General features: G+C 38.3%; 9 protein-coding genes across 14 annotated transcripts; 5 read left to right on the forward strand and 4 right to left on the reverse strand.

Moving 5' to 3' along the window:
* The first annotated feature begins 7,884 nt into the window (after positions 1–7,884).
* LOC121809102 (protein FAR1-RELATED SEQUENCE 5-like) lies at positions 7,885–9,266 on the forward strand. The gene is made up of 2 exons (XM_042209649.1): positions 7,885–8,187; positions 8,283–9,266. The coding sequence occupies exons 1-2, from the start codon at positions 7,885–7,887 to the stop codon at positions 9,264–9,266; spliced, it is 1,287 nt and encodes a 428-aa protein (XP_042065583.1).
* A 7,355-nt stretch (positions 9,267–16,621) lies between these two features.
* LOC121809103 lies at positions 16,622–17,104 on the forward strand. The gene has a single exon (XM_042209650.1). It carries the CDS (start codon positions 16,622–16,624, stop codon positions 17,102–17,104), a length of 483 nt encoding a protein of 160 aa, XP_042065584.1.
* A 4,289-nt stretch (positions 17,105–21,393) lies between these two features.
* LOC121806176 (pentatricopeptide repeat-containing protein At5g02860-like) lies at positions 21,394–24,266 on the forward strand. Its single transcript, XM_042206119.1, has one exon. The coding sequence runs from the start codon at positions 21,500–21,502 to the stop codon at positions 23,930–23,932; it is 2,433 nt and encodes an 810-aa protein (XP_042062053.1). The 5' UTR covers positions 21,394–21,499; the 3' UTR covers positions 23,933–24,266.
* A 1,925-nt stretch (positions 24,267–26,191) lies between these two features.
* Positions 26,192–27,885, forward strand: LOC121806177 ((S)-8-oxocitronellyl enol synthase ISY1-like). Its single transcript, XM_042206120.1, has 2 exons — positions 26,192–26,353; positions 26,466–27,885. The coding sequence occupies exons 1-2, from the start codon at positions 26,315–26,317 to the stop codon at positions 27,594–27,596; spliced, it is 1,170 nt and encodes a 389-aa protein (XP_042062054.1). The 5' UTR covers positions 26,192–26,314; the 3' UTR covers positions 27,597–27,885.
* Positions 27,886–28,060: 175 nt separating this feature from the next.
* On the reverse strand, positions 28,061–30,626 carry LOC121806178 (probable protein phosphatase 2C 63). The gene is made up of 4 exons (XM_042206121.1): positions 30,140–30,626; positions 29,545–29,915; positions 28,603–28,839; positions 28,061–28,487 (listed from the first exon to the last, which is right to left on the reverse strand). Exons 1-4 carry the CDS (start codon positions 30,384–30,386, stop codon positions 28,185–28,187), a joined length of 1,158 nt encoding a protein of 385 aa, XP_042062055.1. The 5' UTR covers positions 30,387–30,626; the 3' UTR covers positions 28,061–28,184.
* Positions 30,627–38,140: 7,514 nt separating this feature from the next.
* On the reverse strand, positions 38,141–40,435 carry LOC121806546 (probable E3 ubiquitin-protein ligase RHY1A). Of its 2 annotated transcripts, XM_042206629.1 has the most exons (4): positions 40,024–40,435; positions 39,442–39,632; positions 38,710–39,039; positions 38,141–38,403 (listed from the first exon to the last, which is right to left on the reverse strand). In XM_042206629.1, the coding sequence occupies exons 1-4, from the start codon at positions 40,270–40,272 to the stop codon at positions 38,400–38,402; spliced, it is 774 nt and encodes a 257-aa protein (XP_042062563.1). In that variant the 5' UTR covers positions 40,273–40,435; the 3' UTR covers positions 38,141–38,399. The 2 variants fall into 2 exon arrangements, with proteins under 2 accessions (XP_042062563.1, XP_042062562.1); XM_042206628.1 differs by lacking the exon at positions 38,141–38,403 and having other exon boundaries at positions 38,409–39,039.
* Positions 40,436–41,779: 1,344 nt separating this feature from the next.
* LOC121809916 (leucine-rich repeat protein 2-like) lies at positions 41,780–44,246 on the forward strand. 2 transcript variants are annotated; one of them, XM_042210768.1, is made up of 7 exons: positions 41,780–42,029; positions 42,169–42,301; positions 42,421–42,492; positions 42,989–43,132; positions 43,228–43,299; positions 43,381–43,452; positions 43,914–44,246. In XM_042210768.1, the coding sequence occupies exons 1-7, from the start codon at positions 41,948–41,950 to the stop codon at positions 43,915–43,917; spliced, it is 579 nt and encodes a 192-aa protein (XP_042066702.1). In that variant the 5' UTR covers positions 41,780–41,947; the 3' UTR covers positions 43,918–44,246. The 2 variants fall into 2 exon arrangements, with proteins under 2 accessions (XP_042066702.1, XP_042066701.1); XM_042210767.1 differs by having other exon boundaries at positions 41,784–42,029; positions 43,937–44,246.
* A 482-nt stretch (positions 44,247–44,728) lies between these two features.
* LOC121809915 lies at positions 44,729–47,045 on the reverse strand. Its single transcript, XM_042210766.1, has 2 exons — positions 46,588–47,045; positions 44,729–45,967 (listed from the first exon to the last, which is right to left on the reverse strand). Exon 2 carries the CDS (start codon positions 45,953–45,955, stop codon positions 44,939–44,941), a length of 1,017 nt encoding a protein of 338 aa, XP_042066700.1. The 5' UTR covers positions 45,956–45,967; positions 46,588–47,045; the 3' UTR covers positions 44,729–44,938.
* A 1,871-nt stretch (positions 47,046–48,916) lies between these two features.
* Positions 48,917–53,321, reverse strand: LOC121807649 (BTB/POZ domain-containing protein NPY2-like). 4 transcript variants are annotated; one of them, XM_042207927.1, is made up of 7 exons: positions 53,041–53,279; positions 52,830–52,886; positions 52,653–52,733; positions 51,858–52,385; positions 51,090–51,159; positions 49,706–50,881; positions 48,917–49,626 (listed from the first exon to the last, which is right to left on the reverse strand). In XM_042207927.1, the coding sequence occupies exons 4-7, from the start codon at positions 51,917–51,919 to the stop codon at positions 49,057–49,059; spliced, it is 1,878 nt and encodes a 625-aa protein (XP_042063861.1). In that variant the 5' UTR covers positions 51,920–52,385; positions 52,653–52,733; positions 52,830–52,886; positions 53,041–53,279; the 3' UTR covers positions 48,917–49,056. The 4 variants fall into 4 exon arrangements, with proteins under 4 accessions (XP_042063861.1, XP_042063862.1, XP_042063863.1 ...); XM_042207928.1 differs by having other exon boundaries at positions 52,830–52,907; XM_042207929.1 differs by lacking the exons at positions 52,830–52,886; positions 53,041–53,279 and adding an exon at positions 53,287–53,321.
* Positions 53,322–60,948: the final 7,627 nt, after the last annotated feature.

A 60,948-nucleotide genomic window follows, 5' to 3' on the forward strand; every position in this document is an offset into this window, starting at 1 on the left:
TGCAATTCAATGTTTAACATGTGAATCAATTAATCTCATAATAGGTCAAATAGATCCATATGTATGATTTATTTGTGAATGCATGACTTCCGCTGTGCAAGGGGCACCAAACTCCAACAATTGGTATCAGAGCCAATTTTTGGCTCTGATTATGTGGATTAATTTCATGTTATGAATTGCTTGAATGCATGTTTCAATCGCTGAGTGGCTGTTTGTGCACGAATATTTTGCGAAAACCAATTTCCACCAAAATTGCGTTTATCTTTCTTCGTGAATATTGGAGGCGTATGTTTCGTGGAATCTGTTTCCAAAATATGTGACCAATTTGTCCTGATTCATTCTTGGAATCTTTGCGTGATGTTTAATCTTGTACTTTATGTGATTCCTTAAAGTGATTAATTGGGAATTTAATTATTCGTACAATGATTACATGGACTCCAAAATAAACCGAATTGTGAACACGTCTGATCACGAGAATTCCATGCGCTGAATTGTTTCAACAATAAAAATATGTGTTCTTGGAGTCACCGTGACTCACGGTCCGTGAGCGCTGCTGCAAAACGTGACATTCGCGTTAGAAGCAACACCGTGAAGGTGGCTGCGCAGCAGCGGCGGCTACCGGAGGCAGTCGGCATTGAAGCAGACTGGAGATCCTCGTGAGTCCATATGCAGCAGCGGCGATTGGACAGCAAACGCAGAGCAGCGAACGCTGTAGAGACGACGCAGCAGTAGCGCCGGAGACGATGCTGAGGCTGACAACAGCTGTGCGAGTGGGAGCCCTTCGTGGGCAGTTCCTGGACTCGAAAGACGGTCGACGGAGGCGAGAGCAGGCTGTTGTGACAACAGCGACGCTCGCGCGGGTCTTCGTCCCGTGACTTCAGATTTCCAGATTAGTTAGGGTTTCCTCAACCCTGGAACTAATTTTGGAGAAATTTCCTAATTTTGTTAGGTTTTCCTAAACCTTTGTAACTAAATTTGGAAATAATTCAAGATATAATTTGAATAATATTTGAATATATCAAAGTGGATTATCTACAATTTAATTTTTAGTTAAATAATGGATTAGTTTAATTTATCCTTATTTTATGGATTTTTGGATAGATTTAATTCTATCTAGATAAATCCTATATAAATTTGGATAATAATAATTAATTTATTTTCTTTTGTCTTATGGATTTATATAGATTAATTCTATGAAAATGAATCCTAGATAGACTAGTTAAATAATTAATTAATTTGGATTTTTTCCTTATTTTATGGATTTAGATACATTTAATTATATCTAGAGAAATCCTAGATAAATTTGGATAACAATTAATTTTATTGTCTTATGGATTTATATAGATTTAATTCTACGTGAATAAATCCTAGATAGACTAAGATAAACATTAATTAAGTTTATCCATATCTTGTAGATATTGATAGATTTATATCTATCTAGAATATATCTTAGTAGATTTGAATAATTAAAATCCATATTTATCTTTATCTTGTGGATATTTATAGAATTAATTCTATTTAGAAAATATCCTAATAGATTTAGATAATTAAATTTTTCTATATCTTATAGATATTGATAGATTTATATCTATCTAGAATATATCTTAGTAGATTTAGATAATTATTAATCCAGTATTGTTATTATCTTTTGGATTTAAGATAGATTTAGTTCTATCTAGTTAAATCCTAGTTGAATGAATTAATATTAATTCTAGTTTATCCTAAATTTTATGGATATAAATAGATTTATTTCTATTTAGAAAATATCCTAGATAAATTTGGATAAAGATAATACAAGGTAATCCTAATCTAATTGGATTTTGATAAAGTTAATTTTATCTAGAATAAATCCTAATAGATATGATATATTCTAGTTTTTATTCTAAATAATTTAAGATTTTCTTAAATCTTAGAGTGATTGGATTTTATCTTATGGGTTTGGATAGATTTGTTTCTATCCTGAAATATCCTAGTACGATTTAGATAATGATAATCCAAGGTCAGTTTTATCTTGAATTTTAAGATTTGATTTTATCCATGTAAAATCTAGAATAATCCTAAGATGATTTAGATAGATTCAATTCTATCTAGATAAATCCTAAATTAATTTGGATAGTCATTATCCAAATAAATCGTATCAAATCCGAAATTCCTATTTTAGATAAGATAAGGAATTAATTATTTAATTAAATCTCCCTAGATTTATTAAATAATTTCAATAATTATCCAGTGTGATTAATTACCATGAAGTAAATAGATTTATCTGTTTACTTGGTTTTAATCTGGTTTAAGTGGATTATCTGCCGTTTCTGCTTATGTGATAATTATGCAGAAACCATGTTTAAAATGACTAAGCGATAATTACAACAATGTGTTGTATATGGTCTCCATAAATTGGTCTATATATGAAGCAATTTCTAATATAATCGCGACCCACCTTAGTGAGAGCAATAATCCTACGAAATAGCAAGTTCATAAGATTAGACTCCTTAATGGTAAATTGTTTAAACTGGAAGCATGTTTCTAATATTATCGCGACCCACCCTAGTGGGAGCCATAATCCTACGAAATTGCAAGTTCATATGTTTAAACATATTTATAAGATAGCTATGGAATTTTGTTACTGGCGTACGACCTTCCCTAGAAGGAGTATCAAAACAGAAATGAAATTCCTAGATGCAAATATTTATGGTAAATGCTTAGGCAATATTTGGCGGCCATGCCACCTTAGTGGTCTCTGGACTATCCGTCGGTATTGTGACCAGGAAATTGTTGGAATCCAAATTTGTATGACCTCCCTAGAGGCGTACTTATTTTGGTTTTCACGGTTGCGAGATACATAAATTGTTTTGTGGTTGTTTGCGATTATGTATTAAGCATAGTATGTGATAAATAGTTTTATTTCTTCTCAGCCAAATTCTTATTAATGTCTGCGAACCTTAAAGAAATCAAACTCGAAGGCCAAAATTATGTAGACTGGAAATATTAAATGGATAAGATTCTCATTGCTGAAAACTTAAAGTTTGTACTCACCAATTCACGTCCTCCATTTCCTCGACAAAATTCTAAAAAGAAAGTTTGAGAATGCATTTTATGCATGTACTCGATAAGTTCTTTGAGATAGAAGGTCAAACTACTTTCTTTTAAGTAGTAAGACACGTCTTGGTTTATATTGATGAAAGAGGGATATCCAATGAGGACGTTGTCCAGATTCTATTGGAATATCCACAAGAGATAGAATGTTTTGAGGAATCTTCTGATTCAGTTACTCAAATAGTTTCTACACTCAGTTCATCGCCAAATATAATAGGAAGTGATTATATGAAGGTTGGTACTTAAAAGTTGGAAACCTTCTACATGATATTCACTTTATTACTAATAGAGGAAGATAACATGATAGATGATAAATTCGTTAAAGCTGCATCTTTCCTATGTCTTAGTTCAATCAAACAGAAGACTAGCAATGGAAAGAGGGAAGAGCTGAATTGTCATCAATGCCTGCTGAAAGCAAGAAAGGCAAGAAAAATTTGGTGAAAAGGCAAAAGAGAAGATGCATTGTGAGTCGGATTGACCTCTTCTACAGAAGGACAATGACTTAGATAACAATGCAATTTCTAAAAGAGAGATCTAGACCAGTTGGGCAGTTGTTGCAGTGGGAGCTATTTATTTATGCTCACTTTATTATTTTGTTTTGATGTTAGAGATTTTGTTTTATTGGTACAGTCTTGTTTAGAATGAATTTATATTCTGTTTCTAAACTCATTTATGATTCTACGATGTTCAATTTCATTTTATAATGCTTGCATTATTGAGAAATGTGGATTGAATATCAATCATGGTACCATAGAAAAACAAATTATACATCATAGTATCTAAACAATGTAATTGCAACAAGATTGAGTTTAACACAACAGTTCAACTTCTTATACAATGAACAATAAAGTATTTATGGCACTTAGACTTAAGGCCAAGAAAGTACATAGTAATTGTTCAAACTGATTTTGTCTAACTCAAGTGACTATCGAGATTTTAACAACTTGCTTGTTAAATAGCGTGAAGGTCAAGAAAGTCTGGTTGATGCACTAAAAGTTAGAATCCTTTGGTGGTTCAAGGGATTCAGAATACTTATAGAGATGCAACATAGAAAGACTAGTAAGTCTCAATGGTTTATACCATGGGAGACGAGCAAATGAGTTAAGATCAGTAGTGGGAGTTAAATCCTAGTTGACTACTCCAAGCATTCTTCTAAAGAATGGGATAGTCATATAAGAAGATATCGAAGTCTCTCGAAGACAAGTTCGATAAGTGAACAGTTTTACTCAATAACACCTTATCATTGATGGGATATACGTTGGAAACAACGAGTTATACCTTAAAGAAACTACCATAACATCACTACCTTCTACAACACACGAGTTGTGGACTAGAGGTAAGTTTAGTCCAGCACATCTCAAGGTGTGGAATTATTCCAAGACATGTTTTGGAAAATGTATCCAAGTAATTGGAGTTGTGTACTGAGGTAGGTTTTAAGGTTGTCCCAAATAATAGAAAGGTACAAGTTCTATAATCTTCACGGCAAGATATGTGTTTGTTTACACGAATACTAGATTCTTTGATGAAGATTATGAGGAGAACTACAAGCTTAACAAACATGATAATTCTCAAGATAATGAGAATATCTATTTTCCATCTTAACCAAGAAGTCATACCATTAGAAACTTATGCACTAAGAAAATCAACGTTTGTACCTAAGATTGTAAGAGTCGTGTCGTAGTGGGAGCGTTCTTTGCGAACAAAATAAGTTCATGGGTCTAAAAGAGTCTTAAGACTCTGTCTTAGATCAACTTGAACATAATCCCTGTAACTACAAGGACGCAATGACTTATTCAGATAATCATTCTTGATAAGATGATAGATTCTGAATAACAATCTTAAATAAACAAGAATGTTTGCAAGACTTGCGATACTACCCATAGACTATTTCAGTCAGTGGGAGCTAGTGGACCTGCAAGTGTAAGCATGGATCTCAAAAGGCTAGAATAATGGCAAAGGGTTATACCCAGAGAGAATTATATTCTCGTCTGCCATTCTTGCCTAAGTCGATCTGTATATTCTCTATTGTAGCCTACATAAATTAGGATGTATGTACTATGATTGTCAAGACAGTTTTCTTTAAGTAGAAGTCTTGAGGAGATCATCTGCATGTAACATCTTAATGGTTATGTAATACAGGGCAAGAAAGTTGAAAGTGCACTATATTTGGTATTCTTGGTACTCTACGATGATGACATCTATAAAAGTTGATAAACAACTAAGAGGGTTATCTAGCGTAGGAAACTGGTCGTCTACCCAGTTTAAGGATGATGGATTTAAGATAATCTAGTTACATTCTAAGCATCTGTGTCATTAGATTGCTAGAAAAAGAATGTATGTTTTCTTAAAGAATCCTACATCTACAAATACTTAGACACTTTAGCATTGAAAATTCCAAGAAAAGGTTTTTCTTTTTCTAGATGGAATTATTTTGTCTCTAGTCAAGTGTTTTTCGACATTGAATGAGATAAAAAAAAGAATGAGACAAGTTCCATAATTGGAAGTCTCTTATATGCTATGATGTGTATTAAGTTAGATATTAGCTTTGCTATTGGCATAGAAGCATGATATCATTTTAACCATGGCCAAGGACATTGGATTGGTAAAGAATATACTATAGTACTTGAAAAAGACTAAACGGTATGCTCTAGTTTACCAGACATTCATGTTATGTCCTTTAGGTTACATCGACTCGATTTTATAATTGATCGGTGATCGAGTTATCCTTTGACTATGTGTAAACGTTAGGAGTTGAAAACTGAGTCATGAAGGAGTGTGATTACATCACAGACTCTATCATGAAAATTTACAAATATGGTTTCATCAGAAACTACTAAGGTAGTTGTTAATCTCAGTAACTTCCTAATAGCTTTGACTGTGATTCCGAGTATGTGTATGAGTATTATATTTTGTTATAATTACTCTAGTCATATGTCTAACTCGAGAGAAACACGATCTGATAAAGCTAAGCAATCACATAGAGAGGAAGTATGAAATTAATTAAGGATTAATTGCGCAGCAAGACGTTATGGTTTCCAAGATATCATCAGAGAACAACCTGGCAGAATTTTTCACAAAATACCTATATGGCAACATGTTTTACACATGAGGTGAAAAGTATGGTAGTTCGATGTATCATGGCCCGAGACCTGCTTAGAGTATAAGTGGGAGAGTTTTGGCAGTGGGTATACTCGAAAGCATGTTTTAAGTATAAGTGGGAGATTGTTAGGATTGGTATACTAAAAAGCATATTTCGAGCATGTTGCACGGATATAATTGCTTGTATACAATATATTCTACAATCCATTTATGACCCAAGGCGAGAAGAAGTAATTTTATCGCATTGGTGTTTGTTTGTGCATTTATAAGATGTTTCTCAAACATTTAAATGTATAAGAAGCAAATAAGTCTAATTCTTCTGCATAGTAGACTGGTCGTGAACGACGTTCACAGAAGGTGACACAGTCAGTTCTTTGTAGATGAGAAATAGAATTTCACAACCTAGATAGGCTTTGGCTACCTATCGTGAAAGGTTGCAGTGTCTGTCCGCATGTTTCCTTACCTTAGGAAATAAACGACACTGGTGTGGTATAGCACTGAAGGATCTAACAGTTGAGATAAGTCTTTCTTGCTATTTACTAAAAGACGAGGTCTCGGTGATTGTTATTTCTTAATCATTGTTGACATAACATTGAGCATACGATATTGATTATGCACTACTTTGATTTATCAAATGGTGCGGATTTTTCGCAATCCAAGAATCCTGGTATCTTGGGTAGTGGTGATCAATGTCTAGAGGTATTAGTATTGTTATTGCAATGAATCGTGTGCTGGGTGAGTCCAGTTTGATAATATCCTCAAGAGGTGTTCGAAAAAGGTTTTATTATTCAGAAACCCGGCCGGTTGGAATTTATTCCAGAATAATAAATAAAGATTTTGAACTAGACAACTCTTGGAAAAATATATTAATTAATTAAAGTCATATAGCAGACTTAAATTAATTAATGGATATTTATATCTTAAACACGGGAAATAATAAATTAAAGAGGTAAAGCCCGGATTATTCGTAATTTGGGATTGGACGGGCAGTCAATATTATTTTACTGTAGTGGCTGATAACAATATTCTGTTGGACTTGTATTAAATTGGGGCTCAATTTAATTAGTAAAAGTCCAACAGGTTTGGCCCAAGTCCAACCTCCATGGATCCCTAATCTGGCCCATCATAACTCTATATAAATGAGATTAGAAAGGAGATTTAACGTGAATCAACCATTAATTTTCGTGCTCCCCTTTGGGAGTGGACGAAAAATCAGTTTTTGAGAAAACTGATATTCTGTCTTCTTTCTAATCAAGCCCTTTTCGATTCTGATAAGCTTTGCCCACCCAAAGGTCAGATTCTGAGTTCGGGATACAGATTAGAAGATTCGTGGTTGAGTACGAAGAACATCACGTGGAGAAGGCGCAAGCAATCGTCGATTCTTTGGAGAATCAGATCGGTAATCCTAAACCGTAGAATATCATGAATTAGGATTTTAATTCCTTAAGCATGATTTTTGTGCGTTTTTGTATGCAATTCAATGTTTAACATGTGAATCATTTAATCTCATAATCGGTCAAATAGATCCGTATGTATGATTTATTTGTGAATGCATGTCTTCCGCTGTGCAAGGGGCACCAAACTCCAACGGGCAAAGACAATCAGGGCAGACCCGTTACATTTGGTGCAGGATTATTATCGAAAGAAAATGCTCCTTCTTTCGGATGGTTGTTTGAAAAGTTTGTTAAATGCATGGGCGCTGCTCCCAAATTGATCATTACTGATCAGGATTTGGGCATGAAGGTGGCTGTTGATAGTGTTCTAGTTGATACAAGACATCGATGGTGCATGTGGCACATCATGTTTAAGGTTGTTGAAAAATTGCCCAAGAATCAGCTCCACAATGAGGATTTAAAGAAGGACTTAAATAAATGTGTGTGGTCGGAGTTGATAGATCCTGAAGAATTCGAAGAAACCTGGCACGAAATTATGGAAAAATACGGCCTTACAAACAACGAGTGGTTTTCGACAATGTTTGCCAATCGGAAATTCTGGGTATGTCCACAATATTTTGTGCTGAACAAATGTTGCTTAGTTATGATCTAATTTGATGTAATAATGAATCTATCTGCATATGCGACGATATACAGGTTCCAGCCTACTTCAGGGATTTTCCAATGAGTTCATTGATTAAGACCACCTCTGTATCCGAGTCTCAGAACAGTTTCTTCAAGAGGTACACTAAGTCTCGATGTAATCTAGTCGAGTTTCTTATGCATTACAACAATGCGTTGGACGCCCAAAGGAGCAATAGCAACAGGTTTGAATATCATGACTCCAACACTACCCCAATGTTGAAAACAAATTTTGCACTTGAGAGGCATGTGTCAACAATCTACAGTGACGGTGGGTTTAAGGCAATTCAGGAAGAGATTGAGGAAGCAATTGATTGTTGCACCATGGTAAAGACTTCAAACGAGGATGACACTGAAATATATGTGATCAATGACAAGTTCTCTAAGGACTGGTCCGTTTCTTATTCCGTCTCTGGAGATTCATACGTATGTGGGTGTAAACTATTTCAAAGACTTGGACTCGTATGCAGCCATATTTTTTGGGTCTTACGAAACAAAAAATTGAAGCTGGTTCCTGATCACTTACATGGGGGACGTTGGTTGAAGTCTAATTTTGTCAAGCCTGTTCATTGTGGCTTTGTTGACGATATTGAAAAAGCTATCATCATCGATTCGGCAACACAAGAATGGAGGGATATGCATGGAGATTATTTTGAGGTTGCCCAGACTATTAAGGGAAACGTTGACCAAATTCGTGCATTCAGACAAATTATTGCTGAAGGGAAGAAAGCGATAATCGCTGAAGGGATTGTATTGTCTATTAGTGATAAAAGGCAGATGATCGAGAATTTCTATGGGTCTCAAGCCCATAGCGAAATAGATGTCCATCCTCCCGACGTTGTCAAAACCAAGGGTTCAGGAAGACGGCCTCTTACACGCCTTGAGCAAGCTATGAAGATGAAGGCAAAGCCTGGTCGTAAATGTGCCGAATGCGGCGAGGTTGGTAATCATGATGCAAGAAATTGCAAAAAGATTAAGGAGAAGCAGAAGATAAAGTAATACTAAATCAATTTCGTCACGATGTTTTGATGTATTTTCGCTGTTTTACAACTTATTTATATTTTTCTTAGATTAATATATTTTCTGTTGCAGTAATGAATATAGTTTCATAACAAATGAAGTAATTACGCCATTCAAACTACGTTCTACATGGATGAACTAATAAGCAGGTTTGATGAATAAATATCTGCACAGAATGAATAATTTCTAATATTCTGTGATCTCTATATATTATCAACTATGTTTTAATGAACTCATAAAATGTTTATTCATATTGTAGTCAACGTAATTCATAGAAAAACCCTGTTTCCGCAGCCCCTAGTATAATCATTCCATAATAAATTATTTAAGCTAATAAAAATTAATAAACACTGAAATCGTCTCAATATACCAGTTTGGGTTACATTAAGCATAAAACACGGGAAGATTTAAACTATTCGGTGTACAGTTTACGTGGGAAAAATTATTCAGATTTCAAATAACAAAACATCACTTCTTCTTTAGGTAACATGCTATCATCTTTTCAACATCAATGTCCTTGTTTTTGCTTTCCTCTATGTAGTATCTCGTTGTTCTGCGCTTGTTGTTGAGGCATTCATGACTGATTATTGCATTCATCAAAGTTGAACAGTATTTGGCCCTCAAGCTCTGCAGTAATCCTTTGCTAGTTTTTTTTAGCCCACAATTCCAATATTCAACGCGCTCACCCTTGTACGTTTCCATGTGTCTCATCAGAAAGACACCACAATCTTCACCATTCGTTGTTGTCCTCCATGGTATTGCCATCCTCTCTATTCTTGCAGAGGAAATGGTTTTACATTGTTGTACTAGGCCAATCTGTGTCAAATAATGACAGAAAAACAACCTCTGCAGACACAGTAAATCTGCGTTCAGAGATTTATTATTTTGTTAAGAAAAGCAATAATCAGCATCTGAACTAAATGTACACATGCAATGAACTAATTTGAAGTTCCGTCACGCGATTTGCAGAACCCAGCTTCTGGACTAAATTAAAGACCCAACTAAACTCACCGGGAGCGGCACCGGTGTTGGAACGCAACGACCGCTCATCTACAACAAAAAAGAACGAGATTAGTTCAAATCGTTTTGGTAGAAAGTATCAATTATTAACCACAATGAATACCCTTCAATTTGCTCCGCCTCGTGTCCACCATGGCCAGAATCGGCAGACGAGTAGTGAGGAGGAAGTGGATGGAGAGCGCTAAGTAGAGAAGGGGGTAGTGAAACGGTGGATGTGAGGATGGGAGTAAAGATGAAGCGGCGGAGAGTAGAGCGGGAAGTGGAATGGGTGCGTTTTTTACCCTAATTCACACTTCCGTAATTAACGCTCCCTCAATTTTACCATAATTGACCACATTATCAAAAGACTGAGAAGCCCTTGGCTGAATAAATTAATTCACGGGATAAATGTCGGATTTAAGATGTGGGATGTTTAATCTCAGCCACTAAATTAAAATCCATTGGCTAATACTTAGTCTCTAGTTCTACACTAAGAAGGTGTTATGAGAATAAGGGGACCCTATATATATATATATATATAGGGTTTTGATCCATGCAAAACCATTCTTAATACAAAAATGCAGAACCAAGAATACAAAAGTCATTTTTAGGTCATTGTAAGCTTATTTTTACGTCATTATAGTAAGGATGACATGAAATGATCTTAACATGACCCCAAACCCAAAGTTTATAATATGACCTAAAACTGCTTTACAATGACCCTCCGTGTTTTTGTTTAATTATTGACCATTGGATTGTCAAATCTCATGGTCAGGATTTGGTCTGGATTTTGTATTGAGATCAAGTTTTGTATTGATCATTTTCCTATATATATATATATATATATATATATATAGGGTAGTGTTAAACTCCTTTTCTCCCCTTAGATTTAAGTTCCTTCTTAATCTGGACCGTTAGATCTCATTCATCAACGGTCCAGATAATTTGCATTATTACACTATAATGGTGCATTATTAGTCGGTGTGCATTATTCAACTGAAAATCTGCATTATTACACTATAACGGTGCATTATTAGTCGGTGTGCATTATTTAACTGAAAATCTGCATTATTAAATGACACGTGGCATCAATCTAACCGTCGGATGACAAAATCGTGGGGCTGAGATCAAGAAGAAAATATGAGAAAATATGGAAAAAGGATTTGAATACAATCCTATATATATATATATATATATATATATATATATATATATATATATATATATATAAAGACCCAGTGACGCGAACAATTTTTTATGTGTATAATACTCTTGTCTCCGGATTTAAAAATAAAATAACAAAACGATCGAATTTTTAAGCACCAAAGTACATAATAATTTTTGCATTGGCAATAAAGAGTAAAAGTGGCCTCACAGGATTATAGGGTTGGGCCGTTGATAAACATTTCATAAGTTTTTGGTTTGAATTAGACTCAATTAAAAGTGGCCCTTACCAAACATTTGGACAACTTAGAAGTTAGAGAATGCAACTACATTTGTATTTAGAAAATCAATTGAGCGAATCATATTGATAAATGTAGATTAATGACGTGGAATACATTTCAATGAACATAATAAGGATAAACGTTCATATTTACGAGTATAATGTACATTTTCATTAAAAAAATGCATTACATTGTTGAAGGGCATCAATAATACAGTCGCACTCGCGGCTGCCTTGGAGGTACTAAAATTTGCTTGCAAGACAAGGATGGATGGGCTGTCCGTGGAATGAACCGAGGCCACAGTGCAAATCTACAAGAATGGTGCGGTCCATCGAGATGCAACAACCGCCTTGGAGGAGGCATTCGACGATAGACTCGTATGTTTGGATGGGCTTGACATTGGCGTTTTTTTCCTCTCCCTTTCCAAATTCATCTAGGTTAAAGTGTTTATTGTAAATTTAGTAATTTAGGATTTTATATTATTTACCTTTTGTTTTTTAATAAATACAATTTTGAATTTTTATTCGTATGTTTTCATTTTAAATATATTATAATTATAAAGAATATATAAAATTAGAGAATAATATAAATGATGAATGAAAAATATAAATTGTGATCGGATTTTCATTTTGGTCTGAAATGTAAAATTAGAGGTAATATATAAATTAATTAGGATAGTAATTCATTATTTTTATAATTAAAATTAATTTTTAAGGAATTATATATTTTAATTAGATTGCACGTTTAATTTAAATAGAATATAATATTAAATAAATTGAAATACTTAAGTAAAATAAATAATGGATTGTGGAAATAAGAAAAAAGGACATGGTCCAAGATATTTGACATCTTAAAATATTGATCTTGATCGATCTACTGAATCTGGGCACATCAATTAGTACAAAACTCCCATATAAAAATTTTCTGAATCTGATGTATAATGTTACAAGTTAATGTATAGTTAGTAATATAATTGTACTTGTGAAAAATAATTTTAACAATAATGAATTAGAGTATAATAGTCCTACAAAATTATACTAGGAGTAGTATTATACTATTATTATTGATCCATTTATTCCTACTATGTTTCATCCTTATACGTTTCTACTTATTAGTGTGTATTTTATTTTATTTCATTTCATTGTCATTATCATTTATTTTCCATCAAAATCTATTTATGCATTGCAAGTATCACCTATACACTATACTAATTTAACTTGAGTGTTGGAGTTAGCATTCATTCTCAGACACCATCAACTGGTGGCTTGGTGGAACGACATGTCCAACTCTACGTTTCTTTGATTCATTGCTCAAATATATTTCTCTCTCTGTCTTGATGAGTGTATAGAGATGATTGCTAGCCGATTTATATGTAATGTTGAAGTTTATGAAATTATATTTTTCTTGTACCTCTCAGGATAAGTAATTATTGTACTTGGATCTTTTTAAGGTACGGCTGATGGTAAAAAAAAATTCGTATATGTGGATAAAGTAATACATTCATCAATCCCCAATTCGACTCTATCAATTAATTATAATTTGACTATTAATTCCGAGTTTAAATTAACTAATCATAATTAAGATTTAATTACAGTAGATACACAAGATAGAAAAAAAAAAGAAACAGAAAAAGAGACGAACAATATACTACGAATTAGAGGTTTCAATTTGAGTGGTTCTGGGCTAGACGGATCATATAACAAAATAATTGAAGATGATTTAGTTCAAGAAGGCCAAACATTTCTGCCAGAGTGACTTGGTTTATAATTTTTATCGTGTAGGTGTATTGCGAGTTTGGTAGTCGTGTCAAAGCAATTTACCCTTCTCATTATAAATCAATACTACTATTCATTTATAAAACTTGAATTTCTGCGATATTTTTTTTTCCTTTTCGTAGGGATTTCTGTGATATCAACTATGGGGAAACGATGGCTCCATGAATACAAAAAGAATCCAAATCAATATATAAAATCAAAGGTACATCCAAAAATCTAAACAAACAATGCTATCACCTAAAATACCAGCAAATAGATAAAAAAAAATACTATATGTATATATATAAATAAGGGCTGCAAATGCAAACACGGAAAAAGGCCCAAACAGAGTAATTAATCTAAGCCACCAAAAAACATCAAAGCCCAGCCCAAAAGAGAACTGACGCGCACTGTATTTGCTCCGCTCTGCCAAATCAATTTTTAATCCACTAAATTAATCATGTGCAACCAAAATATCCGTTAAATTTGCTCCGAACTTTTTGAATTTTCAAATCTTAAGTATTTCTTTATCTTCAAAATTATGATTTTCGTTTTTTTATTCTTTAAACCAAAAAATCCCATCGTTATATTTAATGAATGCATAACATCAATTTGTCCCAAACTAGTACCCCGCGTGTGTGTTTTACCAATTTAAAACACAATTAATTATTAATACAATTACTATCATTTTAGTGATGTAGGAAATGAATGGGATGTTAAATTCTCTAAATTCTATCCCACATCGACTTGGTGAAGATCCCATCTAATCTATATAAGTGTGGATAACCCTCTCCCTTATGAGGCCTTTTAAGGGGTGAGTGGCCCATTTCTAATATGGTATCAGAGCGGGTCCAAGTCGATGATGGTTCTCTCTTTATCTCTTATCTACCTCACGAGTGGAAGACCGATGTCCTTTCCGGCCCACATCGATGATGGTTTCTCTTGCATTGCCTACCCACGTGATGGAAGACCGATGTCCTTTCCGGCCCACACGTGAGGGGGCGTGTTAAATTCTCTAAATTCTATCCCACATCGACTTGGTGAAGATCCCATCTAATCTATATAAGTGTGGATAACCCTCTCCCTTATGAGGCCTTTTAAGGGGTGAGTGGCCCATTTCTAATATGGGAGAATAGCATATAGAGATGGATTTTGGAGAAGTAAATGGTGAAACCAACCTGATCTGTGGCGGATGGAGCCGGAGAGAGCCAGCCCTGGGAGACTAGGTCCCGGAGGGCTCGTTTGCGACGGTGATGGAGCCGGAGCTGGAACCCAAGCCAGAGTAGCAGCAGGTGGCGGAGAAGTGACCACTGGCAGTGGTGTTGAAACCGGAGGTGGAGTGGCGGTGTTGAATTTGTGTTACTGAAATTCACTCTCGTGTTCGTGTCCGGCTATGAATGTCTTTGAAAATACAAGTACTGTATTTTATAAAAGAACACTTTTTGATATGCAATTTACCACCTTCTGTTAATCATTTTTAAAATTAATTAATGATTGCTCCTTCAATAACCCACACCTTTTCCTAATTTTGCTGTTTTTATAAATACTCGAATAAGAAGTTCGATATCATCATCATCTGATTTAAAAACAAGGACATGCCTTTTGTGATTTATTTGAAGAAAAAAGGGTAATTTTGTGGACAGCTGTGCAAATTAAAGTGACACAGAAACTAACCTGCATGATTGATGGGAACGTAACATACATCGCACCCAACTCCAGCGAAATGCTGCTGTGAATCATGTTCAAGGCTTCGATTTAATGTTATAGCGACGCTTTATTTAATCCTAAATCCTAATCTATATGTCTATCTTTTTAATCAATTAACATTGTATAAGGTAACAAACTGCTATATATAAGTACTAGTTTATATCGATAACAAATCTCCACGAGGTTGTTTTCATAACAAAAATTATACGTAACTCTTAAATAGTACGCAGTAATAGTATGTGAAATACAAGATTTTATAGAAGTGTGTCATATATAGATATGGATAATGCAATTTATGAATATGTTGGATAAATGAGTAGTTTTACTTACTCCCTCCGTCCCTTTAATATTGTCTCACTTTGATTCGATACGAGTTTCAAAAAATATAATGAAAAGTAAGTTGAAAAAGTTAGTTAAATGTGATTCCTACTATTATATATTAGTTTTATAATAAAATGTGACTAGGAATGAATTAGTGAAATATGAAGTCCACTAACAAAAATTGTAAAAAAGTGAAATCGGACAAATTTTGGGGGATGGATGAAAATGGGACAAATTTTCAGGGACGGATGAGGGAGTAGTATTGTATTCATTTTCAACTCTTTAATTTACACATTTCATTTATTTATATTTGATCATTTTCACACCAATAACTAACACGACCGATTATACAATTTCAGCCCCACCAATGTTTCCATTTCACGCTTCGCTTCCTCTTCTTCTATAATTACTGTCTTAATTATTAATTAATGCAACTGTTTATCATACTTATGAGGTGGACCGGAAAAAAGCAACTCTTCCTTCCTAATATATATCTCTATTCATAATTGTTTTATATACATATATTGTTTGAGGCTGTGTTTTATTTGGGCAAACAAAGGAATTGATTCAGCCCAAGGGCATTGTTCATTTTATTTGGGCCTGACAAAATAATCACATCCAAGTCTAAAAATGGGTGAAGAAAGGGTGCCCGTTTGGCAACTAACTCACACTCGTGTTCTCCTCGGCTCGGGGCATACCGGATTTGTAGGCTTTCCTCGCGGCACAACAAAGATCAAACAAGACAATAAATATTCAGATTGTTAGAAGAAATCACGGAAGATCACAATCAGAGGATTTGATTTATTCTATACCATACTTAGAAGATATCAAATCATGTAGTTATGCTAATTAAGTTTTCCTTATGTGGCTACTCCTAGTGTTATATATACTATGTACCAATGTAAATCAATAACAGTGAATAAAAAATAAACCTTATTACCGATTTTTACCTCTTCCAATATGGCATCAAGAGCAGGTTCTTGAATACGATTAGGGCTCAGGAAAAAAAGCTCATCACCGCCCAAATACCAATCCCGACCAAACGGCATAGATCAAGCCAGAAAACCAAACTCCTATCAAAACCAACCAGCAAAGATCAATAGAAACCATGACAGACGATACAAAAAATGATCCAGAACGGCCAGCAAAACTGAAAGATAGCAAGAACATTGTCGTGGCATTCAAACTCGACGGAAAGAATTACCCACTATGGTCAAGACTAATGAAAGTCAAGATCGGAGGCCGAGGAGCCTATTCGCACATCAAAAATGAACCTCCCGCACCGGGGAGCAAAGGATACGACAACTGGGAAGAAGACGATCTGGTGGTGTTTTCCTGGATCGTCGACAACATCGAGAACGAAATCATCGCTGATTTCGCTCATCACCAGACATCAAAGGCACTCTGGGACAGTCTCGCGGTAACATTCGAGAACAAGGCGGACAAGTACCTGATTTACGACCTGGAAGAAAAGGCAATCGAGTTAAAACAAGGGAACCTCGACTTGGAAACATACTACCGACGGATCCAAGGGCTGTGGATCAACATCGATCGATGTCAGAAGCAGCCCATTACATGCTGCGACAAATGAGTTAATCAATACAGAGCACATTCGAATGAAAAGAGACTGATAAAATTTCTGACCGGACTCAATCGAGAATATGACTCGATCAAACGGGATATCCTCAAGGAGGATCCCTACCCATCAGTTGAATCGGCCTACGGGTGGGTGAAGACGGAGGCGGCTCGACGTCAAATCATGCCACCGGCATCGCCTCTGCCCACCGTAGACACCACCGGCGATAACACCGGGAACTCATCACTTGGGGAAATCGGGTTGGGTCTCGCTTCCCAGAACAATCGTCCGCCGCACCGAAGCGGACCACCTCAGCGCTCCGCCGCTACCAACCGACCGGAAAATCGCCCCGACACATCCAAACTGTAGTGTTCCCATTGCGGGAAGCAAAAGCACACTCGGGAAACATGCTTTCAGAGGATAGGATACCCTGAGTGGTGGGAAGAAAGGCAGAAGGCGAGAGAGGTGATGGCAGAGCTCGCCGTCGCTGATGGAGCAGGACAGACGCAGCCGCATCAAATCGCGACCAGAAACAGAGGGTCAACCAGCGGGGAACGGAATCCCGGTGGGGGCAGCGTGCGGGGTGCCGAAAATTTGGCCGAGAGAACGGAGATGGTGACCGGAGGAGCCGAGACGGGAGAACACTCCCAAAGAGGAATAAACGACGAAAGAGGAATATGGCTTGGTTTTCAACTGAGCCCTAATTCATGTTTTTCCATTGAGTCCCCAGAATTGCTTAAATACCAAATGATACCCCATGTTATGAATATCCGACCCCCAGACTTCCACAAATTAGAATCTGAACCCCATACTCCTGAAAACCGTAAATTGACCCCTAGACTAAGTATATTTGAGTCAAAAAACCCCTTTGCACCACTAGACCATTTTTCCGCTGCATTTCACGTTCAAAATGGGATTGAGAGTACTAATAGGGGATAGATTTTTGACTGTGGGGCTACTGATACTATGACTCCATTTAAAACTGATTTTAACAGCCTTGGTGGAATCACGAAATCATATATTAGAACTGCAAGTGGAGATTTGATCCCAGTAGAAGGGTGTCGGGCACCGTCGAAATATCCCCCACTCTAAAACTTTCGAATTGCTTATATGTCCCGACCTTGTCACAAAGACTGTTGTCTATTAGCCATGTTACGAGAGAATTGAATTGTACACTTCTGATGCAACCCAATTTCTGCATTTTACAGGATATTCAGACGAGGAGGATTATTGGGCGTGGCACTGAGAACCAAGGACTCTACTACGTGGACGAGATAGCTCAAACTGGTACTGCAATGCTGGCTCATGGATCCACGAGACAAGAGACTTGGCTATGGCACCGAAGACTAGGACACCCCTCTCCTGGTTACTTTAAGTTACTTTTTTCAAAACTTTCTATTCCTTCTGATTTTTGTTGTGAAACTTGTGTTTTGGCTAAGAGCCACAGACAGTCCTTTAAACTTACAAACACCCGTATGAATTCAATGTTTTCTTTAGTACATGCTGATGTGTGGGGACCTGCACCTATTATTGGGGGGAATGGCTTTCGTTATTTCGTGATTTTTGTTGATGATTGCACAAGAATGACATGGATATATTTCTTGAAACATAAATCTGAAGTAGTTGATAGGTTTATCCATTTCTTTAAAATGATCCAGACACAATTCCTCACCACAATCAAAACACTCAGATCCGATAATGGGAGGGAATTTGTGAACAGTACTATGACTTATTTCTTTAGGGAAAAAGGCTTACTCCACCAAACCTCTTGTGCCTACACGCCCGAACAAAATGGAGTAGCTGAACGGAAAGATAAGACAATCCTAGAAATGACCCGTGCCCTTATGATCGAATCGAAGGTACCCAAACATTTTTGGCCTGAAGCTGTTGCTACCTCTGTCTACCTCATGAATAGATTACCCACAAAAATCCTGAACAAAAAGACCCTTCTCGATACTCTCTCCAAAATGGCCAAAATACCTGATTACCTAAACCTCTCACCCAAAGTCTTTGGATGTACAGTATACGTCCACATTCCAAAACATGAACGATCCAAACTGTCCCCGTGTGCAACCAAATGTGTTTTCATGGGGTATGGGCAAAACCAGAAAGGATACCGCTGCTATGACCCGGTCACTAAAAAAGTCATCACCACCATGAACTGTAATTTTTTGGAAACCGAGTTCTTTTACCTCACCCACCTTAGTAGTCAGGGAGAGAGTGATTCAGGTAGTTCTGCGGACTATCTAAGTTGGGTTGTGCCATTGCCAAGTCTCTCTATCGAGGAACCAACCGAGCCAGTGTATATGGAACCTCCGCCTGGGTTCACGGAAGGGTTTCAGGATGGGGAAGTCTGTCAGCTGAAAAGAACATTGTATGGCTTGAAGCAATCTCCGAGAGCTTGGTTTGGGAGATTCACTAAAGTAATGAAGAAGTATGAGTATAAGCAGAGCAACTCAGATCACACTTTTTCCTCAAGAAAAAGGATGGCAAGATTACTTGTTTGATCATCTATATAGACGACATGATTATCACTAGAGATGAGGTAGAAGAGATAGCTGAGTTGAGAAAGAATCTTTTCAGAGAATTTGAGATGAAGGATTTGGGACAGCTCAAGTACTTCCTAGGGATTGAAGTCTTGAGATCTAAGAAGAGAATCTTCATCAATCAGAAGAAGTATATACTTGATCTTTTGGCAGAAGTAGGGGTGCTGGATTGCAAACCTGCAGAGACTCCAATGGTGCAAAATCATGGACTTCAAATTCTCAAAGGAGGAAAGTTGGCGGACAGGGGGAGATATCAACGGATGGTAGGGAAATTGATCTATTTATCTCACACGAGACCTGACATTGCCTATGCAGTAGGGGTAGTGAGTCAGTTCATGCACATGCCTCAAGAAGAACATTGGGAAGCTGACCTAAGGATTGTTCGGTATCTGAAGGGGACGGCAGAACATGGGCTACTATTTGAGAAACATGGTCATATGGAGATACATGGTTACACGGATGCTGACTGGGCAGGAAATCCGGTTGATCGGAAATCAACTGCCGGATACTTCACCTTTGTTAGAGGAAACCTTATTACATGGAGAAGCAAGAAAGAGAAAGTGGTGGCACTATCTAGTGATGAGGCTGAATTTCGAGGAATCCGAAGTGGACTGACAGAAATACTATGGCTGAGAAGACTGATGACGGAACTAGATCTCCGCTCGCCACAATCGTGCCGACTCTTTTGTGATAATAAGGCGGCAATTAGCATCTCGGAGAACCCAGTGCAACATGATCGAACCTAGCATGTGGAGGTAGACAGACATTTCATTAAGGAAAATATTGAAGCAAAAGTGGTGGAGATACCATTTGTGAAATCCGAAGATCAACTAGCTGATATTTTGACAAAGGCCGTGAACTCGAAGTCCTTTCGAGAAGTACTGTGCAAGTTATGTATCGGTAATCCCATTACTTAACTTGAGGGGGAGTGTTAGAAGAAATCACCGAAGATCACAATCAGAGGATTTGATTTATTCTATACCATACTTAGAAGATATCAAATCATGTAATTATGCTAATTAGGTTTTCCTTATGTGGCTACTCCTAGTGTTATATATACTATGTACCTATGTAAATCAATAACAGTGAATAAAAGATAAATTTTTTTACCGATTTTTACCTCTTCCAATACATATGTTTAGCTTCACATTTTGTCTCTACTAACCTCTATCTCTGCTCTCAATCGTACATAACCTAAAACACTGCTTCCTTCAATTCAATTTATGACTAGTTTTGCTTTTGCTTCTAAAATTTCTCATAATCTATAATATTCTTACATTAATACCTCATGATAATATTATGTATGTATTATGTGTCATTAAAATGAAAATGAGGACGGAATCAGAGAATAGAATTTACCAACGAGGCCAAAGATCACATCCATCAAACGAAAGGGGTGGTGCCACATATGTGTCCCAATGAAGAATAAGAAGCTAGACGACGTGATAGATGTCAACCCACCCCACTACTACACTGCAAATCTTCCCACTAAACATGCTAACAATTCCTTATAAAAATCCATTCAGATTTAGAGAAACACATCCATACACATAAACACGTCACAAGATTAGCATCAAAGCTTAATCTTTGAAGCTGGAGGTGGGAATTGTACATTTGGGATGAAAGCAGAGCCTATCATCAAGTCGACGGAAACTCAAATCTGTATGAACAAAAACTCGACACGTGACCCACCTTTGGTTTTGAATATTAAGACCCAAGACAAGATTTTTTATACATGACTACTGCAGTGCAAATCTATAATTCTGTCTGACCATTACTTTATCCCATTGAATTTTAAACTAAGTAAATAAATATCGGTTTGCCATTTCTAAAACCCTGGGTTTTCACTTCACTCCACTCTTCAATGGCGGAAAAGCTAGCTCTCCCTCTTATCCTCCCAAATCCCCCTCCCTCTAAACCTTTTTTCCAAGACCTGCCTCCCTCAGCCGCTGCGCCTCCTCTCCCTCCTCCCAACTTATCCCCTCTCTTACACCATTACCTTTCCCAACAAACCCCCGCCACCACCTCCTCCCTCCAGCGCCCACGCCATCGCATCGGCAAGCACCGCGACCCCAACAAGGGCAAGCCCTGGCTCAATCGCCGCCTCTCTCCTCTAGGTGAGCGCACTCTCTACTCCCTCATCGATCCTCAATTTAATCCGGACAAGCTCGACCAAGAGCTCTCCGCTCTGCTTAGGTATAGAATTGAAGACTCCGAATTTTCAGAGGATTATATAGACGCTGTTTTTTCTGATTTATTGGGTATAATTAAGGGTTTGGGGTTTCATAAAAAATGCGACTTGGCTATGAGTGTTTTCGATTGGATAAAGAGCCGTTCGGATTCGCAGAAATTGATCAATGGGTCTGTTGTGGCGGTGGTTATTACTATGTTGGGGAAGGATGGGCGGATTTCTGCTGCAGCTTCTCTGCTGCATAATTTGCAGAAAGATGGATATGGGATTGATGTGTATGCTTACACTTCCTTGATTACTGTTTTTGCTAGAAATGGGAGGTATAGGGAGGCTGTAATGGTGTTCAGGAAAATGGAGGAGGAGGGTTGCAAGCCTACTTTGATTACCTATAATGTGATTTTGAATGTTTTTGGCAAAATGGGGATGCCTTGGCACAAAATCATGGAGGTTTTTGATGGTATGAAGAGCTCAGGCGTCGTTCCTGATGCTTACACGTACAACACCATCATAAGTTGTTGTAGGAGGGGATCTTTGTATGAGGAAGCTAAAGTGATGTTTGAGGAGATGAAATCAGCTGGTTATGTGCCGGATAAGGTTACTTATAACGCGTTGTTGGATGTTTATGGGAAATCGAGGAGGCCTGAGGAGGCGAAAGAGGTTTTGAGGGAGATGGAGGTTAATGATTTCTCCCCGAGCATAGTGACTTACAATTCGTTGATATCTGCTTATGCTAGGGACGGTTTGTTGGAGGAGGCGATGGAGCTGAAAGATAAGATGATGGATAAGGGGATCAAGCCGGATGTGTTTACTTATACTACGTTGTTGTCAGGCTTTGAGAAGGCTGGGAAGGATGATTCTGCGATGAAGGTGTTTGAGGAGATGCAAGCTGCAGGCTGCAATCCAAACATCTGCACTTTCAATGCTCTGATTAAGATGTTTGGGAATCGTGGCAAGTTTACGGAGATGATGAAGATTTTTGATGATATGAAGGCGTCTGGATGCAAGGCTGATGTTGTTACTTGGAACACTCTCTTGGCCGTGTTTGGGCAGAACGGGATGGACACGGAGGTGTCGGGAGTGTTCAAGGAAATGAAGAGGTCGGGGTTTGTGGCTGAGAGAGACACGTTTAACACGTTGATTAGTGCTTATAGTAGGTGTGGATCTTTTGACCAGGCAATGGCTATTTACAAGCTCATGTTGAAGGCGGGGGTTGCCCCTGACCTATCCACGTACAACGCTGTTTTGGCAGCGTTGGCACGAGGGGGGCTGTGGGAGCAGTCAGAGAAAGTGTTTGCTGAGATGATGAACGGAAGGTGTAAACCTAACCAGATGACGTATAGCTCGTTGCTTCATGCGTATGCTAATGGGAAGAAAGTCGAGAAGATACACGATCTTGCTAGAGATATATATGATGGTGCAATTGAACCACATCCTGTGTTGCTGAAAACACTTGTTCTGGTCTACAGCAAGAGTGATCTCGTACATGAAACAGAGCAAGCCTTCCTCGAGCTGAGGAGGAAAGGCTTCTCCCCCGACGTGCCTACCCTAAATGCTATGGTTTCAATATATGGTCGGAGGCAGTTGCTCGGCAAGGCCAATGAGATCCTGAACTTCATGAAGGAGAACGGGATCACACCTAGTCTAACAACATACAATAGCTTGATGTACATGCACAGCCGGTCCGGGAACTTTGAGAAAGCTGAGGAGATACTGAGGTATCTGGTGTCGAAAGGGGTGAAGCCCGATATCATCTCGTACAATACTGTGATCTACGGCTACTGCAGGAATGGCCGAATGAAAGATGCATCGAGGATATTCGAGGAGATGACTGCATCCGGGGTTGCCCCAGATGTCATCACGTACAATACGTTCGTTGCTAGCTATGCTGCAGAAGCGATGTTTGTGGATGCCATTAGTGTAATCCGGTATATGATCAAGCACGGCTGCAGGCCGAACGAGAGCACGTATAACTCCATTGTGGATTGGTACTGTAAGCTGAACAGGAGCGAGGAAGCCATGATGTTTGTGACAAATATTCGTCAACTGAATCCTCAGGTGTCAAAGGATGAGGAAACCAGGTTATTGCAGAGGCTGACGATGAGATGAGAGGGTTGCATTCCGTCTCTACCATGAAACGAGCCTCTCTGTGTTTGGTGGGCATCACCGGAGACAGGTGTCGCCGGAAGGACTGAGATATATATGTATGGAGGTAATGCCAAATTTAGCAGATATAGATATGTGTATCATTGTTCCATTGCAAAACTACTTTGATTTGCATTGTGATACTACATAGGTGATGGATTAGTTATGTATATATATGCATATAGTAAAGTTTTACAAACTAAATTTAGTTGCTAAATGTTGCTTGATTTTGTTATTGTACTTCTCTAATTATATGCGTGTGATGCTTAATATAAATGAAAGGGATTTTATGAGTTTATATTGTTTGAAAAGTAGTCTTATGTTGAGAAATACAGTTTGTGTGTGACCATGTAAGCCGGTTGAAATAATGATCTAGACATATATATACTCAGCTCCATCCTCATGAAAGTGAAGGGGAACGACGGAAATTATAAGCAAATCTTGTATCTAGAATTCTAACAAAGCTAACTACTCTACTTAGTGATTATTATCCCAACTACAAATTTGAGTATTATTAAAATGTTCTATATTCTTACATAGTTTTAATGTTATTGTTACCTATGATATTCTCTTATTTTAAACTTTTAATCATAACTAGTAACGTAATACTCCTCTATCCAATGATAGTTGAGTTGGATTTCTATTTTGGTCATTCTAACAGTACTTGAGTTGTTTTTTAAATTAAAAATTGCCTTTTTTCCCTTCAATTAACATCTAAACACCTACTATTTCTTAATTTTTGTGCGAAAAAATGCTCTAATTAAGATGGGACAGATGGAGTATATATACTCATTTAGTCGTCAACTTTTATAATCTAGACTATTAATCAATGAGTGGGAATTTAGAAGTGAAAGTAAAATGACAATAGAGAAGGTTTAGCGACACTTCTTCATAATTGCTAGTTTTTTAAGCATGTATATACTATGAATTCATACAATTTAGATTATATCTCTTATTAAATATATATTATGTTTAATTCATTATATTTGTAAATCACAACTTAATCTTAGATAGATAATTATATAATAGTGAATCATAAAATCTAAGATAATTATATAATAGTGAATCATAAAAATTGAACGGAACCTATGTCAATAGTTTAAGACATTTAGGACACATATGTGATTACAAAATGTCTTAAATGTCTTAAAGAGTGTCAGGATCTGATGCAGATGCACGGGGAGAAGCATGGGTTCCCCGGGATGTTGGGCAGCATAGATTGTATGCATTGGGAGTGGAAGAACTGCCCCGATGTCTGGAAAGAGTTCTACACGACCGGCTACAAGGGAAAGAATCCCACGATGATCCTCGAGGCCGTAGCTGATTACCTGCTGTGGATTTGGCATGCATATTTTGGGGTAGTCGGGTCGAACAACGACCTCAACGTCCTCAACTCGTCGCCCCTTTTCAACGAGCAGTGCTAGGGTGTCGGTCCGGCCATCAGTTTTATCGCCAACGGGAACCAGCATGATATGGGCTACTACTTGCCGGATGGGATATACCCTAGGTGGCCCGTCTTTGTGAAGACGATCAGATGCGCATCAGATGAGAGGAAGACCTACTTTGCGGAATGGCAGGAGTCGGCGCGCAAGGACGTGGAGAGCGCATTTGGTGTGCTCTAGTCTCGATGGGCGGCAATTATGGGTCCAACGCGTTTGTGGCATGTCGACTGCATTGCTGATATAATGTACGCTTGTATTATCCTGCACAACATGATTGTCGAAGATAAAGGTGTACAACTGACTAGTTGGGCCAATGACGATGCTAATGAAGCCGGCCCAAGCCACGGCGTGGCCGCCCCCAACGTACGAAGGGGTTACCTCACGATGAAGTCGGCCGCCTCAAGGCACATGCCGACATGCGCCAAGTGGATGCTCATATTCTACTCCAAAATGATCTAATTGAAGAATTGTGGGCGCGGAGGACTGCACGTCGTTAGATTTTTTTTAATTAATGTACTTTTTTAAATTTTACTATTATTATTGAATTTTTCCGTATTTGTGTCGTAAATTTAATTCCGTATTTTGTGTGATTGTTAATTATTTATTTTTTATAATTTTATTTATTGTGGCTAGTCTATTGCTTGTCTAGTTGTTTGTCCTGATGATATGACAGGAGAGGTTTTTAGTGCTGATAATGTGGCAAGAGTCGTTTGTGGCCTATTGGATGCTTTAGAATTATAGACAAAAATCTGTACACGGAATCTTAAATTAATTAGGCACTTCTGTTTTCTCCATTAAAAAAAAGATCCGTGAGCTAAGCTTCACTGTCGCAATCTCCCTCACATTTCCATATTCTTCTCACGATCCAAACTAACAATCATACCATAATTCTCCGCGATTGAAGATGAGCTGGTGGTGGGCTGGAGCTATTGGCGCTGCAAAGGTAAATAATTAATCATTCTTCACTTCTCTAGGTCTATGATGAAATTGATTTGTGTTTCCATATCCTTATCTTCTTAATTTTGCGAAATTGATGTGTGCACGGTCGAAAACAGAAAAAAATCGATGCAGATGAGGCGCCGTCGAACTACCAGAGCGTGGCTCTTGTGGTGGGGGTGACCGGAATCGTGGGGAACAGCCTAGCGGAGATCCTTCCTCTCTCCGACACTCCAGGCGGCCCTTGGAAGGTTTATGGGGTGGCGCGCCGCCCCCGCCCCTCCTGGAACGAGGATCACCCAATCAACTACATCACCTGCGATGTATCCGACGCCGACGACGTGAGAGCAAAGCTATCCCCTCTCACCGATATAACCAACATTTTCTATGCCACGTGGACTAACCGATCCACCGAGAAGGAGAATTGTGAAGCTAATGGTGAAATGTTGAAAAATGTATTGAATGTTGTGGTCCCTAATTGCCCCAATTTGAAACATATCTGTTTGCAGACTGGTAGGAAGCATTATCTCGGTCCATTTGATACTTCATTGAAGTTTCAGCCTCATGATCCTCCGTTCACGGAGGATTTACCCCGATTGGATTGTTTGAATTTCTATTATACCCTAGAGGACATTCTGCTTGTGGAAGCTGGGAAGAAGGAGGGTTTGACTTGGTCCGTGCATCGGCCTGGGGTTATATTCGGGTTCTCACCGTACAGCCTTATGAATTTTGTTGGAACGCTTTGTGCGTACGCTGCTATTTGCAAGCATGAGGGTGCAGTTTTGAGGTATCCCGGTAGTAAGACTACTTGGGATGGATACGCGGATTGCTCGGATGCAGACTTGGTTGCGGAGCATCAGATATGGGCCGCTGTGGATCCTTACGCGAAGAATGAGGCGTTCAATGTGAGCAATGGCGATGTTTTCAAATGGAAGCATTTCTGGAAGGTGTTGGCGGAGCAGTTTGGGGTGGAGTGTGGGGAGTATGAGGAAGGGAAGGAGTTTAAACTGGAGGAGTTGATGAAGGATAAAGGTCCGGTTTGGGACGAGATCGTGAGGGAGAATGGCTTGGTGCCTACCAAGTTGGAGGATATTGGGCATTGGTGGTTGATAGATGTTGTGTTTCAGAATGCATGTTTGCTGGATACAATGAACAAAAGCAAGGAGCATGGATTTCTTGGATTCAGGAATTCAAAGAATTCCTTCATTTCTTGGATTGATAAGGTGAAAGCTTACAAGATTGTTCCTTGAGTTGAATACCTGTCTGCTCTGTGCTTGGTGAATGAGTTTGTTTCCTTGGTTATTAGTGTGTTGTGCATCATTTCTTTATTGAACGAAACAGAATAATGCTGTATAATAAGATTGATTTCAATTGGGAAGAGAAAATGATGCTGCATTATGGAAGTATACATAGTTGGCGGATGTCATTTTCTTATGTGAATTTGGTGGTGGTTGTTTTTGCTTCCTGGATCATTGTATCTTGCTTCATGATATATGTAAATTTCAGCGTCTATATTCGAGTATTTTTTTTTTTGCTGGATTTTAGTAGTCATTGATCATTCGATTGTGTGCTTTTCAATTTGTTGTGATTCATTCCTTTGCACTAAATGAGACGACCACAATAATACTCAGACAATAATCTGCAGACTGCAGGTGAACTAAACTATCAGTCTATGAGTATCTCTGATAGCAAAAACTGATTTCAGACCAAAAAAGAACGAAAAGAATGTGTTATTGATGTTAGAGCCTATGTTTCAAAATTAACTAAAATCCCTTTGTACTGTATTCTATTTTATCTACACCAAACCTGTATACAACATGAACTGTTTTTTGAGTAATTCAGTACAACACATTTGCTCGTGATTCTTTGTTGGGAAAAATCTTGTCACCAGAACTTTCCATCGTTTCATCCGAGTTATGGGAATGGATATCAATAGGCGGAGAAGTAGATCCAACTGTGCCTTGCTTATGCTTCGGAGTGGAGATTGTTGTTTGGTGATCAAGATAAATCACAATTACAGTAATGTCATCATGGAAATGCCTCCTCACACCCCTCTCGATCTTCTTGATATCTTTGTACCTCACTTCTCTCTTCTTTGCTGCTTCCTGAATGGCAGCTGCAACCAACCTCTTGGCTATTCCCTGCAAAATTACACCATGAGATGTTTAAGTTGTTTGGTAGGCCATGGCAGCCGGTATAAAGCATAAGTCGAAACAGTAAAAATTTATCACGGTTTGGCAGATACTGGACACTTACAGCTCTTGGGTACTTGGAAACTATTTGAACCGCTTCATCATCGCTGAGTTGCTCCCACAGACCATCAGAGGCAAAAATAATAAACATATCTTGTGGTCTCAGCTTTCTGGTTACAATGGAAGGTTCAGCTGACATAAGAGGTCGCTTCATGGGGACAATATTTCCATATTGCTGGAAAATAGGGTCTCTGTGAAACTCGGGCTTCTTCAAATAGACATCACCAATTGATCTAGATACCTGAAGAGAGATAACAAAAACATTAGGGATTTAACATCACATTTGGATTCATAACAAAAAGGAATGATTAAAGATAAAACAAAGCCACTAAATCACAAGAAATGAAGGAAAAAATAGATCCTAAATGCTAAATGAGCTTCTTTGAAGTCAATAGGATCTTCGATGTAGCCAAAAAGAAAGGCATGAGACTATAGAGCCACCAGGATCACAACACTTTGCTTTATGATCTTAGCATCTCATATGTGGAAGGCGTCTACTTCAACTTCAGCTACATGAAATGGCAAGGGACAGAGATGTGAATACTGGTAGAGTAACCAAGGCATGATCCTTTAGCAAATGAAGTTATTGTGAGCTCCTGCTGCAGCCGCTCTAAAAAAAAAGTCTTGAGATACAAATTTGGGAGACAAAGAAAGACTGAACAGAAACAGATGATAAAATCAACTCCAGCGGAATGCTGTTTCAAGTTGAGCAGTAGGATCTAGCTGAAAGAAAAGCAGCCAAGAGTTCTACTTGTGTCTTTAGTTCAAAGCTAGATCTCTTGGCCCGTTTACTATATTCGGTATCAGTATTGGATTGGATTAAATAATATTGGTTAGTTGTGGCATGCTCACTATAAGGTTCTCCGAGGATCAACTCATTTCAGATGCTTTGAAATTTCCAAAGAGTCACTAAAAGTGTTAAATACACGGATGAAGAAAAGCACACCTGAATTATTCCCTTGATTCTCCAAACCCCTCGGCAATAAATCACAACAGGTGAATCATCAGGATGAAGAGCTTCGATTTCCCTCCTAACATCTTCGGACGAAACATTATGATCTGTGGACAACCTCTCCGCTACTAACTTCTTCTCTCCATCAAAACCTCTTCGACCGAGAACAGCTCTTGAATCTCCCAAGTTTGCAACATACAATACACCGTTTGAAATTGCACCAACCAAGCAGCACGATCCGACTGAAGCAATCTGTGGTTTGATTGGCAGTGATCTCTTCACTAAGCGAGTGAAATCCTCTTCAGTGGCATTGAAAGCCTTCTTTATCACATCCGTCGATAATCCCCCTTGCTCCTTGGAAAATTCTGCACATCACAAATCGAAATTGATTGGCGACGAGATTTAAGAACATTCTAGAATCATAGATTCAACTCTCGATATTCTATTACTCCGAGTTCAGAGGTGGATCAAAAATTTAAAAACAATCAGTTGAGCAGATAATTCATTTTTAAAAAATTAACAAAAAATACTAAACAAAACAGTCAAGCAAAACCTCAAGTGAACAAGAAATTGGAAGTAGTAAAATTACTGTGGAGATGAGGGAAGAGGTGGTTGTTGACAAAGCGGGAGGCCTCAGGTCCTCCGTGGCCGTCGTAAACTCCGACGTAGGTGGCGGAGGGGGAGGTGTAGACCTGGCTCTGATCCTCTAGGTTGGAATTGGCCTGGACGACGGCGATCGAGAATTCGCCGGAGGCGTGGGGCTTCAATTCGGAGTGCCAGAGCAAGGCGTCGGCATTTCGGAGGCCAAAACAGCGCAAACAGCAGGATCGGAACATGATCCAATAGGGTTGGCAGGGCAGGGAGGGATTGGATTGAGAATCGAGTATGGTTTAATTGTAGGTTGAGATTTTGTTTTGACGAGGTTTATTTTGTACAGTACAGTGGAAACAACTTTGAAAGGAATTCCGCGTTTATAAAAAGGGAAGAGAGAGAAAGCAACTGAGTGATGATGAGACGGAGACGGAGACGAAGACGAAGAAGAAGAAAGGCAACACGGCGCATCAACTGTTTACAACGCGCTTTTCTCATTTCTTTTCCATTTTCTCTTTTCTTTTTGAGTAAATAGATTACCCTATTTTTTGCATACATCTATTGATGCAAACTTATCGGTATCTCGTCCGCGAATAGAAGTCCTGGTTCATTTTTATTATAAATGGTAATAGGGTCTCATTTTCCACTCACTCATTCCACCCACATTTTATTTAAAACTATATATATATTATCCACTAACTTTTTCCACCCACTTTTCTTAATAATTCTTAAAACTCGTACCGCGTTATGAATTGGGACTCCTAATGGCAGATGGTGTATACATTTGTCACATATTTGCATTTACGTAATTATGAGTGATATTCATTGTTTCATATGCAATGTTATTATTAAAAGTATTGATTTGATACTTAAAAAATGAAAAAAAAACATATATAAGAGTTTGTATTTATCGTTGTATTTATTATTAACACTTATGCAATGTTATTATTAAAAGTATTGATTTGATACTTAAAAAATGAAAAAAAAACATATATAAGAGTTTGTATTTATCGTTGTATTTATTATTAACACTTGATGGTTAATAGTACTATATCATAGAGAATTTAAAAATAGTCTCCCTATATTCAGGGTAAGGTGAATTATTTCTTTGTCCACCATTATACTATTAGTCCATTGTATATTTATGTTCATAGTATTATAAATTGTTTATGTCCACCATTAGATTTATAATTTCTTTACTTCACTATAGCAGTATGATATAATGTTAACTTATTTACTAGTAGTAATTTTTAGTGAGAACAGAGAATGTTTATTTACCCTTAACTCAAACTTCTTTTAGCAAAAATGTTATACTTCAATATTTTAAATTGAATTCAAACTTAAAGAATATTCTCTATCCACTAAATACTTTTTTTACTCACAAACTTTAAAAAATGATTTAAATTTATTTTAGTGTAAACCTAAAAATGGGTGTATTATACTTAAAAGGCCAAAGGAGAATTAATATTAGAGTACTATTGTAGCTAATTATCTACTTCATTTTGAATATTAGAATATCATGGGAAATGGTCTATGTCTCAAAGTTTTGTTATGTTTTGTTCATTTTATAATTTTCGATTTTAATACTCCTATTGTATATTTTCGATCTATATGTAATAAGTATGTATTCTAAAATATAAATTATAAAACCGGAAACTTCTTTTAATATGGTTAATCGTTGAACATTTGTTGACTTGATCCAAATTTTTAGGGTTTATCTATTGTTGAGAATTTTTTTTATTTTTAAACGTAATTATAAACTATATAATCAATTTTTAATGACAATCAAATGATTAATCCATGCATGATAACAAATAAATATTACTCCACCTACTATTTGTGAATGCATTTAAGTTGGATCGATTCAAATCTTTTGGTGAACGCATTTCCCAACAAACTAATTAGAAAGATTCCCATCTTCTTTATTTTTATTTTGCAAGGGATAGATAGATATCCAAACTTTAATGCGAAAAAGAAACACATCAAAATAGAATAATACAATCAAACTATATATACTACTTATAATCCAAATCGTGTTTTTCGTGGATATTGGTTGGTTAAACTTATTTCTTCGAGATGGATTTTGAATTCAAATGGAAAAGACAATAATTAAATTAGTTCAGTATATGAAAATAGAGTAATTGTATATGTCATCATTATACACTTCCCACATAACACGTTACTAAAAAGGTAGTGGTGCTTATTAAAATAATTTAAATCTTCTCTTCAACATAAAGGTAATGAAGTAAATATATTCAAATATGACCGAGTTTGGTAATATGTAGTGTGAATATAAATATTTTTTTCTACCTTTTGTGGGTTTCCGACATTTTTAGGATTGCAATGCTTTTTCAATTTCAAATAAAATAAGTACATTACTTTATTTTGTTGGATTTATATCTAATTTGGATTTAACAACGGGTTAGTATTGTTGACTCACTAGCAAACCATTGAAATATTATATTTTTGAGGTTGGCAATACCCCAAACGTTGGGATATTTATAATTGGACGTAACAAATTTAATATTTATTAGTAATAAAATTATTCGTTTACTCATTTTTAATTATTTTAGTCAAACCGTTGAGTTGAGTGGGTGGCTAATAGAAATAGCTTTTGAAAAAGCGACATAATTTGTGGATTTATTTCTTATAGTGGAAGAAACTTATCGGAATCACATTAGGTAAGTTTGATATACTATGGATTTGGGTAAATCTTCAAATATTTATTCGGTTTTGCTCTAATTTTCCATTAATACTATATCCATATATGTCGTGTTGTACTTTAAATAAATGTACTATTGGGTACAAGAATAATAGTATATAGAGGTCCCCAATCCGAACCGAACCGGACGAACCGGCCCGGAACCGTCACCGGCGGTTCCGAACCGGAACCGGAACCGTCGGCGGCGGTTCGAACCGGCACCGGAACTGCCGGTTCGGCCGGGCCGGTTCCGGTTCCAATTTTTCGCTAACCGTAACCGGCGGTTCGGAACTGCCGGTTTTGCCGGAACCGTCGGTTCGGCGGTTCCCGGCACAATTTCAGGCCTACTCCTAGCCTTTTCAGAAACCGGGCCCGCGGCCGCCGGATTTGACCGAAACCATGGGCGGAAACCGTCGGTTCCGCCGAAAACCGGCGGTTCCCGCCGTTTTTTCCAAATTTTGAAAATTCAAACGGACGCCTAAACCGCCGGTTTCCGCCGAAAACCGGCGGTTCCGGTGGTAAACCGGCGGTTTCTGCCGTGTTTTTCAATTTTTTTTTTTAAAATCACAATTTTCCCCTATAAATACCCCTCAATCCTCTTCATTTCTACTCACCCCATTCTTGTGTAACTGTGTTAATAAGAATTTCTCTCTCAATCTCAATTTCTCTATTCTCCATTTGATAAGTATCTTATTGGTGAAAAAAGTGGGTATCTTTGGGGCAGATGGTACTGGAACACAAATTTATATATGGAATCTGGATGAATGTGGATCAGATTATAGTTTAAAATGGGAAGCTGGGTTCACTGGCGGGAGTTCGTTTCATCAGGCCATCAGGGTGATATATTCATCTGAGTCCGACGATGAAACGAACTCCCGCCAGTGAACCCAGCTTCCCATTTTAAACTATAATATGATCCTCATTCATCCAGATTCCATATATAAATTTGTGTTCCAGTACCATCTGCCCCAAAGATACCCACTTTTTCACCAATAAGATATTAGATACTTATCAAATGAGGAATATCTTTTAATGATCTTCTAAGTCTTTTTTGTCAACACTTGTAAGTTGTAAATTTGTAATTGTTGTAACTTGTAATTGTTGTAACTTGTATTTAAATTTTTCGATTTGTAATTGTTGTAACTTGTATTTAAATTTTTCGATTTGTAATTGTTGTAACTTGTAATTGTTGTAAGCAACTTGTATTTAAATTTTTCGATTTGTAATTGTTGTAATTTGTAATTTTAAAGTTGTAATTTGTAATGTTAAGTAATAAGTTGTAATTTGTAATTTTAAGTTGTAATTTGTAAATTTTAAGTTGTAATTTGTAATTTTAAAGTTGTTTGTAGTTTGCAATTTTAAAGTTGTAATTTGTAATTTTAAAGTTGTAATTTCTAATTTTAAAGTTGTAATTTGTAAATTTTAAGTTGTAATTTGTAATTTTAAAGTTGTAATTTGTAATTTTAAAGTTGTAATTTGTATCAATAAAATTGCATTTGAACATTGCTTTATTCTAATTTTATTTATGCAAATATATCTACATATTTTACTTGAATTACAAATTTAAAATGCAAAAAAAAAAAAACCGCCGAACCGGATGAATCGGCCCGGAACCGGGCAAACCTAGGCGGTTCCGCGGTTCACGTGAACCGGCGGTTCACGGTTCCAGAACCGGAACCGCCGATCCTTGGCCGGTTCGGTTCCGGTTCCATTTTTTTCGAACCGGAACCGGCGGTTCCGAACCGTGAACCGCCGGTTCCCGAACCGTGGTGACGTCTAATAGTATAAGAAACCTAACTTTTACATTAAACGATTCAATGCTATCCATATCCTTATTTGAGTTAATAATAAGTTAAAGTAATTCTATATAAATAAATATTCCCTCGTCCCATAAAAATATGTTCATTTTCCATTTTCGTCTATCCCATAAAAATATGTGCACTTCATTTTTAGAAAGTTATATCAATTTAATAATGTATGTCTCACTATCTACTAACACTACTTTAAATACCATTTTTCTCATCTCTTTTACTTTATCATACATTTCTCTCATCTCTCTTACTTTACCAATTACTATGTCTTAATTCCGATGCCATATCCATTGCTCATATTTTTATATACTTCAAAATATCGATTCGATTAATATTGAATTCAGATTTAAGTTTGTATGAATGTGTATTTACAACTTTAATTAATTTCAACGATGTAATAAATAATATTGATTCAATTTAACCGAAACATGGCCTTAAATGTCGGTCATAAGAGCATCTCCAATGGCGGACGTCCGGTCGGACATCCGCGACAGGCGACCGGGACGTCCGCCATTGTGGCGTTTCAACTCGGATACGGACGTCCCGTAAGGACGTCGGATGTCCTCGGACGTGGGGGCGACGGGCGGGCGGACGTCCGCCATTGTGGCGTGGGTCGGACGTCCGGTATTTAATTTTTTTTAAAAAACTCTATATATACGGCTCGTTGAACTTCATTTCATTCGCACCACTTGTGTTAACAAGTTTCTCTCTCTACATCTCTATTTTCAAGTATATCTAGAATGGCTAGTGATAGTGATAGCGATGATGAATTGGAGGTCGCTATGGAAGGTGCGATAGATAGGTTGCTACACCAGATGGAGCAGCGGAGGCAGCAGGCGGCGGTACATCGGCCGATCCGTCGTCGAACTACAATACCCCGTGACCACATTGTTGCACATATTCGGTTGTATCAGGACTACTTCGCTCTGCAGCCGCGTTTTGGGATGCCTTATTCCGGCGACGTTTTAGGATGCATCGTCCGTTGTTTATGCATATCGTGGGTGCTTTAGAGAGAAGATACCTGAATTTTAGGATCAGGGAGGATGCAGTTGGCAAACCCGGACTCACACCCTTACAGAAGTGCACTGTCGCAATCAGACAACTGGCGTACGGAGGCGCGACCGACATGTTCGACGAGTACCTCCACATTGGCGAGTCGACAGCCGTCGAGTGTCTGCAGAATTTTTGCGCGGGCGTGAGAGCGATATTCGGGGAACGGTATCTTTGGAGTCCGAGCCCCGAAGACTGCCAGAGGCTGATAGATATGCATGGGTCGGTGCACGGGTTCCCTGAGATGTTGGGCAGCATAGATTGTATGCATTGGGAGTGGAAGAACTGCCCCACCGCCTGGAAGGGGATGTACGCTACCGGCTTCAAAGCCAAGCATCCCACGATGATCCTTGAAGTTGTAGCTGACTACCGGCTGTGGATATGACATGCTTATTTTGGAGTCGCCGGGTCGAACAACGACATCAACGTTCTCCAGTCATCGCCCCTGTTCAACGCTCAGTGCAATGGCGTTGGTCCCGCCATCAGTTTCGTCGCCAACGGCAACCAGCACAATACGGGATACTATTTGGCGGATGGGATATACCCAAACTGGCCCGTCTTTGTGAAGACAATCAAGCATCCGCTCGGACAAAAGAAGTCATACTTTACGAGCCGTCAGGAAGCAGCGCGCAAGGATGTGGAGCGGGCATTTGGTGTGCTCCAGAGTCGATGGGCGGTAGTAAAGGGTCCTGCACGGCAGTGGTATATTCCCAACATCGGCGATGTCATGTACGCATGTATCATAATGCACAACATGATTGTCGAAAATGAAGCTGCGGAACTGACTCAGTGGACCAATGAAGATGATACGTGTGCAGGTCCAAGTCACGGCGTGGCCACGGCGAATATGAATATGGGGGTACCTCATGGAGAGGTCGAGCGGATGCGTGCATTTGCCGACATGCGGCAAACAGATGCTCATGTTCTACTTCAGCACGATATTATCGAAGAGGTTTGGACGCGGAGGGGTTGACGTTGATGTTATTACTTTTTTTATTTTATTACTATGTAATTTTTTTTTCAAATCATGTATGTTTTTTTAATGAAGTTGATAATTTTTCCCGTTCGTATTCGTGTTGAAATTTTATTTCCGTAAACGTAAATTGCTTTATTTGTGAATTTGTGATTTTTCTTTTATTGCGGGAAGTTCTAGTGGGAAGGGCGGATTGTGAAGGGGATGTCCTAGTGACGTGGCAGTGGGATGGGAAGTCCTAGTGACGTGGCAGGAAGTGTTTTTGGAAAGTCCTAGTGGATGTCCGAATGAGACATCCGTGCATTGGAGATGCTATAAGAACTTTTTTTTTGAAAATGCACAACATTTAAATATCTGTCACTCGTGACTTCAACATCGTGGGACCATGGAATACTAGAATTCATATCCCAAACCTAAATTTGACTCATTCCTCTTAACTATTTATCTACCCCTATAATCATATACCAAACTTGAATCTTCTCTCACGCTAAACAACATAATAAGAGAAAATGATACTATCATAAAAGGGTATGGATTAAAGTGGCGCTAAATGTATGATAGACTGACACATAACTCGTCTATTTTTAATTACATGGTTAAGGGACCTGTGGGTATTAAACAACTGAATAACTTCAAATTCTTGGATAAGTTTTTCCACCCTTCGAAGTAATGAATAATTAAAAGAATAATTAATAACTTGTGGAGTACTTTTATTGAGTTTAATAACATTTAACATTTGTTATCCTGATGAAATGGAGACGAGCTATTCGAAGTTTAATCATGAATTACACTCAACAAGTTTCTCATAGAAAGAGGTTAAGGTTAGGTTATTATAGCATTCAAAAGTCGTAACGAAAACTCCGGTTTGGCCTCACCTAAACTTAATTGCATATAGTAGTAACAAACAAGGTAATAAATTCTCCTGTGATCTTTATTGTTTTTCTGTGACCGACTGTTATTTTCAACATATTATTCTACTACACTTTTTTATTTATTTATTTTGTGATTTGAGTTTTGTTCTTAACAAATTCTCTTTTTTGTATAAAGAAATTATTACAAGCATTTAAGAGTCTAAGACTAAAACCTCATAACAAGGAATTCTTTTTAGCATCAATAATCCAGCCGTAAAAGGTTGAAATAAGAGTCTCTCTCTCTCTCTCTCTCATAAAAAGGACCAAGAAAAATGGATTGTGAGTGGGACAGAGAGTCGCTATGAAGAACTAATTGAGTTGACTGGAGTGGCCTGTAATAGTATTACTACAAGGTAGTCAAGGAAGTTTTTCTAAGGGTGCTTTCATGATATTATTTATTACATACATATCATTTTCAGGGGACAAACAGTTATAGCCAAATGTTGAATCATTCAACTGGGGTACCAATCTCTCTGTTTACTTTAAAAGCCTTTATTCTTAAAAGTTTCAGACCATACCTGTCCGAATCTACCTCGCTCAAACATGAAACACGACACACTGGGTGGGTCCTGTCCAGGGTTGAATATCCCCCAACCAACCTGCTGCTTCCCGATTCGACGACCTGCATTTACTTGCTACAAAATATAACAACATAGGGCTGCCTGCAAACATCTGGGAGTTAATCTTTATAAAAGTACGGTAATTAAATGATGCTAAGCGTTCATTTCCTAACGGGAATGGTATGTCAGATGAAACGGATGATGACCGACAATTACAAACCAGCCACATGCGAGTCCAGTTATATATTCAAGTCACCTACATAACAGAATGCAGTAAAAGTGTTATATCACAAGAGGAACGAGTGTGTTCGAGTCACATTAGGCATCAGAGTTGAAACAAAATATTACAAGACAAGATTTCTCGATACACGCTACAGAAGAACGATCACAACACACTAACACAGACATGGAAAAACTAGTGAATAGCATTAGAAAAGGCGTTCTAACAGATCAACATTCTGGATCCTTTTTAACTCTGCCAGAAGTTACATCAATACTCCTACGGCAATATGGGCAGTCTGCACAAGTCCGAACCCAGGGGTCCAAGCAACAAAAATGATACCTGTGCCCACACGGTAGACATATCAGCTGATCTCCCACCAAGAAACTCTCCAGGCATATGCTACACTCTCTCGATGCCCTAGACGCGGGGTGTTCGTCACTTTCCTCTGAGACACAGAATACCTCGACCGGCAAACAGCTTAGTGCCTCTTGAGTAAGTCCTGGAGGCCTCTTGTTCAGATGCTGGCCAACTGAACTGGGTAAGGGAGCCGCTGCTGCAAGCCACTCCCTAGATAGTTCTGTTTCCCAATCCCCAGCATCCACGAGCCTGAAGTCATCCCCCATTGCATAGTCACTATGTTGGCTACTAGATGAGTTCCTGTTACTCCGCCTATACAAATAAGCATAGTAACCAATTAGAAAGCCTGTAAGAAACGTAAATCGCTTGAACGGTGTGAGGTCACTAAATTAAATGACACGGAAGGGGCTTCAAGAAGGCTAACACTTAAAGATGTAAATGGGCTAGAATCTCAAATCATGATCAATTTTCAGTGTCCTTACAAGTTCAGTAGAATAAGAATTGTTGTGGAGTAGAAGGAATAAAACATACAGAAGAAAAGTTTGGGAACACAATTATGCAATAGTAAGGTTTCATGACTAGTTTGCAAAAAAGTCAAGGTAATATCGATACTGGCTCATGTCAAATCTACGACTGACTAGCTGAATGAGTTTTACAGTTTACTTTAGTTGACACAATTATGCTGAGGGTGGGGTTTCAAACATCTGAACTAACCTGCTACCAGAGAGTGTAACACCTCTCAGTCGTTGCAGAAGTCTTTCTCTAGCAAGCAGCACGGCTCCAGGAAGCCTGTCATTCCCACTTAATGACAGCCTGTCTTGTGGATTAACTTGTGGTTCAGGATGGATAACATTGCCTGGAGAAAACAGGTTGTTGCCGTCTTCAGGTCGAAGCGATTCACGTTCCTGTTCATAATGAAAGGATATGGCAGCCAATGGTTCAGAAAGGTTTCTCCTTGAGAAGCATTTACACGGTAGATGGAAAATTTTAACCAATGGGGTCATACACATAAAAAAACCAACACTAGGAGGAACTGATAATATCATAACATTATTCAAAATTGAGCTATTGCTTGCAAATTAAAATTAAAATTGAAAATTGCAACGGAAATTGCTGAACTCATGCGCAATTATTGTGTTTAAATAAGGAGAAGAATACTAAAACCAAAGCACATAGTGAAAACTGAAAACAGAAATGACAATGCTCAATCTCAGGCTCTATGCTAACATACTCCATAAATTCAGCCCTAATTGTTACATAAATTGCAATAATCGTAACGAAAGAAAAAAAACTCACCGGAGGTGGATGAGAAGAGCGATGGAAAGAGGTCTGGCGCGGGTGATGAAGAGAGCGGCGCAAGGGATTGCAGCCGTCGGGATCTCGGCGACTGTGATTTCCTCCGACGGTGGTGTTGTTGTGGCGGCGGCGGCGATTGATCCAGAGAGGCGGCGGTGGAGAGCCCAAATCCGAGACGACGCCAAATGAATCGGAATGACGCCCAATTCGAGACCTGCGCTGGTAGAAAAGCTCCGAAGCGCTCGTCATGCAACTCCGATTAGCAGCAGATTTCCAATGGAAAAACAGTTATGGCAGTTGAAGATTGAAGTTTGAGAGAAATTAGGTGGATTTGAGGTAATAGAGGAAGTTTGGGGGAAATTTTGGGGACAGGACATCCAATTCAATCTATCACCTTTGTCTTAAAATTATGACGCGCCCACTGCCTACTGTAACAACTCGTTTAGCTTAATTTCTTCTAAAATAATAATCAACATGTTACATAATGAAATAACTGAAATTGGATGTTTCATTAACTTATACTCCCTTCCCTCCCCTCTGTCCACGAAAAATAGAGCACATTTGTCATTTTAATTACCCACAGAAAATAAAGCATATTTAAAAAATAAAAGTTTTCAACAAGTTACTTCTTACTTTTTTTCTCTTTATCTCTTACTAATAATTTGTCTTTCCTCCTTGTTATAGGAGTTGATTTGTAATTTCCTCCTTCATATATATGATATAAATATATGAAGTTAATTTAAAAAAAAAAAAAAAAGTCTAAAATCAAACGTCTATATGTATTAAATGCGCGAGGTGGTTTAGATTTCGCAGAGAGACGTGTCGTTAATCAAGTCCATTTGATTTGATTTGATTATAACTAACTAAAATTATGCAGTTTTAAAACGTGTTATTATGGTCATAGATTTATGGTTAATAAAACTATCTATAAATGACGGCAGTAAATTATTTTTGTGGTTGTTACATCACCTGCATCTAGCAAATGAAACATCCAATTTCAGTTATTTCATTTGGACAAGTGAAGATTAAATCATTTTAGTTAATTGTGATTAACAATTTATTTATTCTAAAATTATTAATTTTCATTTTTAATATACTTTAAATATTATATCAAAATGACTTCGTATCAAGTTAATAGCAGCAATAACATAATTTAGTGTATGCTTATGACATTTTTAGTCGACATTTCCAACGGAAGAAGGTGGAACCTTATCTAAAGAGGAAAATTAAAATGCTTGGCTTACCTATTTATAGAGAAAGATGTATATGATGTTAATTACTATATTCTTATCACAGGAAGTAGACTCATGATGGTATGTATGTATTTGACTCTGGAGGAGACTCTATGTCTATGGGATTCAAATCCCCATTACTCTCAGTCGAGAGTGCTAAGGGAAAAAATTGCAATAAGAGAGGCTTCACAGACAATGCAATGGAGGCTAGAGAGGCAGCAATGGTGGAAGCATCATGGTGTTGTATACTGGTGCGGTGCATATATTTTGAAATGGACAAAAACACATCTATTGTATTTTCAATTTTGAAAACAAGGCGCAAATTTGTTGCGGAAAAATTTGTTGAATGTGTCGTCACTCGTCAGCGCAGTTGGTACTGTATCGCTGAGACCAATCCCCATTGTGTTCATATTCAATGTGGACCCCACCCCCCCCTTCTTCCTCAAACGTGATTTTCACTCCATGGAAAATGGAAGGAAATGGCATTTCACCATTCTCTCCCGTTTCCAATTTCTTAAATTTTTTCAACTTTCGTCCAACATTGACTTAGCTGTCCCTATAATCCCCCACTCATTACTCATTGCCATCCTCTTTAGTAGTACTACTACTTTATAAGTATCTTACTAGTACAATTAAACAACACTTCCATTTCCATTTTCATTCCCACCTTTTCATCTCTCCCTCTCTTTCTCATGGCTGTTGTTTCTCTTTTGCTCTCTTTCTTCCTTCCCATCCTCCTCTCCTTCTCTCCCGCGTTCTCCACCAACTCTGAAGGTGATTCAAAGCTTTCTCCAATTTCAATTCTCTCATTGTTTTTTTTTCTATTTTGGGAATTCCCTCATCAACTTGCAATCTTTCATAAAGGCGTTGCTTTTTCTGGTGGGCTTTCCTAATTAGTAGTTCGGTTTCGCAGGAAATGCGCTGTCTGCTTTGAGAAGCAGACTTTCAGACCCCACAAATGTTCTGCAAAGTTGGGATCCAACTCTTGTGAGTCCCTGTACTTGGTTTCATGTCACCTGCGATTCCAACAACCACGTTGTTCGCCTGTAAACATCTCCAATTCTTCTTCCTCATTTCTACCGATTCCTCCCTTTTTCTCTCTTCCTACTTTCTTGTTCAAGTTTACCATCATCGGTTTGTAATGAATCTGGTTTTATGATGGTAGGGACTTGGGAAATTCCAACATTTCTGGGAGTTTGGGACCGGAGCTAGGTGAACTCAAGCACCTGCAGTATTTGTAATACTCTTTCTTAACCCTTTGATTAGTTTGTTGATTGTGTTTTTAAGCTTCAAATATCTTTAACTATACTACTTATTGTTGTCTCCGTAGAATTATGTAATTAAAGACCATTTGTATGAGGGAAGTATGTCTGATTTTTTATGATTTCTTGTCACTTTATGTTGTTTCTTGTCATGACTAATTGTGTTTGTGTTTGAAAATCCTAATTTTAATGATTTCTTTAGAGCTTGGTTTGCTGTTGTTGTGTCTTTATAACGATTACTTGTGAGTTGTGATGCTACAAAGAGAAAATTTTAGCATTGATTGCAGGGAACTTTACAAAAATAATGCTTTCAATTTCATTGTTTAGTCAACTAATTTTAATGTTGAACTTGTTGCAGCTGATTGTCACTAAATATCCTAGTTTTAATTATTTCTGTTAAACACCAGAGCATGATTTATTGTTCTTGTGTTTTCATAACCACTGCTTGTTACAATTTTGCACTAAATGCAGGGAGCTTTACAAAAATAACATAGTAGGGAATATCCCGAAGGAGTTGGGCAATTTGGGAAAGCTCATAAGCATGGATCTCTATGGAAACAAATTCCACGGGAAGATACCAGAGTCCTTTGCCAACTTGAAGTCTCTTCGATTTTTGTGAGTATAAGATTGTACGAAACCAAATAGTGTAGTTGATTAGTTTCTTGTGGATTAAAGTTTAAGCGTTCTAACTTATATACTTCTCTCTGCAGACGGTTGAATGATAACAAGCTAACTGGATCAATACCACGGGAACTCGCCACTCTGTCTGACCTCAAAGTCCTGTGAGTAAACCTCTTCATGCGCTTTGATGATGAGAAATGACTTAAGTATTTGTCTCATGTGTAATTCTTGAATGGCTGCAGTGATATCTCGAATAATGATCTTTGTGGAACAATACCGGTTGATGGTCCGTTTGGGACCTTCCCGATGGAAAGGTACTTACTTTTCCATTCCATCCTTATTAATTAGAAACCTTGTTGATCCCCTTCTTATTAAGGGTAGTGTTCATGGTTTGATACACATACTTCTTGGCCACGAAATTAACTTCGAACAATATTTTGAAGCATATAGCTCTTGTAATATATGGATTGCTAAAATTGATTATGAGCCATAATCTAACACGAAGATCCAAGTACCATAAATCTCATCACCATTTTTATGGATTCAATCACATAGAAACGTAGATCGCTGTCTGTCTAGACTCTATGATGTATGATATATTTTCTTGATTTTCCTTAAGCGATCATATTACTCCATATTATAATCCAGTTTTCTTGCACTTCTCATTTTGTCTGTTCATGTGAAAGATGATACAATAATCTATGCTTTCAAGAATACACATAACTAATCCAATGTGTGACTGTGCCATTTATTGATTGAACCTCTGCATTCCAAGTTGAATATTTGGAAAAATTGCAGTTTTGCTAACAACAACAGACTCAATGGTCCCGAGTTGAAAGGATTGGTGGCTTATGACTTTGGATGCTAGAGGGAGATGCAGAAACATAGCTGTCTCAAGCTTAAGAAAGATTATAGGAGAAAACAAGGTGTTGATTGTTTGAATGTAATGTTGTTGATATATATTCAATACATGCATTGCCTCTTGTAGTAATACAAACTACATTTTACAGCTAAGTTGTGTAGCATTAATAGGCTGATAGAGAGTTGGTTGTAACTTTGCAATGGAATGAAAACCTCACAGTGGCGTTCTGCTACTTTCACCCCTTCATCTTAGTTATTGCATGGTAAACCAGAAATGTCAGTTGGCCCCGGAACCATACAATTTTGGAACATTAATCGTGGATAACCGGTCAAAATCGCCCATAAACCACGGGTTTGGTTGTTCGAATAGTTGTTCAAAACCAAAACTGTGAATTTACTTGTTGGCCAGGTTATAATTGCAATTTCCTTGGAACCGGAACAGGCAATTGGTAACAGGCGGCTTCACTATTTCGTCGTGGCTGGTTCGATCTTCATACCTCTATAGTATCTTACTTATTTTAAATTTTGAAGATATTTATTGATTTCGATTTTATTTAGTTTGACATAAAATACAGAGAATCATTTGAAGTTGCTGGTTTATAATTATTGTTGTAGTTTGTATAGCTGATTGTATTTGCCATGCGACTATTTTTTTCAAGTACAAATTTGTATGGATGAAATTGGTCTAAATCTTGAAAGCATAAAAGCAGCCCTTTTTTTGGCAAGTAATAACCACAAATGGATGTTTCTTTCATTACAAGAATATATGTACACAAAAATTATACAACTCTATAATGAGAAAGAAATGTTAAAAACGGTATCTAAGTCTAAAATAATACACCCCATTCCTAGCAATTAATGCTGTTAGAACCTATCTGTATGTGAAGCCACCAAACCTCCCTCTTCTATGCAACTACCATTTTCAAAACTGGAGTTTTTTTACTCCCCGGAGGCGTAGTGGCAGATCTTCTCGAGCTGTACGGGCCAATCTACCCCGAGCAAACGAGGGTTTGATTCCATCGCAACCCGGAAATCCAGCATACTCACACGTCTAGCTCTATCAGGCATCACTGCCTTATTTGATTGTCTCCCAAGATCTGTACACTTGGATGAAGCAATCGACAAACATGGCTCAATTATTCGCTTCAAGAACCCGTTCAAGCTGTTGTTTATCACGTCTGCACATTCCAGCGAGATCCCTACTCCCTCCGATGCCAGCTTCTTCTGCAAACACCTTCTTAAAGACACCGTACCAGGCAACTCCCCTCGATTTTCACAGGCCTCAGCACAAGCACCGTCCTTATAGCTACAACCAACAGCCTCACGAGCGCCAACTGAGACGCCAAAAGGAGCAGTGACAGGACTCCACCACCTCCCACCTTCGAGGCTTCCAGCACACTGCTCGACCTCCTCCCCGTCTTCCACTGAGACGACATCAACTGGAGGTCTGCTGCAGAGGGAATGCAACTCTGTTACTGTTCCACTCTGCTGTTCTTGAGTCCTCGTGACTGTTTCTTCACAAGTGAGACTAGGGCTCCTTCCCAGTGGGCCCAGAGGGCTCGGGCGATCCCTCAGCTTGCGATCTCTGCTGACAGGAGACCTACATTTGCGAGGCGACTGGGGGAAAGCATCACCATACAAAGATTGCAGAGAGTTCCTCTGGTAACCATTTGCAACCTTAACACTTAGTCCTTCAATTTGTTTTCGAGCTTTTTGAGGTGGGATCCTAGCTTGACACGCATTCTGGGCAATGGATCGGATAAGCCTATTGTGAAGATAAACGTTCTCCCTCCCAATCGTCTGCACACAGCTCCTGTTAAACTCAACTTTGCTAAGCTTCAAACTTAGAAATCTCTTGAGCTGATCAAAGTACCTATCTGCTCTTTGGTGTCCAATCCTTTGATAGATAACATCTTTCAGCTCTATAGTGTCCACACGAGTAAATTTTGCAACCATTTTCCGTTTAAACTGTACAGAAACGACAGATTCCCGTTCACGCAACATTATAGAAGTAGCAAAATCTCAGCCAAAAAAAGCCCCCACTTTCCAGACATTGCGTTTCACACCAAAAATCATAACAGAATACGAACAAATAAGGTCAACTACCACAGTTTTATAATGCTAATACTGTCAGCCCACACATGGATCAGCTCAATCAAAGTTATATCAAGCTATTAAATCAAGATCAAAATTTTCCTTGCTTAATGATAATACTCCATTATAGATTCTCAAATTTCCTGAACAAAAACCTCAACCTTTTCAGAGCAAACGGTTTCGGTGTATCATTTCACAAATTATTCTAGAACATTAACTTCAGTCAAAATTGAAATTAAAAAGAAAATGAAAAATTGAGGTCAGCAAATCAATCCCATCTCATTGACATTAAGATAAAACAGACAAAACAATCAAACTATGTGCCCAATTATATTGAACTAGAATGAAAAGCTAAGGATAGCAGCAAATTGCAAATAATCAACGATTCTCGAATCAGAACCCCCAACTCAGTTCACATTTCGACGACGGACAGAAATACCCCAGAAATCGGATTGAATTTTCGAGGGAACAAGAAAGGGATAGAGAAATTGGACCTGATTTGGCAGAGCAGAGCTCGACGATGAGGCTGTATTGTTGATCGTTTGTCCCAATTTCGGCTGTTTATTCGGCGGCCGAAGTCTGATTTTCTGAGTTCAATTTCTGTTCGTAAATTCCAACTCCAAGTTTAGGGACAGAGCAAAACCAAACACGGTACAATTACAGATTTTCTTAGTTTTTTTAATTACAAATAATTGGTTAATTTAACTTTTTTTTTTCTTTTAGGACTTCTAAGCCCTAAAAGGATTTTCCCCTCAAATTAATTATTATAAGTCTTTTTTAAGGAAATTATTATAAGTTAATAGGAGTACTTAATGATTCAACTTTTTTTATGCACCTCTATTATAACTTTGGAATGTACTACTATATTGTATAATTGCAGCATAATTATAAAATATAATCCATTCGTCTCTAAAAATTATGAACATTTGGTAAGGCACGAATTTTAATATATAATTAGTAAAGTAAGAGAAAAAGAGATAAAATGATAGTGTTTGTAGTGATAGTGGAGAGTAGGCTCCACAACATTAATAGTATAATGAAATGGTAAAAAATGTAGATAAAATCATGTGTATAGGTAATGTGTTGTACACTCTTCCACATCATTTGAAGTTTTGCATTGTTGTTTGTTGCATTCTCTTTCTGTCTCGACAAAATGTATAATGTACAAAATTTACACGACTTACAAACTTCGACTTCGTTTAGGTGGTTTTGAGCTATTGAATTGATGATCTCGAGTTATATAAGCAATGCTAGATCTAAGAAATGAAAATTGTGAGTCAAATACAGTTAAAAATGTCGTCATTAGCGCCAGAAGACAGAAGTGGTGCAACAATCATCCATGAAAATTGATGTCGGATGAAGATTATAAGTGGACTCCAACTTCGGAGGACTGGGATGTAGTTCCTGCACCGTAAGATCAACTACAAATGTATATGCCAAATACATGGAATATCTTGTTGGGTGTGCAGCGGAAGAATAGCAAATCAAATAAATCATAAAACATGAATTCTACAATTAGACAAAATCACCTTTTAACAATTCTTCAAATGATCGAAGATGACTTGCGAATTTTCCACATCATGTCTATGTATTCTATGAAAATCTTGTTTCCTTACCTCTTTATTTGATCTTTGTGTGGCCAAAACTTATCAAATAATATAAGGACTTTACTAAAAAGGAGACAATACTTCCGTTACGATGAATGAGCCGATGAAAGAATTTGAATTCTCCAGTAAATAGAAGAAAATTTCGAATTATCTTGTTGTGGAGAATTTGAGAATTGTGTGTAGAATTAAGGTATAAACCACTTATATATCTCATGTCTAATCTCCTTCATAGTTATAACGAGACCAGACTGGAGATCCATGCCTATTTTTCCCCTTGTGCAAAATAGAATATGTGATTGGTTTTAGTCATGTAGATATGTATGGTCTTGAATATGATTATGTGGCAATACGTGAAGTTGTAAAGACTCCATTAGTATGGTCCTTACTTTTATTTACTAGATTAATGAAAGATTGACTTGCTTTTGTTTTACTATTAAACTATCCCACAAATGTACAAAGCTAATGCAGCAATGATAAATAAGAATTTTGTATCCCACATAAACTAATAAATGTGTCAACTTAACTACCATGAACCAAAAATCAAATTCAAAGCTAAGAGCATCCACAATAAACCGGACTAGCCGACGGACTAGCACCTGGACTAGCCAAAAACACCTTCTGTCGCGTCATTAGTACTAGCCACTGCACTGCCACGTCACTAGGAATCTCACTGCACAATAGTGGACTAGCACTAGAACATCCCAACAAACAAAATCACAAATTCACACAAATACAAAATTAAAATTTCGACACGAAAATGTAACCATTTTATATAAATTAAAAAAAAACATACATAATCAAAAAAGAAGAAGTACAATTCAACAAAAAAAACGATTTCCACAAATTACATTATAAATATCAACGTGCACTTCTCCGCATATATTAGAGTGAAAGAAGAGAAACTCGTTATTACAAGTGGTGCAAATGAAAATGAACTGCAATAAACCGTATATATAGAGTTTTGGAAAAAAAATCGAAAATTCGCTAGTCCGTGCGCTAGTCCGTCGGGAGCCCACAATAGCGGACTAGCGCACGTACTAGTGCCATATGCGACGTACGAGAGGTCGTCCGTCGCGCTAGTACGTCGCAATAGTGTACTAGAGGGCGGACTAGCAGCCGGCGCGCTAGTCTACTATTGTGGATGCTCTAAGTGAATTTTTACATGAATTTGTTGTGAGTTTCTAACTTGTTTTGTTCAGAGCACAAGAATACCTGGTTTCTTTGATAATAGACAGCATTTACTGCACTAGACTTAGATTACAATATGCTAATTCTCCCCTTAAACAGAGCCCAAACTAATCTTGTAGCATGCTAAAACCACAAAAAAAAAGTGAAGTAAAATCAGCTCTTTCCTCTCTAAGAAACAGAATGCCTCCCTTTCCTCGTCGGCGTCGACTTCACCTCGTCGTGGTTGGCCGATCCAAGACTCTCCGATGTATCCGACCCACTGTTCTCCACCTTGTTCGACCAAATCTTCGAGAAGATCCTCTTCGACATGATCAGGCCCTTCATCTTACTAATGGCAGCCCTGTCCGAATTGCTGATCATCTTGCTCTCCCCGGCGCCATTGCTCCTCTCCTGCATCGCCCCGTTGCCCAACCTCAGCGCGGCCAGCTCGCCTCTCAGCGCTCTGAGCTCCTCCGACGAAGCAACAGCGTCCCAGTCCTCGTCGGTGTTAGTAGTCTGCGACCTTGCGCTGCCGTAGGAGCCGCAGTTGAGGTCCTTGATGGCTTTGGGCAGGTCCGGGGTGCTGCTCCCGGACGAAGCAGAAGCCCGTACTTGCTCGAAGAAGAGCACCTGCACCACCACGCTTACAGGGAGCCTCTCATTCTGCACGGCGTGCATGCATGCCTCCGCGGACAGCTTCTTGCAGTCCATCAACCGGCATAGCTTCTTCCGCTCACTCTTACTGATCCCGGGGTGCACCTGTGCCATTCCACACAAATTTTCAACAGCTCGCTTTCCCTTATCGAATCGCTAGAGAACGAAGAGTTTTTATGTTTACCTTGAGATATGTATCAATGGCACGATACAGAGCATCGTGGGCTGGTCGTGGATAGCTCGAGACGATCTCTGCAATCCCGGTGAAGGTAGCAAATTGTAGATTAGGGTCCTTTGCAATCTCGACAAGGTAGCCGTCGACAAGCTTTGCCACCATCAGCTTCGACGCTTCAGAGAGAATCCCAGGCCTTATCATCTCTTGAATCTCGCAACCATTTTCCATCTCAGCCACTGAGTTCTCGTCTTGCGTGACGAATTCCTCGAGTATCTTTTTGATCACGTGAACGTCGTACATTGTCCCGTCTCCATCACAAGCTTGGATCAACAGATCGCTGACGGAAGCCTCCTCCAACTGACGCCCTATCCTTTTCGCCAGCTCCATCTTCACCGTTTCTCCCGAATCAGCGGAGATGGACGCTTTCAACAGCTTGAGCAAGAAACTGCATGAGACGCTTCCCTTCTCCTCGGGCAACAGCCACACAATGGTGTCCAAGATGTTGCGATACTTAACCAGATCATTCTGTTGGATGACATTCTTGCCGGAGCCGGGTAGTTTACTGTATGCATATGCTTTTAAAGCCTCTCCGATCACCTCAGTAGATACCGCTTGTTTGTTCTTAATAGTCATGATGATACGCTTGAACAAATCTATGTCGAACTCGCACAAGTCCTCGACCCACCAGTCATTTGGAACTGTTCGGTTTCTGAGGCCGTTCCAGCCGGGGTCATTCCCGTTTTCCTCAGCAATCTTCTTCCGGTTGTATGTGTAGGACCAATCCACCGTAGAGACATGAACCGACGCCTTGGAAGCGATAGCATCGACGCACTGGCTGATTATCTTAACTTCCTCAGGCAATGGCGAAGAGGATTTTGTGTTCTGAACAACTATGATGGAGTCCTTCCAACTCCTGAAAATCACAGAATTGAGGAAAACATCGACCTTGTAGACGAGGTTGCCTTTCTCTACAGTCTCGTGCATCTCGAGATACTCAGCAGCACAACGGCTTGTGACAACATTATAAGCGTTTAGGGTTACTGTCATCCCGTAACAGAACTTGGCACAAACTTCAAAGGCGCTTGCACCGCCTGGAAGGTCATCGATCTTGACCTCATCTCCATTTCCTTCATCACCCGACGAAACCAACTTTTGTAACCGTGCACATTTAGAGAGGAGAGGAAACTGCATATTTCATTTTAGAAACAAATCAATATTGGGGGAAACTATGAATTGGTTTAGCTATAAGCCACATCACATGATCTCATAGTTATCTATTATAGCATGTTAATAGATTATGATTGGCAGATTCCGGCTAAACAAGAGCGTTAACTAATAAATACTCTTACAAAACATGATTTTCTTGAGCATACTTTTTGTAAGATAGCCATACCTTGTGAAGGTAGAACTTAACATTGCCAACTCGAACAATAACGTCCGTAGCCAAGTCACTAGCCACATATCTGCAAATAAGAGAGTTTTTACGTTAGGACATTCTTAAGCAGTAACATGAGTAGCCAGGCAAGTTCACTGCCTTCCGAATTACAAAAATGGACGAGCAAACACGCACAAGGAAAAACTGATTGTATATCACAACGGTCCAAGTAGAGCAATTGGCAGTCCTAATACATGTATAGCCTTTAAATAGATTAAAATGGTGATGGACATGATCCCTCTGCACCAGCCCCACCAGAAAATTCCAATCACAACCATTTGGTGTCATATGTATCAACCCCGAAAAAAATAGTATTATTCAGTTGTGTAGTCATTTTTTAGAGTTTGAGAGCTGGAGTTGAAAAGCTATATTTGTGTCCTAAAAAGGTCAAAGGTAATGAAATCACAAATAAATTATTCAACTAAATAGGGATGGCGCTAGAGCTCCAAGGACACCGTTGTAAATGAACATATTGTTTCATTGACATAGAAAGATAATAGTGACTGAATTAGCCCAGTGTTTCACCTTCCCTGAAAAGGTTAAGAGATAGAAAGTGGAGAAGGCAAAGAGATTGAATACAAAGCCAATTAATTAAAAGAAAAAAGAACTAAGAGATTAACACAACTTGAGAAATATCAATCAAAGGAAGTTACAAACATCGAACTTTACAAACATCGAACTTTACAAACATCGAACTTTAAGGAGGATAACGAATAAAGATCTAACCTGATGCAGTTCCCATCGGTCTGAAACGTATCTGGCTTGGATCCAAGCTTCATAAACTTCATCGTGCAAGACTCGAAGATCTTATCCCACCAGAGATACTTGAAGAAAAAAGGAGGGAAAACACCACAATGCTTCCACACTACTCAACTGAACACAGCAAAATGCACTAGGCCAAAATTGACTATCGAGCATCCGACAGGGCCCGGATCGAGGAAAGAAGGCCTGGAAATGGCAAAATGTAGAAGGCCAATGTGTGGGGACCAGTTTTCTCAATATGGCCAATTTCTTGAAGTTCCAGAGGGGGAAAAAGTGATGGGATCTAAAAGAAGCGAAAGGATATATGCTTGGTATGACCGAATCTTGACAACTAACCAGGCAAGAAGCAAGTTTTAAACTAGTTTCAAGAGAGAGAATAGGGAATGGGGGTTTAATGAAGATTCAGAGGTATTGAATAAATGGGATGGGAAGAGAGCCAGAGTGGAGGCTGTTTCCTTGGTCGGCGGCAGAGCCCACGGAGTCCGGAAGCACCTAGTCAGCAAAGGAGACATCACCAACAGCCTTACACACTAAATTATTCCACAAAACCAGAGATATAATATACCTCTCCTTTTTTTTTAACTTAACCCTCTCTCTATCTGCCTAATTCTTTCATTCATCAAATTCTACCATCATAAAAGATATGCACAAGCAAACAACAAGGGATCCTATTCCTAGTGCTCATAAAGGCTTCAGCTTCATAAAGAAATCATAACAATACTAAACATGTGCAATATAATTAGTGTGACAGATCAAAACCTGCAACGGGAAATAGTATGAGATGAATCAACCATCAAAGCAGTAGACAGTGAGCATCTCTCCGTATAGCGTTGACAAAGGCTGCAATTAAAAAAAGGGGAAGATCGCTTAGTACACAGGTTTTCTTTAATAATGCACCATTATTAACAGTACAATCTTATTAATGATGAATCATACATCAAAATCTCAGAAACAGATGACAAGATCGGCCAAGGGAAACAGTGAAACCATGTGCTGTGAAAATCATGCAAGAATCTGAAAATAGTTATAAAAAATACAAAAAAAATGAAGAATGAAGTCAACAGACAGAACCCAAAAGGCACTCTCCATGTAAACCCCCAACAAAACCCAAGGCTTTACATGAAAATGGATTGTGGAAATAATGTACCAAATGTGAAGCAAAAGCTCGTTCTTTTGGATATTCTGGATTGGAATAAGAAATGTGAGAGAAATAAATGAGGCCGCGTGCAGAAAACTGAGTTCTAGGCCGAAAAGATTATTCCTTTTGCACAGACACCAACAAGGAAAAAGGAATCAAGAAAAATGGAGTTTCTTCTTTCTTTCCTTTTCCTTCCTTTTTACAGAATTGCTTGCTCACTCCCAAAACCCAATATTTTGCTGGCTATGTGCTCACCCGTTTCGCTGTATTATGCAATGCAATGCAATGCGATGCTTTCTTCCCCAGAATTAACCTTTCCCATTTATGAGCAAGGACAAAGTTAAAAGGTAAAGGTAAAAATATCTTACGGTGGGGCCCCCTCAAGTGGTACTCACTCCGTTCCATAGCAATGGAGGCGTTTTTTTTCGGCACGGGGATTAAAAAAATTGTGTCAGGTGAGTTGAGTAAAGAGAGAATAAAGTGAAAAATAAAAAAAAGTAGAGAGATGAACAGAGAATAAAGTAAGAGAGAGTAAAGTAGGGGTTGAGAAATGTGTTGACTTTTACTAAAAAAGAAAATGACTCTATTACTATGGAACTTACCAAAATGGCAAAATTACTCTATTACTATGGAATAGAGGGAGTAAGAAACTCCATTGCAAAACACATGGTGTATTATTAAAATTGGATGTTCAATTCAATTCGATTTACTACTAAGCAAAACCAATTTCTAATTTTTTAGTATGGAACATATTTTAGGAAACGTTACATTTGTAATAATAATGTAATCTAATCTTTTATTATCATTTATGGTTTCTAAAATTACTAGTGCAATAATGAATTAGCGCTTCTAAGTAACTCAATCTCAATTTCTGAGTCTCTCAAATTAAATATTATATGTTGTATTGTAAAAAAATCGTCTAAAAATCATATTCAGTTTCAGTAATGATATAGGAGATGCAGGAGTGTTATATCACTAACTCAATACTTAATTGCTAACTATAATTAAATAATAGCCCTTAGATATTCAAATCAAGTGTCTAGATCATCAGCTCCGAAATGTCAATATGATTAACAAAAAAGTAATAAAAGTATTAAAGTCAATTTACAACAAATTAATTATAACTAACTTTTGAAAAATATCACATAATTTTAAAATGCATATAATTTTCTCGATTTAAATTATTTTTTCGCACAACATATATCAAATTAAAGATAATTTCATAAGGATTCTAACGAGATCTCACTTGCATATGTTCCGATGTCAAAATTTGAAAAAAAAAATTTGAAAATTTTCAAATTTTTTTCGTACAGTAACAAATGCAACATAGTATATAAAATATGTCAATATAATACATATAGAATGTTATTCTTAAAGCAATGTGTTGGCATAAGCAAATAATTGTGTTGATATTTTCAACATACTATATTGACATTTTCATCCAAAACCCTAATTTGGTAGTTTTTTTATCTATTTCGATTTAATTAATAAAAATGAAAATTATACGAGACAAATTAGACCACTAAATTTTTAAAATCTTATGATCTTAAATTAGTTGTAGTTAGCAACTAGAGAATGAGTTATCAATTGATCACTCGAGAGGATGGTTACGAAATAAATATAACAATTTGATAACTGATTTGTAACTAACAGTCAAGATGAACACGAATATTATTATGTGTGATACCGTTTTGACGAACTTAATAGTTAATACAAATAATGCTAGATCAATCACAACGGTCAAAATAAAATCTTTTCTCATGATCATATTTACTTTTCCTATGTACTATTATTCTTTCTATTATTAATGAACCACATGTTTATGTATATTATTAAGTCAAACAAATCTCTGACTCATCCACGTATCAGTTATAGTTGACAGTATTATTAATATTAAGGGTCGTTTGATTAGATGAGTAGCAAATACAAATTTTTGAAGGGTTGTTTTGCTAACTTAATGTTTGTGGTAGTGTATATTATGCATAATGGAGTTTGGTTTGTTGAGTTGTGTTGGAACATGTGGGCAACATCAGTGTTTGGTTGGATTAGTTGGAAGCATGTTTTATTGGTTTGCATGACATATTTATCCCTAACACATTACATTAATTTCCAATTTGCCATTTATCAAAAGTAGCATTTATAATTTGGATCTACCCCAAATTTTTCACTACCGCCTTCTCTAAAATCTGCTTAGCAGTCCCGCCAAAAGGAGACGCCCAACACCTCTTGGCCGGCAAATAATTACCGTCGAGCACAAGCCGACGTCTTTGACTGGGCACACGACCAAGGTAAATTTGCTTACTAATTCTCGTTGCATTTTTGTATTGCTTAATCAGTCATCGTCGGCTCCAGCGTATGTTCATAAATCGTCACGCCTTCCAAAGTTGTTTATGATTCATTGTCGACTGGTGCTAATTGAAATGTCAACGAAAACCGCATCAGGAATTGGATGGCAAAAGTCGAATGGGGTGGCCTGCACATCGGGAGATGTTTAGGAATCGAGGAACAGGTTGCCATGTTTTAGCTGCTTTTGTGGTAATGTATGACTATGATCTGAATTAGGACATTTGGATGGCTAAGTCCATTGATATTTTGGCGAAATGTATGAAACTTAATTGTATGTAATGTATGACTTGTCAAATCATTTTTAATCGAAGTTTAGGATGAAAAAAGCTATTTATCCGCTTAGATTATCATTTTATAAGGTAAAAGTATCATTTTATTAAACAAAAATGTCATTTTATACACCAAAAATACCTATCATTCTATCGGCTGAAAGTATCATTCTATCGGCTGAAAGTATCATTCTATAGGCTGAAAGTATCATTCTATCGGGCAAAAGTATCATTTTATCAGTTTTATGTCATTTTGTCACGTTAAAGTATCATTTTTCAGCTTATATGCATTTTCTTTCAGCTTATAATATTTTGTGTTAGTTGTAGTTTTAGTTTATTTTATTATTTGATTTGATTAGCCGTGAGTTTAGATATGAAAACTGAAAAATTATTCATTTTATGTACAAATCACAAATAGACATAAAAAACGGGAATAACATAATAGAATTTAGTAACAATCCTAATTACAATTGAACTGTAGAACCTACACCAAATAAAACACCATATAATTCAAATCTAATCTCATTTGCATGTCTAATCAAATTGGGGGTCATTCATAGATGTTGCAGACAACAACCATCTACCCACGACGGAGAGCGTCGAGCTCGAATGTCTACGCAACAACAAAAATGGTTGGATTTACTGACCTGTATGGAGTTTTCTTTGCAGCTATGGCGTATTTGCTGCGTTTTTGCAGTGGCCTTCGAGCAACAATGAGGATGGAGAGAGAGGGTAAAAGGGAAAAAGAGGGGGAGTCTTTTTCAAACAATGAAACTCTGTCTCACTAAACCTTCTTTTTTGGGGGTTAGAGTTACCAATTGAATATGGGTAGCTAACATTAATTTCAAACGGGCCGTGTTTTTTCAAACGGGCTTGATAAAAAACAACAAATGCAAACAAACGATGGTTAGAAAGGTCCACGTCAGCATTTTCCATCATTTTCCTACTCTACTCATCTAATCAAACGAGCCCTAAGAATGTATAAATAATGAAATCATTAACATTGATGGATGCAAAAATTGAAATTTGTCAACGTAAACTTAATTAGAATGTTACTGGCCAATACCAGCCTAAAAATCCACGTCATTTTTGTAAATTTAATAAGAATAATAGTCATAAATAATGAACTTATTTAATATGCAAAATTGTTAAATAAAGGAAACAGAACCAGATTTGCATGGCCCATTCCATAAATACAGTGGGAAAGTGCACAATATTTCCTACTTAATTATATCTACATCGGAAAGGTAGCTGCATTTTTTTTTATCTATGGTGAGAAATTGAGTTTGTAGTCGAAATGTTAAATACGTAGTCATAAGAAAAGTCAGCAAATACATCACATAGCTGCGTCAAATTCTTCAAATACTTTTCCCCCTTTTTAAATTGAGTGATTTATATAAAATGCAACATTGCAATTACTATATTGTAGTGTATCCATCAATACCATATTTGAAAATTCTATTAAGTCTTGGCTTATGGAGTGGTAGTATTTAAATTCATGACCTGCATACGGCAATATTGTTAGAATGGAAAGATTTCTCAATATCAATCACGATGATTTGGGAATCAATTTAGAATTATAGGAGATTGATAGCATAAGTGTAGGAGAATAGAAACCTTCCTTGTATATCTATGTATCAACCTCTATAAGAGGATATTTTGTACAATGAATAAAATACATAAAAAGTATTATCCTCTATGTCCCTAATTCCTCTAAGTACCAATTATCATGGTACCAGAGCAGGATTTCCTGTGACTCAGAGAAATCTCATCATCGTCTATACCTTTCCCGGCCAATTGTAACCAAAAGCTGTGAAAAACCAGTGAAAGGATGTCAGAATCCAATGAACACAAAGAGATTGTTACCGACAGAACAGAGACAGATCAGTTTGCAAGGATGTTTGCAAACTTCATGCGCAGCAGTTTTGCCATGACGAACACAGCAGATGCCAACCAGCAACCGAACCCACCACAGGAGATCGTGGTGGACACCAAGCCGTTGGATATCGGCTACAAACTGACCAGCGAGAATTACTCGTTGTGGGTCGTATTGATGGAGAGAGCCATCAGTGGCAGGGGAATGATCTCCCACCTCACCGGGCATCCTTCTCCTCCGTCGAAGACTGATCCAGCCTTTGCAAGGTGGCAACAGGCGGACCATTGCGTCTTCACGTGGTTGGTCCAAAATATGGAACCAAAGATAGTAACCCGAATCTCCAAACACGCAACAACCAGGGAAGTGTGGAAGAGTCTAGCCGTGACATACTCCAGCGGCGGGGATAGAATACAAGTCTACGACCTCCGCCGCCGAGCAACCACTCTGAAACAGAAAGGAGAAACGTTAGAGGAGATCTGGACTCAATTACAAGAAATATGGCTAGCAATCGACCAAAAGTCACCAAACCCAATGAAGTATCAGGAGGATGTCGAGATCTACGACAATTGTACACAAGAAGATAGGGTGTATCAATTACTCACTGCCCTAGATGACAAGTATGAAAATACTAAGAGGGAAATACTGAAAAAGGAACCGTTTCCCTCGTTGGATGAAGCATACGCCGAGATAAGGAGGGAGGATGCAAGGATGAGCGTCCTCCAACCAGCCTACAGCGAGGAGAAAAGCACACCGCAGGGAGTCGGTGCCGGTCTCGCCGTGCGAAGTAGACCACCCCAATCTCAGAGAAACGGTGGCGGTGGCGGCGGTAATGGCTGGAATCGACGGACGGACGAAGACAGATCCAAAATGGTGTGCACAGTATGTGGTCGTAAGAAGCACACCAAGGAGACCTGCTTCGAAGTGGTGGGTTTCCCAGAGTGGTGGGAAGCCAAATACGGCCGGCCACCGCCCCAGAACTCGAGCAGAGGAGGACAACCGACGCAGGGGAGAGGCAACGGTCGCGCGGCTGTATCAATAGCTGGAGACGGAGCGCCCGCCGCCACCGGGGGCAACACCGAGGCCGCACCAACCCGGGGCAACAGCGGCGACCGACGACAGCCTGAGGAGATGAACGGAGGAATCGCGAGTGCCAATTTGGCAAATCGGGCAAGTGAGGAGACGGCGCAGAGAGGTAACAAATTAGGGCTTGATGCATGTTTGCAATCAAGCCCCTCAAGTTTCCAAATACCATGTACTGAACCCCACTGTTTGCCTCCAGATCCCTCAACTTCACAAAACTTGCAAATCGACCCCAATTTTTTCGAAAATAGAAGTAACACCCCTAATTGTCAAAAAGGAGATGATGTCAAATTTATTTCTTGTAAGAATCGTTTTGAAATACTCGGGAAATTATCAACTGCATGTATAGTATCTTCTTGTGAAGAAAAAAATGACAGGTGGATCTTTGATTGTGGGGCGACGGATACAATGACCTATGATGCCTCCGACATCACTGAACCCACAAAACCGGGAAAGACATACGTTCAAACAGCCAGTGGAGAGGTGTCAAATGTTGAGGGAGCCGGGACAGTGAACATATCATCGACATTAAAATTGTCAAACTGTCTCTATGTCCCGTCTCTATCGCACAAGCTATTGTCGATTAGCCATGTCACCCGAGAACTTAATTGCTCCTTACTGATGCAGCCCAATTTTTGTCTACTGCAGGATATCAGGACGAAGGAGATTATTGGACGTGGCACTGAGAAGGACGGGTTGTACTACGTCGACGAGATAGCTCAAAAAGGAACCGCGTTGCTGACTCACGGTTCTGCAAATCGAGAAGCTTGGTTGTGGCATCGTCGTCTAGGTCATCCTTCTGCAAGTTATTTAAATTTGTTATTTCCCAATTTTTCCAAAAATTTACATTGTGAAACCTGTATCTTGGCCAAAAGCCGTAGACAATCCTATCAGTTAAGTAACACACGGGTTGAGACTTTGTTTTCTCTAGTGCATTCTGATATATGGGGACCCGCACCGGTAGTGGGGGGACAAGGATTTCGATATTTCTTGCTTTTTATGGATGATTGCACTCGTATGTTATGGGTTTATTTTATGAAGCATAAGTCTGAAGTCGTGTCTCATTTTATACACTTTTGTAAACTTGTGAAAAATCAGTACCAAAAAAATATCCAAATTCTTCGGTCTGACAATGGAGGGGAATTTGTCAACTCGGGTATGAAAGCCTTTTGTAGGGATAATGGGATTCTTCATCAAACCACATGTCCTCACACACCGGAACAGAACGGTGTAGCAGAAAGGAAAAACCGTATCCTCCTCGAAATGACTAGAGCAATGCTCCTTGAATCCCAAACACCAAAACACTGCTGGCCCGAAGCTTTAGCCACCGCAGCCTACCTAATAAACCGTTTGCCTACCCGAACCTTGGGATTTAAAACCCCTCTGGAAGTCCTCTCGACACAGGCTGAGATTCCACAACCTTTGACCCTTAGACCTAGAATCTTTGGAAGCTCCGTTTTTGTCCATATTCCGAAGCACGAACGTACCAAACTCTCGCCGTGCGCTGTAAAATGTATTTTCGTGGGGTATGGGGTAAGTCAAAAGGGGTACCGATGCTATGACCCCAAAACCAAACGAATCCATGTCACAATGAATTGTAATTTCTTGGAGTCAGAATATTTTTTCCACCACCTTAGTGGTCAGGGGGAGAGTGATAGGACAGAGGGGGAGAGCAGAAATAGGGACCCACTAAGTTGGTTGCCATTACCAAGCTACCTCGCTGCGGACCCACCCGAGAAGGTTGTCGGGACCACCGAGCAGGTCTCAGTAGAACAATCCAGCCAACTCAGTGTCCCGGATCAAGATCCTCCCCTGATATCCAATGTAAGTGTTCTTCCCGACTCTGATGCTGTTAACTCTGATAACTCATCCGGAACTAGTAACGAGACAGGGGGAGATGAGTCGCAAGAAATCTCCAACAACATCTCCAGTGCAGAGGAGGCCACCGTTGATGAAGATACCGGACGGTACATATTGCCACCACGGGCGAACAGAGGAGTCCCACCAAAAAGGTATTCCCCAGAGAAAATTGGCAGGAATGCACGCTATGCTATAGCAAATAGTGCCACCAGTCACTTGTCGGAGATGGCACGAGCATTTGAAGCTGCACTGTGTGAGGAGGAAGAAATACCGTATTCAGCAGAAGAAGCTATGCGACACAAACACTGGAGGGAAGCCATGCAAAAGGAAATGGATGCCCTAGCTCGAAATCAGACATGGGATAAGAGCAAGCTACCAGAGGGAGTAAGACCAATTGGCTGCAGATGGGTGTTCACAATTAAGAGGAAACCAGACGGATCCATTGAAAGGTACAAAGCACGGCTGGTAGCAAAGGGGTACACTCAG

The sequence above is a fragment of the Salvia splendens genome, chromosome 6 (genome assembly GCF_004379255.2).
Source record: "Salvia splendens isolate huo1 chromosome 6, SspV2, whole genome shotgun sequence".
Taxonomy (NCBI): Eukaryota; Viridiplantae; Streptophyta; class Magnoliopsida; order Lamiales; family Lamiaceae; genus Salvia; species Salvia splendens.

Coding starts and splice junctions, on each gene's coding strand:
- LOC121806176 (XM_042206119.1), top strand. CDS start 21,500: ATGGCGGAAAAGCTAGCTCTCCCTCTTATCCTCCCAAATCCCCCTCCC.
- LOC121809915 (XM_042210766.1), bottom strand. CDS start 45,955: ATGGTTGCAAAATTTACTCGTGTGGACACTATAGAGCTGAAAGATGTT.
- LOC121806177 (XM_042206120.1), top strand. CDS start 26,315: ATGAGCTGGTGGTGGGCTGGAGCTATTGGCGCTGCAAAG. Junction 26,354..26,465: donor GAGCTATTGGCGCTGCAAAG/GTAAATAATTAA, acceptor GGTCGAAAACAG/AAAAAAATCGATGCAGATGA.
- LOC121809102 (XM_042209649.1), top strand. CDS start 7,885: ATGGGCGCTGCTCCCAAATTGATCATTACTGATCAGGATTTGGGCATG. Junction 8,188..8,282: donor TTGCCAATCGGAAATTCTGG/GTATGTCCACAA, acceptor GACGATATACAG/GTTCCAGCCTACTTCAGGGA.
- LOC121806546 (XM_042206628.1), bottom strand. CDS start 40,272: ATGACGAGCGCTTCGGAGCTTTTCTACCAGCGCAGGTCTCGAATTGGG. Junction 39,633..40,023: donor GCTCTTCTCATCCACCTCCG/GTGAGTTTTTTT, acceptor CATTATGAACAG/GAACGTGAATCGCTTCGACC. Junction 39,040..39,441: donor GTTACACTCTCTGGTAGCAG/GTTAGTTCAGAT, acceptor TTATTTGTATAG/GCGGAGTAACAGGAACTCAT.
- LOC121806178 (XM_042206121.1), bottom strand. CDS start 30,386: ATGTTCCGATCCTGCTGTTTGCGCTGTTTTGGCCTCCGAAATGCCGAC. Junction 29,916..30,139: donor CCTCTTCCCTCATCTCCACA/GTAATTTTACTA, acceptor TGTGATGTGCAG/AATTTTCCAAGGAGCAAGGG. Junction 28,840..29,544: donor GAATCAAGGGAATAATTCAG/GTGTGCTTTTCT, acceptor ATCTCTCTTCAG/GTATCTAGATCAATTGGTGA.
- LOC121807649 (XM_042207929.1), bottom strand. CDS start 51,919: ATGAAGTTTATGAAGCTTGGATCCAAGCCAGATACGTTTCAGACCGAT. Junction 50,882..51,089: donor TTAAGTTCTACCTTCACAAG/GTATGGCTATCT, acceptor TGAAATATGCAG/TTTCCTCTCCTCTCTAAATG. Junction 49,627..49,705: donor CCATTGATACATATCTCAAG/GTAAACATAAAA, acceptor GGAATGGCACAG/GTGCACCCCGGGATCAGTAA.
- LOC121809916 (XM_042210767.1), top strand. CDS start 41,948: ATGGCTGTTGTTTCTCTTTTGCTCTCTTTCTTCCTTCCCATCCTCCTC. Junction 43,133..43,227: donor TTGAAGTCTCTTCGATTTTT/GTGAGTATAAGA, acceptor TTCTCTCTGCAG/ACGGTTGAATGATAACAAGC. Junction 43,300..43,380: donor CTGTCTGACCTCAAAGTCCT/GTGAGTAAACCT, acceptor GAATGGCTGCAG/TGATATCTCGAATAATGATC.
- LOC121809103 (XM_042209650.1), top strand. CDS start 16,622: ATGACAGACGATACAAAAAATGATCCAGAACGGCCAGCAAAACTGAAA.